The following is a 72,089-nucleotide window of genomic DNA, read 5'->3' on the forward strand; positions in this document are numbered from 1 at the left end:
CTCCCCACTCCCAAATGTAGCTGATATTTTTTCCTCAGTATGTTTTCCATGTTATTCTTTATCCTGATGGTTTTTAGAAAATGGCAATCTTACAGAAATCAGTGTTATTCTTATCCAAATGTTTACACCTAAAAACATTTGGACAATGTTCTTCTGCCAAACAGCCAGTTTTGAACAGATTGCTTTTATCCATTTAGCATTTACAAGAATGTCTATTTTTCTGAGTTAAACTGTTCTGCATTTCTGCATTGTTTTGTTTCCCACAAATGTACAGCTTACCAGTATTTATTGTGTTATGAGGAATTGTTTAGTTTGGGTTCTTCGCCACCGTTCATTAAAACTTACAGCAGATTTTCTTTCTGTTGGTATAAATGTTTGCTTTGCTCCCATATGCTGACAACCCAGCAAACCACAGAATGGCTCATAGCTCAGAGGCACCGAGTATGGTTCAGCTCACTTACATTTTACATCACATGAGAGATGCAGCCCCCCAGATTCTGTTGGACTCCAACTCCCATCAGCCCCAGCAAGCATGGCCAATGGCCAAAATGATGGGAACTGCAGTCCTGAAACATCTGCAGGGCTACAACTGTTGGGTTGAAATAACGACAGACAGGTAGCGAGTGTCATCTGGGAGGCATCTCCTGAGCAAGTCTCAAGGAGCCTCTTTTATTGAATATTATAGCATTGCCACATATGTGCTTATTGCTGATTGGTTAACACAAGTACAAAGCAAAAGTTGCATTAATCACCAATAGATTAAAGACTGGGAAAGGGAACACAGAACTAGACAGGCATGAAGACCTCCTAATTAAATTATAACCAATGATTAATATAGAAAGACTTAAAACAACTACTAATGATTGATATAGGAAACTTAAAAGAGCTTAATAATCACGTTCCGTAGATGTGATCAACTATGCATTAAGAACGGGTCAAAGTACAATGTTTTCCTGAACTCAATGTGAACTGAACATTCTAAGGTGGTGAGTGAGTGTCTTAGTATTAGGACGGTTTGTGCAGCATTATGTGCAGGAGCGAAGCTTAAGAGCAAGACTTCCCATCAGGCCACAGTCATGTATAGGATCATAGCATCCACCATCCCATCACCTCCCCCTTTCTTTCTTTATTTAATGGTGAGTGGGACAAAAATACATCGGGATACGTGGTTTGCCAGCGCATACCCGAAATAATTCCGCCCACCGATGTTGTTATGTGAGTTCAGGGTGAATGGGACAAAAAATACTTCGGGATACGTGGTTTGCCAGCGCATGCCCAAAATAATTCTGCCCACATCTCCCCTAATGTTTACTGTTGGTGCTGCCATTTCGCAAAGTAGGCAGCGATAATTTTATTGGGTGGCTGCATTACACAGAGGTAATTCTGGATCTCGCTCAAAGTTTGCTCATCAAAGAACTGCTGCCATTCACGTAGGGTATGTGTACTTGCTGCATTAACACTTTATGCTCAGTCATCTAAAAATGTAAATACTAAGCCTGCCCGTGTTAATAGACTGGATGGGAGCCAATTATTATTAAGTTGCATCACAGGGGGTTGGAGTAGATGATCCCTGGGGTTCCTTCCAACAATGTTTTCTTTTGGCTATTCTTGAATATACATAATACAGTGGTACCTCGGTTTTCGAACGTCTCTGTTGATGAACATTTCGCTTTTCAAACGCCGTAAACCCAGAAGTACATGCTTCCGTTTTCGAACGTGCCTCAGAAGTCGAACAGCTTTTGCTGAGTGTGTATGTTATTTTTCTCCATTTTCTCTATTAAATTTGCAGACCGCCCCTTGCGCCTTGGTTTTCAAACGTTTTGGAACTCAAATGGTTTCCCAGAACAAATTATGTTATGAGGTACAGTGGTACCTCAGGTTAAGTACTTAATTCATTCCGGAGGTCTGTTCTTAACCTGAAACTGTTCTTAACCTGGAGCACCACTTTAGCTAATGGTGCCTCCTGCTGCTGCGCCGCCAGAGCCCGATTTCTGTTCTTATCCTGAAGCAAAGTTCTTAACCTGAAGCACTATTTCTAGGTTAGCGGAGTGTGTAACCTGAAGTGCATGTAACCTGAAGCGTATGTAACCCGAGGTACCACTGTATTTATTTGGGTAACACAGATAGTGTTATGGAATAGGGAGGAAAATTATCACTTTCTCTCCATATGTGTAATGTTATAAAGCTCTTCCAACATGACCCCCTTCCTGCAAACTAGTGGAGCACTACAAGAACTGAACTGGGGCCTAGATGAATTTCTTTTCATTCCTGTGCACCGGGGTGCACTTATTCCTGGGAGGACAGATGGGATATAAATTTTGTTTTGTACAAATTCCTTGGACTGAGAACTGCATTGCAAAACCTGGAGAGTGCCAATTTCAAAGGATGTGTCAGTTCATGTATGAACTTCAAATTAGGTAGATTTGCAGATTCAGCTGATGAGGCTTTAAATGAGAACTGTATTGCATCTCTCTCCATCTCTGCTCAAGAGATGCAGCCAGTTCAAACCAATCCATTTTTATTATCCCCAAGATGCTTAGCATCATCGCTCTGCTTAAATAGTGCTAAAGAGACAGGGGTGATGCAATGCAGGCAGATCTTCCAAGAACAATGCGTTTTAAGGCAATGGATGATGAAGCAAACTGAACAATACACACCACCCACTGTCAAAAAGGAAGGCTCTTGCTATGGTGTGGCTCAGAGAGCTTAGATCACATGCAACCGTGAGCAGTATTGGGGCACACTGACTCAGCCTGTTGGAGTGCACTTGAGCTAGCTCTGAAAAAGAAACAGTTAAGTGCAGTGTCAGCTACTATGTGCACCAATCTCTGAATTGGATTCTCTTGCCCTTCCTTCTGTGCAGTACTACCGGCGTTTCCATGCACTCTGGCACTCGTCACGGTCCTCTGCGTGCCAGTAGAGGTTTAGTCATGCTGGCCACATGACCCAGAAAGCTGTCTGCGGATGAACGCCGGCTCCCTCGGCCTGAAAAGCGAGATGAGCGCTGCACCCCATAGTTGCCTTTGACAAGGCTGAACCGTCAGGGGTCCTTTCCCTTACTACTGATACCCAAAGGAAACTTTGGACTTCTGCAACAGCTCACAAGCAGCAGCTCCTTGCCTATTCATGGGTGCTGTTATGTTGATAAAAGGTCAGAATTTCAAGAACTCACAGCATAATCTAATACATCACCATAAACTTGCATTGAGGTGGCATAAGGATGATAATGCTTATCCAAGCTTTTATGACTGCTGATGAGAGCACTAGTTATCTTTATTGGGTTATGAAGACATATAAAAGAAATCACCAGGTGCAAAAGCTGAGAATATTACCTACAGAAATATTGCAAAATTAATGAATGTTAGAATGATGTTGGATAGAAATTAAGTGGTTTCCAGCTGTAATGCTTTAAGAATATGGAAAAATGAATGGATAATGGATGAAAATACCGAGTTATAAAATGTTAAATTATATATATATATATAAGATAAATGAAAGAGGGTAAGGATTTGCTGATTTGATTAGTTAAATGGGAATACAAGAAGGGGAGGTGTGAGGAAGTCAATGAAACAAGCAAATGAGTTTTAAGTTATGAAAAATAATTGTTTTTAATTTTCCTTGTTTCTTCTGTATGTTTTACTTATTTTTTTTTGTTTTAATTTTAATTTTTATTATTATGTGTTTTTGTATACTTGTTTTTGTAAAATCTTAATAAATATTTCTTTTTTTTAAAAAAGCTGAGAGTTCAAAGGGTCTGGGTATTTTGAAATCTAAAGATGAAATCAAAGTTTTGGCTTAGCCTTGTATAAATGAAATAATTTCCCCCCAAAAAAATTTTTTTTAAGGACCCCTGGACGGTTAAGTCCAGTCAAAGGCAACTATGGGGTTGTGGTGCTCATCTCGCTTTCAAGCCAAAGGAGCCGGCGTTTATCCACAGACAGTTTTTCGGGTCATGTGCCCAGAATGACTAAACCGCTACTTGCTTATGGAGGACCGTGACGAGTGCCAGAGCGGACAGAAACGCCGTTTACCTTCCCGCCACAGCGGTACTTATTTATCTACTTGCGCTGGTGTGCTTTCAAACTGCTAGGTTGGCAGGAGCTGGGACAGAGCAATGGGAGCTCACCCCGTCGCGGGGATTCGAACTGCCGACCTTCTGATCAGCAAGCCCAAGAGGTTCAGTGGTTTAGACCACAGCGCCACCCGCATCCCTATTTTCAAATAACTGTGCCTGGAAGCCTGGAACATGTTTAGAAGAGACAGCTGTCTATGGCTAACCTGATCCAAAAACACCCACCCACCCCACTCACACACAAAAACAAAGTTCACCACAGCCAATCACAAACAAGCAACCACACCCTAGGCCAACCCCAACTTCTCTCACCGCCAAAGGCACACAAGTGAATAGTAAAGAGAACACGCACAAGCGACACTGACACCAAACCCCACACAAACATTAAAACAGAAACATTGCCTCCCGACCCCACCCACCATGGCCCCCTTCACCTCTTCCCCCCTTTTCTTCCTAATGTAACCCTAATGCCCCAACAAATGAAAATGACCTATGGAAAATGCAACTTAAAAAGAGAGACATTGTGCATACCTTTGTTAACCAAGAAAACTTTAATTAAAAAAAAAAAAGGAGAGACAGCTGTTCAAACATTTGCAGCCTTTAGAAGTGACTGATATAATGATGCACTTTAAACAGGGGGTGCCCTTAAAAATTGCTATGGGCTAGAATGGAGCAGCTTGTTTTCTGACAGGTGTGGGAAGCTGTGATGGCATTGCCTGCCAAGCAGGATCCTGGTTCAGCTCAGGATCCTGCTGCTTTTTGCTAGGCAGGAAGAACGGAGCCCAAACCCGTCACACACTTTTAACGGTGGATGTTTTCTCTACATTATAAGCTGCTGTGAACATAGGAGGAACAAACATACTTTCATATTTTGTCTTTCTCAGGTGATCTAGAGGCCTGTTCGCACAATCACCCATCTCTGAGGCCAACTCCTCTCGGCTTTATTGCAGCTGCTTTGTTTACAATTTCCTCCCGGTTAGCTGGCAATCTTAAATTGCAGCCTGGATTTTCTCTGCCGTGGACATTTGAGACTTCTCTAGCGCCGTTTCATCACAAGACAAACGGCAGCTGAACATGCCAGCGTTGAGTCCAGAGTGAGGCAGACACATTAACCATGCTGCAACGGGTGTCCCAACAGGTTTGCTGCTAAGCAGCCATCAAGCGCGCAGTTCCTGGTGGACAGGAACAAACCTTAGCAAATCCCAGCAGTAACTATTTCCATTTTAGTTTCTAGGATAACTTTCCTCCTTGTTCACACACTACAAAACTTTTCTCAGCGTGATGGAAGACAAAGACGATGCGATACACAAACACAGAGAGCGCTGCTGCTGCTGCTGCTGTTGTGGGAAGAAAGTTAATTGTGTGGAAAAGACCTAAGGAATGAAACAGCTTCCATCTCCTGGCCATATTGGAACCAGAACAGCTGGCAGGCGACAAAGAGGGAGATCCCCGGCCTCGTCCTGCCTTAAATAGGACAGGCTACACCCCCAGTGCCAGCCGATTGGCTGGCCAGGGGGTGATGCGGCCGGGAATCCCCCCAATTGTGCGGGGCCTGGGCTCCAGCCGCCACACGCATGGTGGGGCCGTGAAGCCCACAACCCTACCTCCTCTGTAGGGCAGAAGTGGCTTTGTGTGGAAGAGCCCTAAGGGATGAAACAGCCTTCCATCTCCTGGCCATGTTGGACTTCTGGTAAAAATGCACTGCTACAGATAAAGGCACTGCCTAATAAAGGATGGGGACAACTGAAATAGTCACATCAGGATTGTACCCCTTTGCATACAACTTGTTTTGCTCTACAGGGACAGAGAATATACAGCCAACAAGAAGCCAACCCAAGACAGGATAAATCTTGCATCCTAGGTGTGTGTCCTCCCAGGTAATTGTGGAAGATGCTTCATGAGTAAGCGGTGGAGACTGGTCTCTTATGGCAAATATGGTATTGCTCCACATGTCTTGCAAGCAATACCCACAGCTGTTAAAACCCAACTTCCCCTTGAGAATTCAGCTGCTAAACACCAGGCGTGGAAGTGCAAGCAGCCTTTCAAAATACCGTTCCAGTGTGTCTGCCACAAGATAAATGCAGGAAGGACCCTGATGTTTCTTGGAACAGACATTTTGTCTATCCTGCAGACACACACAATAAAACACAATTACAATGTCTGGGGAATTGAACATGTTTTATCACCCCTAGCTCTTCTTAGCATCTTGGGACGCGGGTGGCGCTGTGGTTTAAACCACTGAGCCTAGGGCTTGCCAATCGGAAGGTCGTGGTTCGAATCCCCGCAACAGGGTGAGCTCCCGCTGCTTGGTCCCAGCTCCTGCCAACCTAGCAGTTCGAAAGCACACCAGTACAAGTAGATAAACAGGTACTGCTCCAGTGGGAAGGTAAACGTCGTTTCCGTGCACTGCTCTGGTTTCGCCAGAAGCAGCTTAGTCATGCTGGCCACATGACCTGGAAAAAACTGTCTGCGGACAAATGTTGGCTCCCTCGGCCAGTAAACCGAGATGAGCGCCGCAACCCCAGAGTCGTTCGCGACTGGACTTAACTGTCAGGGGTCCTTTACCTTTACTTTTTAGCTCTTCCAAGCTCGATTTGGTAGATGCAGTTCTAGACAAAGTTTCACTTCCAAAACAGGCACTATTCATTGCATTAAAAAGGTGAATCCTGGCATGATAGGGCAATGCCCAGTGCTTAGTTCCCTTGTCTTCAGTGAGAAGCAAGACCTTGCCATTAAATTACTGTTGTAGCATAGGAATTCAATAATCCCAGGAAAAGTATGGCTTTGAAAAGAGTGCCCACTGCTCTTTCATAGACAGGCTCAAAATGTGAAATGATGCTTCTAATTAATCAACATTTTGACCCAATTGTAATAATTTATTATTATGTATTATTTTAAAGAAAGCAGCACAAATGTTTTAGAAATGAATAGCAGGGATAAAGATTTTAAGAGGGAAAAGTACATTTCAACTGTACAAAAGTTACAATTTCATCTCCTGAGCTGAAGAGAATCAGGCCGTTTCTACCATAAGCAAAAATAAGAAACCACCCACACCACCATCTGTGAATTCTGCAGGTGCACAAGTGTCATTCATGTACAGTGATTCTATTTGAGACAAGTGACTTGTGGCATCTAAATTATTATTCATCTTACAGCTGTGGCCACTGATCTTTTAGTGTACCAAAACATTCAAATGGCAGGCTGTTTCATTGAAACCTCACTTTCCAGAACTGAATCCCAATTCTCCATTATTTGATTCAAGATTTGACTGCAACATGGTAACTAGGATTAGAGGAAAATGGCCGAACTCCCAAAGCATTATGAGCCACTAAGCAGCTAGCCGAATTTCCTGCCATGCTGCCAGATTACCTTGCTGGCCGAATGCTCAGTCACATTTAAGTTTACGCTGGGGCCCCGTCTAGATGTCACTTTTATTCTGCATTCGCGATGGTTTGTGCTCCTTATGGCAGCAAGGTGGTTATACACAATCCCACTTTCAATTCTGTTTTACCTGCAGATGTTTTGGCAAGGGCATACTGCTTCATTTCCACTTGGTGTTTGTCCTGTAGCTTCTTATTGAAAGTCTAACTTTTCATACCACAAATCATATATATAATTATGGGTTGTCCTACGTTTCTTGCAGTGTAGCAGAAGAGTGCCCTTCCAGACAGCAACAATGTGGTAATTCCAATTTAAGTTCATCACTAATGCAACATTATTGCATCAGCGACATGTTGCAGAATGCATCCACACACAAGAAATTGGGGGGGGGGGCTCATTCATATTTGAAAATGTTCCCTTGGCATTGATTTCACCATTTCGATTCTATCAGTCACTTACCTTACATGTCCAAGATAATTGATATAGTAACAGTTTGACAACAATGAATTCTCAACACACACACACATTTTTATAAGATTTAGTTCATATTTTCTTGTTAAAAACATTGGTCATAGTACAATAGTTTGACATACATATATCAACAAAAATGCACCCAATTTACATGCACAAACCAAAACAAAAAAACAAAAAACAGTACTAAATGAACTTCTTATTTTTTAAAAAAAATGCAAACTATTGCAGCAGCAGACATTTGGCTAGGTTTTTGTTCTGGTGCTCTCTTCAGGAAATTTAGTTGTTCCAGTCAGCCTGTCAGTTGTTGACTATTGCTTTGATCTTTTGTCACCAAATATCATAATACCCAGTACAGTAAGACAAGTTGGGGGAAAGTCATAAACAAATTTATATTTGTCAGCAAGTTACACAGAGAAAGATGCAGCCAAAACTATTAAACTGTACATTCAGCATTTATCACCTAATATGTGATCCTTTTGAAACCAAGAAGAATCAATGTTAGGGTGACAGCTGAATGAACTCCTATAATAAAACTCTCAAAGCTGTTATTTCCATCGGGGGGGGGGGGGGGAATATCTGGGAATCCATGATTCGGAAAGACAACTGAAGGGGAGGAAGAGTATGTACACCTACAGCTTGCAGGTAGTTTAAAGATTACAGCTTCTCCTTCCAGGTCTCTCTCTCTCCGTCATCACTTTTTATATTTGGGATTCTTACATGCTGGTCTGCTACCAACAATCTAGTTTGATCCTTAAAGTGATGTTATATTCAGAATATCAGTATATCAGCAGATACATTAAGCTATAAGGTTCTGTAAATTAGTAGAGCAGTTACTTAAGGGATGCTTTATTCAAATCATGGTTGTGAGAGAATATTTGTTTTAAATTGCTAGGGGTCAGCAGAAGATATGGGTCACTTATTTTGTGACTGATTTAAGTTCTTTCCTCTCTCAGAATGTGCAATAAATTTGGAATAGGAAGAGTATAGACCTCCTCATAGTTTTTGTAACAAAAAAAATTAAAATTAATTCAAAAATGCATTTATAAATACTGCTGTGTATCAGTTTGTAGATATGGCTTATTCTAGGGTTGCCAAACCCTTTTTTCTTTTTTAACCCAATTAATCCCATGGTTAAGCACAAATGCTCTCAGGGCAGTGAACAAATCTAAAAAAAGATGAAAGCATAAAATCAGCTTACAACAGTAGGATACCAAACAGCAGCGAGCTAAAACTATAAATACGTAATTAAAAGCCTAATACAAGAGAAGAGTTTTTGACTGGAGTTAAAAAGACAAGAGAGGCAGGCTTCCTGGTGAGGACATTTCAAAAAAGTGAGGAGGCATAACCAAAGAGGCCCTTTGCCCAGTCTCACCCCACCTAAGGTAGAGGGTCTTGGAAGACGGTATCTAAATGTACAGGAGGATTCATGCAGAAGTTGGCAGTCCTTCAGATACCTGGGTTTCAGATACCTGAAGAACGAGAGTAGATGACAATGCATTGCCATGCTCTGAGAAGCTTCATCTACTGGATTTGTACAAGTCAAGCTGCTGCTAAAGGCACAAGAGCAAACCAGACCACTGGGTAGCAGAGTTTCAGTTGATAGCCCTAGGTGCCAATAGCGTCAAGAGGGAATGCGGTCAAATTCCGAACCCAACTACTACTGAATCGTCTTACCGAATTCAAACCTTACTATGTTTACTCAGAAGAAAGTCCCATTGATTTCAATGCAATGTGCTTCCAGGTACGGTGGCAGCTCGCATGTGACAACTCCCAAGGATTCAGTAATAGGGCTGCAAGTCATGGCATTTTATAGCTAGAAACAAGCTTTGACTTTATAGGATAATGCCTCCATAAAAACTATTTTAAAAAAGCAACAACTAAGACTTCAAAACAAAGTGTCATTAAAAGCTTCCTACAGCCACGTATTCATTCCTACTTATGCTGGTTGTATATTTAGAAGTTGGATGTTCAGTGCAAGTTATCATCCATTATTCAGAACATGGCAAAGATTAATATTCTCTACTCCAACAAGTAAAAGGTACATGGGAAATTGCACGCTAAGTATGACAAGAGAACCAGTGAGGCAAAACGGAAAGAAACCTTTATGCCCTTCTAATTAATGAAAAGTGATCAAGTTTATTTATTTAAGTTACATTTTGCACACATGATCCACACATCCAGACCAAGTCTAGACATTTAAAAGGCATTCCAAGACACAGCTGAAGTAACATTCTGCCCCAGTTAGTATTCAAAGAAACAAGGACAGTGAAAATTACTTTCAAATTCCTGAAGCAGGAGACTTCCAGAAGTGGCACACTGAAGTCTGTTTCTCACTGAAGGCAACACAGTTTAAAGAGCTACATCCTTTCAAGGCTTCATCTTACTTTGCACTAATTCTAAACACATCTGAACTCCACTTTCTCCCTATCAAAGTGCACTATGCACTGCTTTTTCTCAGCCTGCACACACCAAGTGCACAAAGTGCTCTACAAATACACATGATTCAGCAAACAATAGACCCTTATCTTGTTGGGGGTTCCCCAGACGCCTAGAATTGATGAATGAAATTCAGATAAAGGTTTTCTTTCATTCTTTTGGAGAGGCATGGAAGGAGGGCAGCATACACACACCAACTGAAATGAAGCCCAATTTTCAAAAATATTGTTGCTACACCCACACAAACAACTGGCCTTCTGGTGCTGATGAGCACTATCATTAATTGTTGTTTTGCACATTTTTCCAGCTCCAACTACTGAGCAAACCCCCATTTCCTAACTGTAGCCCATGTTACATGTAAGTTACTAAGATTCCAACTTTTAGGACTCTCTTGATCTCAGATGCCAATTTGACAAGATCAAGGATGAATTCCAAGCAGTGTTTATGGAGTTTGAGAGAGGGACAGCACCTGAAACTGCGATTGACCTTTAAAGTGTTTCACTCTAATTGCCTCATTATTCAGCAAGTATCTACACCCTATTTCAAATTTTGCATTATTCAAACAAGTCTTGCTATTCAGTCATACAGTGTGCAACTGGTGACCCAAGATGAATAAAAGACATGATTCCTCCTAAAGCCATCTGTCACCTAGCTTCACTGAAAGGCCAGAATGGAGAGAATGACGGGCATCAAAGGGAACTTGTGCCATGCGTTTGCAAATGCTAAGTAAATATGCAAACTCCAACCCCATACAGTACATTGATGGCAAGCACTTAAAGTAATAATCCTTATAAAAGATAGAGGCAAAAGAGGGGGGGGGATGGTAAACGCCAACTGCCGGTGTAAGTGAAACACACACACACACACACACATCAACAATTTACATTTTAAAAAGGAAAAACCCTTATAAAAAGATGTACTAGAACAAAGCCACAATAAGTTAGTGTTTCCATAAAATGGCATGCTGTTTTGTTCCCCATTCTATACATTGTTACTGTCTGCTAAATGCTAAGTATTTTGACAGCATAGTTGTATAATTGAGGTACATTAGTTTATATAGATCTTAAGCATTGTAAAAAGGTTAATTTTTTTCTTCCAGTTTTTTTTCTTCTTCATCTCCCAAGAAGAACAATGGAAACATTCCTAAAAGGCAGCCAATGGTCACTCCAATAGCCTTACCCTATAAAACACAAAGAAAAATGGGTCACTCACAATTTAGTTATGAAGGTTACCAGATTTCAGGTCCAACAACAGGAACAGGAAGTAACGAGCAATGAACCTCATTTCTATTATCCTTCTCATTCCCAAATATTTGCTGCAGAATTTACATTCTGAGAACCTCTATGTGCATTTTTAAAAGAGCTTATTCCCACAATAATAGGGAGTGGAGTAACATGCACATTGTATCTCCACAAGTTGAAGGGTTCAGGAATAATCTGAATACTGAAGTTGCTGCTTTTCATAGTCTCATGACCATCTAGCCATATTTCCCTTACAGCTGCCTTGTACTTGCCAAAACAACTTGTTGCCAGAGTGGCAAAAAAGTATAAAAGGATTTAACAGAAACACATAAATTGAGAAATGGGAAGCTACCACCTGTATCTATAGTGTGCCTACTATGGTCATTATATCTGCAGAACAAGCCACATGTTAAATGCCCCTAATATCTCAAAATTCTGAGAGCACTTAGCTTTTTCCAGCTGACTTGAATTCTGATCCAAGGTGCTACTGCACTACACTGTGTCTACTGTTTGTTTAACCTCTCACTAACCAAAACTGTACACAACAAAGCAGACACAACATAGACTCACCACGTGCGCACTGAGGCGTGTTTGCCACATGTCAGCTTGTTTGGGCGTTAGATCAGGAATGGAGAGGCCCAGCCTAGAGGCCATAGCTTCAATATAACCTGCAAGTCTTGGAGAAAAAAAACCCAAAAATATTTTGAGCACAATAAAATGAAATATAGTAGTTACAGGATGCTCGATTTCTGTTGCTTGTGGATATGCAGCGAGCAATTCTGTCTCCTGAACATATGCCAAACCAGCCCCTTGGGAAGCCATTCAAGCTTAAGAGGGACTATTTCAATACTAATACAGTCATACCTCATGTTACGTTTGCTTCAGGTTGCACATTTTCAGGTTGCGTCCCGCGGTGACCCGGAAGTACCAGAAAGGGTTACTTCCGGGTTTCGCCGCTCGTGCAGACGCGCAAAATGACATGCGCATGCACAGAAGCTGCGAATCGCGACCCGCGCAGATGCAGGCTGCGTTCTGCTCATGTTGCGAATGGGCCTCTGGAACGGATCCCGTTTGCAACCAGAGGTACCACTATACATAAAACAGTTGTGGCTCTGTGTCAAGGGGGAGTTGATTCTATGGCTTATAGGTTGGGAAATAGTTTAAAGGGCTGATTTGAAACTTGGCAGTATAGGTGAGGTAAGCCTATGGGTGATCCATGCCAGATTTGGGGTAGAAAGGATAAACTTTTAAGGCACTCTGGCATGTAACAGGTGCTGTGCCCTTTTGTTGGGATGGTTTCTCCAGAAAGCTTTCTTGTTTCTACTGCAATTGGGGGGGGGAGAGAATGGTTGGTTGTGAACTGACAAATCTGAGACTTAGTTCCACTACTCTGCCACTGCCAGCCATCCAGCTCCAAGATAGTGGTAAAGCGGGAATTAACCACAGAGCAGCCCCCAGAGCTATTGTTGGGAAAGTAAATATTGGCATTTGGTTAACCACTGTAAGAACAAGATACTGGATCAGAGCCTACAAAACATAATTAAGACTTACCCCAATCCAGCTAAGTCCGAGACAAGATTTCCCAAGGCAGCAGCTAGATATTAAAGAATCACAAGCATTGTAATGCATCTATTAATAAAAGAACAATACACTACACAAATGCCAACAGTTTTATTTCATTTAATGGTTCAGAATCCAGAATTATACCTAATATTATTTGCTTGCTTGAAACCCTTTATAATGCACCTTTCTATAAAATATTCAAGGATCTTACAATCAAATATGTATTAGTACAGAATACAAACAATAATCTTGAAGAACCTGTAGGAGAAGAACAACTTGAGAATGGTAACCTACACAATTAAAACAGGAAATTTCCAGCAATGAGGGTACCGGAAGCAGGGCCTCAGAAAAGGAATGAAATTGTCAGGTAACACAGAGAGGAAGGTAAATCTGGAATTTTGGTTTCAGGCCATTTAAAGCTTTAAAGGTCAAAAACAGCACCTTGAATTGAACTTGGAAAGAAAATGGTAACCAAGAAAGCTGGTACAAGAGCAGGGTAATACAGGAGTGGGGAATTTCTAAGCTATGAACCTAACTGGATAAGCCAGGCCTCCCCATTACCAGGCCATTTTGGCCAAGCCATGTCACGGTGTACTGCCCTGCACCTGTGGGGTGATAAAGTCAGGGATGAGCCAAAAGGTGGTTGTCCTTTACAATACATTCTGAAGCATATCATTTGGCTGATTATGGAGGCTTCAAAGCAGTGCAGGCTGGCTCTCTACAAGCACAGAGAATCAACTGATCAGTGTGGCTTTGAACAGAATGAAAAAAATGTCTCTCCGATGCTCTTATAAGCTTCTCCATGCATCACACTCTAAAAAGAGTAAGAATCTAGGATGCAATTGTATGTTTGACCACTTCGAGATTTTTGGGGTGAGTGGTGAGTTCTATATCATGTGTACATCAGCAATGGCAATCTACAGGGGAAGGTATAGACTGAAAGATGTAGCGAGCAGCACATTTACAGTACTCAGGGGGATGTGAAAACATACTTTCTCACATACACACAACAGCAATAGCTCAGTGACAGAGCATCTGCCTTGTACACAGAAGGTCACAGTTTCAATCCCCAGCATCTCCAGAGAAAGACTCCCCTTTCTGAAACTCTAGAGCACTGCTGCTGTCAGTCAGTGAAGATAATGCTGAGCTGGATCTGATTCAATATAAAGCAGCTTCCTATGTTCCTAGTTTCAACGCTTCTGCAAAACCAACTTCTATTTCTATAAGCATGTTAATCTTGCTAAGAAAGCTGCTTGCATTATTGAATTTAAAATCTATCATGAATATTTGCCTCCAGGTTCAGAATTAGCCAGTCGATCCTTTTGGATGAAAAAGTTCTAAAATTTAAAAGGAGACTATTCAATAATACTTCACACTTGTGACTTTAATATGGCTGCCACTCTTTCATCTTAAACAGAGACACTTTGTTTCAAGTGTCATGGAGAAACCTTTTTTTTTTTTTTGTTGCTCTCTTGGAACAGTTTGGAAGCGCAAATAAAAGAATCTTTTGCAAAGTGAGAACTTATTTATAGAACTTATATACCAATAAACACTCAAAGTGGCTTTAAACTAATAATAATAGTAATGATGATGGTCGTGGTGTCAGTTAAAACTATTTAAGAAGAGAAAACTAGGAATGCAAGAGGCAAATGTGAGATCTGTTTCCTGCGTGGATTCAACCTCTTGAGCTGTTTAAGCATGTAGGAAATGCTTAACTCAGGGGTCAGCAAAGTTTTTCAGCGGTGGGCCGGTCCACTGTCCCTCAGACCTTGTGGGGGGCCAGACTATATTTGGGGGGGGGGGTGAACGAATTCCTATGTAAAAACACCAGGCAGGCCCCACAAATAACCCAGAGATGCATTTTAAATAAAAGGACACATTCTACTCATGTAAAAACACGTTGATTCCTGGACCGTCCTCGGGCCGGATTTAGAAGGCGATTGGGCTGTATCCAGCCCCCGAGCCTTAGTTTGCCTACCCATGGCTTAACTCCTTTGTCCCTAAATCTTTTCCAGCCCCAATCACTTTCCCAAACAGCTTTTGCATCCAGAAGGACCCCTAACCATCCCAGGTGAAACTGGACCTCAGGGAATGTGATTTAGAAGTACAAACAGGAGGAGAGGAGTTAAGCAGCCTCTCCCCAGCTGCCTCTCCTTGTGGTTATACACAGCCTGCTTAGGATTTCAAAATCATGGCAGAAAGATTCATGGAACTTTAATGTGCAGTTTTTGCATAAGAACTGGGTTTCTGTAAGATTATCCGGTAACCAAATTTCCATATGGCACTACAAAGTTCAATCATCAATCAGCAGCTTTTAAAAAAATGACCTAGTGTACACAGACACATTCGTAGATTAGTGGACAGCTATAGCAAAATTGCCATGGACAGTCAGTCAAGCATAGGTTACTTACCTGCCATAGTAGAAATTCCAAGGACAATTCCTATGGACAGTTCTATTTGTGTGCCCTAAAAATAAAGAGAATATAAACTTTCATTAAAATCTATACATTCATTAACAAAGGCAAGGTTACAGAAGTTGTTTATTTACCAAATTAAGACATTAGGAATAGCAGGGTCTCTGCCACCCATTTCTCATGGAAACTTTAAAAGACAACATGCATAAGATTACATCTATTATAGCAATACAGTATGCTAAAACATTGCTGAAAATAATGTCTTTCTGAAGCTAGTGTTACATATGTTATCATATCAAGGTAACTGGATATCAAATATAACCCAGCACAAAACAAGCTTGAGACCAAGGAGCAACATGACTTACCGCAGCAATCATAATTGCATTATCAAAAAATCCAAACCCTACAAAAGGTATTGCATTGTGGAAGAACACTAGAAGAAAGAGACACATGTGTGAGGAGTGCTTTCAAATGCTTGCAAATTCATACATGCAGACTACTGTTCAATTCTCCATTTTCTACAATTTGAAAAAACTCCCATATGAACTGTGATGTTTGAGATCACAGAAAAGGGATATGGAAGCCTCTTTCCATGTATAACTCACCACACAGCAACTACCAGCACATTGTACACAGTGCACTACAAAAATCGATGCAGCTGCTATAGGCCCAGTTAATCTGGAGTTGTCATCCCTCCCCCCCCCACCAAAATTGTCATATATGGGAAGGGTTGTGTTGGGTAGGGAAATCTGATAATAAACATTAATCAACAATTTGCAAAGATCTGGGTGAAACATCTTCATCCTCTCTGTCATATTTCGTTTCTGTCCCTTCTAACCACGCTCTCCTCTCATCACAGCTAAAGGTAAAACTTACTAGTAAAAATTATTTTTGTAAAGATAGTCAGATTTATGATGTTACTCATAATTTGGGGAAGCAAGATTTAGAATTCTATAATGTTCTGCCTCAAGCAGCCCAATGTACTCTCATGTATTCAACTGTATGCCTTGCATTGGCCTCGAGAGAAATGTTCCAAGTATTAGAGAGGCTTTCTCCACAGTTAAGCTTCTAAAAAAATAGACATAATTTACCATGTTTCAGCTGTCCAGTGGATGGTGGCGCAACTTCCAACTTCTCTAGATAAGTAGAAAAATGTGATTAAAGAAAAGCATTATAACCACACATATTTGAACATCTGTTCTCTTTGAACAGCATAGTGTGAAATCCTCATTTCATAGAAAATTTAGCTTTCTTCATATATGGTGCGTTCGCAAGCTACTGCGCAGAAAACTGCAGCTCGGTAGCTCACTGCAGTATTCTGTGAGTTTCAGATCCATGCTCTCCTTTGATTAAACAAAAGCATGCTAACAGAACTATACACTTATGCACGCTAATGAAGCACCATTTCACAAAATAATTGACTGTATATTCATTTGCTTGATCATCTGAAACACTGAATAATATTGGCTAAAATACTCAAATTACATTGTCACTAGTGCAGGGGTGCCCAACTGCTGACTAATTGAATTCTCCCTGCTTGAATGTACCATAATTGATCTTGAAAAATCCAACCTTTAGTCTCAGCATATGATAGGGTACATGATTATGCTGTTGCCCCTTTATTACAATCCCACAATTTAGGAATATGGAAGGATATTAGGCAACATACAGAGACCTTTTAGACTTTTCAAAAGAAGAAATAAAACTTTAAAAACATGACACATTGGAGAGGCTGTGACAGACTGGTTGCAGTATCATCAAATAAATGATTTGTTTAGACAGGATAAATGGAGGGGTTTTATGACCCAAAGCTCACAATTTGAAAGAGATCACTGAGAGTAGGGAAAAATGATTTCCAAAATGTACAAGTCACTATTAGAATGGGAAACAAAAGATGAATTGGTAAAATCAGCTATAATTCACTGGGCAAGAGATATAGGTCATAATTTAAAGATGAGTGCATGGGAGAAACTATGGAAAAAAGATTTAAATTTTAACATATTGAGGGAGAATTTTATGGAAATGATTTACAGGTGGTACCTGACACTGAGTAAACTAGCTAAGATGCATAAATCTGAATCAGATATGTGTTGGAAATGTAAAGAAAAAGAAGGTACTTTTTATCATATGTGGTAGACATGCAAAACGGTTAAGACTTACTGGGAGATGAAATATAATAAACTGAAAAAAAATGTTGAAAAAGACATTTGTTAAAATCCCAGAAGCTTTTCTTTTAGGTATAATAGTTGTAAGTATATTTAAATATTGGGGGGAATAGAATATGTAGCAGAAAATAATAATAATAAAATGAACCATGAAAGGGAGAAGGTAAAATGAAAATAATTGTGTGTTTTACATCTGGATTGTTGTTATTGTTTCAATTGTAAAAATGGAAATGATAAATACTTTTTAAATAAATATCACAATTTAAGTTACTCCATGGCCTTTAACTCTCCTAAGCACCCTACCATAAACAAGAAGTGCCTAAAATGTATATTTTCATAGAGACTACTTACTACCCTTAAGTGCTCTTGATAAAATCAGTTATCTGAAGATTTGAACACTACCCAATACCACAAAAAGATGTTATATTGCTTACAAGAAGAAATCTCCAAGGCTGGTTAGTGGTACAAACCCAATTTCCTGCCACAAGAAGAACGTTACACTAACATTTACTGATTTTTAAGCAACACTCTGCAACTCAAAATACATTGGATTAAAGTGATATCAGATTGAGGGGGTCATTTAAATGATATCCTACTGCTGGGGTGTTAGTAAAGAAAAAAAATTAAGCCTTCAGTAAGGAAGAAAATTGCAGCCTAAACAAAACACAAAGCATCTACCGGTAATCCAAAAGCAGGAATTGGGTTAACAGTTCTTACAGCAACAACAGTTAGTGTTTTGCAAAAAATTATGAAAACAACCACATGATTAATGGTACAAGTAGGTTGAATCACATTGTGAGCATAGCTGTACAGAGTACATTCGGTGTAGTGTAGTTCATAAAGTGTGTTGATGTTTAGTGGGGGAAAATTTACCAGATGCCATGGGACCAGTCACTGCGTCTCAGCCTAAAGTAGCTGGGTTGCTGTGAGGACCCCTTGAGCCTCTGAGCTCCATGGAGGAAGGGCAGGATACAACAGTTTTATAGTCCAAAAGAATAAACTATGAAGGGGTGTATGCCTTATTTTATAAACAAAGACACTGGAAAGACAACTGGCTCTAAGCAAGTGTATCCTACATATACAGACTGAAGGATCATCTTACCTGAAGTTAGTTTCTGTGCCTCAGATCCATCAGTTCAGAACACAGAATATACAGTACGTAGTTTTTCTCCACCTGCCTGTCAAGGCAAAGCCAGCAAATCACTTGCCAAGATACTATCAGGACAGTGAGAGATTTAATTACCCCATACTGAACAAAATATATCCCTGTGTCTGTCAAAAAGGAGCTTTATTCAAGAGCCCATAAAAGCAAATGGCACTATGTGGTAGAAGACATCTGGACTGGTGGATAAGATGCACAGAAACCAGATCAAGTTAATTTTAACTTTATTTAAGCAACTGAAATATTACAAATACAGCATGAGAACTACTTAAAGGTTTGCCCAATGGGAAAGTCTCATTTCTAGGTTTCACTATAGCAGTTAACATAAACAGTCCATATCGAGTAAACATCTATTGATTCTCAAACACATGCTTTTCCCCACTGATATTTTTAGAAACAAGAAACATCTTCCTCTTTTCTTAGTATTGCGCTTCATACAAATGTATCGATTTAACTCCTTACCAGGTACCATTTTTTCCTGCCAAAAGTAACCCCCAAACTGCAGGCACACCATAATAAAACTTTTTCTAGCATGCCTACAAAGATATGTAAGTTAGTCATATATACCGTATTTTTCGTCCCATAGGACGCACCTAGCTTTTGGGGGGGGGGAAATAAAGGGGGGGAATTCCCTTTATTTCACCCCCAAAACCAGGTCAGGGAACAGCGGTATGGCGGCGCTGCGCCTCCCAGCTGTCCCCCGAGCTTGTGGGGCTGGCCGATGTCTGCCCAGCACGTGGGGCGCTCTGCTTCAGGGCGCCCTGCGTGCCAGGCGGCAGGCTGCTATCCACAGCGTGGGGAGCCCTGCGGGAACTCCCGCAGGGCTCCCCACGCTGCGGATGTCTGCCCAGCGCGAGGGGCGCTCTGCTTAAGGGCGCTCCTCGCGCCGGGCGGCAGGCTGCTATCCGCAGCGTGGGGAGCCCTGCGGGAACTCCCGCAGGGCTCCCCACGCTGCGGATGTCTGCCCGGCGCGAGGGGCTGCTATCCGCAGCCTAGGGAACCCTGCGGGAACTCCCGCGGGCTCCCCAGGCTTGCTGATAGCTTCCTGAAGCCTGGAGAGCAAGAGGGGTCGGTGCGCACCGACCCCTCTCGCTCTCCAAGCTTCAGCGAAAGCCTGTATTCGCCCCATAGGACGCACACAGATTTCCCCTTCATTTTTGGAGGGGGAAAAGTGCGTCCTATAGGGCGAAAAATATGGTGCTTGCTTTGTTTTCAAGATGCTGCTGACTATCCATGTACTATTATTTCATATTACTTTATGGACACTGCTTAGATTTTTTTTTAATTAGGCAGTTCATAGTTGTTTTCTCAATAAAAATAAAATAAATAATGGCCGCATGAGGGAAAATATATTTTCATGAAATTAATTCCTCAAGAATGGTAAATATATAGTCTAGCAATGTCATCCTTTTGGTATCCTCTAAGATGTACACAGCATCACATAGTACAATGGTTTTCAAATTGTTTTAAGGGGATGGTTACCTACACACTTACCAGAGGATCTTCAATAAGAAGATTGGTAACAACAGACAAGCTGCCCTAATAACAACTTGCCCAATACCAATGACTTTTCCTAGAATTCCTTTTTGCTACAGGGCAGTTGGCTATGTTGGGAGCATGCTCAATTTATTCAGGGCATAGACTTGCACCCTAGAACATGGTAAGTAGAAGGCATAGTGGGGTTTACCAAACGTTCACTGAATGATTTGCAGTAAAATCAGAAAGTTTCTAATTGCTAACCCTACAACAACAACAGGGTTCTTCCTTTTTAATTTAAAATTAGGCTGTTAGGAACTCTGATGGTCTGTAGAAACTCAAAAGCAGTTCATCCCAGTATATAACTCATAGGGCAGAGTAGGCAATTACCTCTGTCTCTGGTGCTCCATTTTGTACTATGAATCCTGCCCAATAGAAACTGCTCATTGGCCTCACCTCCCCAGGGGCCAGACAGGAGCGGATTGGCTCTGAAGAGCCAGGCTGCTCCCACTTCTCTCCGTGCCAACACAACCACACTCTATCATATCAGCAGTGCAAAGATGCTGTAACCCTAATTTTCTTCACCCCTGCTTCCCCAGCAAAAGGTCCCAATAATTCACTCACACTGATCTTGCAGTGATAAATCTAGATAGATTTCATTTTTCTCAAAGCTCAATAATTTTGTCAACCCACAGTGACAGCAGGAGCATACAGAATAATTTGGTAATCGCAGGATTAAATTTTTGCACTTGCAATTCTGAAAACTTCTGCAAGTGTTCACCATAAAAGCTTAGAGATGCCTTTGTTTCAGATAGGCACATGACGGTACTAAGAGGTATAACATTTCAAGTTGAAAATGGGGGGGGGTGGCTTAATCAAGAAGAAAAAACTATCAGACCATTTATGGCACAGAATACCAGTCAAGACCGTTGAACAGCTGCTTTTCAGCCTGTCAAATCAAATCATATTTAATGTCAATTCAAATCATATTTTGTTCCAATTTGGAACAAACTGCTCTATTTTCCTAAAGGAAGAAAAAGCTTCAAATTTGTGAGCAAAGGATAGCTCCTAGTCTACATACACACATTTGGGAGGCCTAAATTTGGATCCTTTGATGTCTACCTCTATCAACTGTTAGCATTGTATCTTCTAAGTATTCTATCACCATACCAATATGAAAGGCCACATATCCCATTCATTGGAGAACTGCACATCAGATTTTGAAAGACTGCTCCCCTTTCATCATTTAAACTGGAGAAAAAGATAGCAAGCTGTCCCCATCATCTTAACTAAGGATGTTGAATGTTCAGGTGGGAAATAAACTGATCTGAACAGTTCAAAAAGGAGCTCTCGAAATTTCTGCTGGGCTTTTACCAGGTTATAAACAGACTACAATAGGTTGCTCTGGTACTGCAAAAACCAGTTGTTTCTTTTCCAATGAAATTTTGTGAGCAACACATAAGTTACCATAATGAGGGCTTCAGCAATATGCTGGAAATTTAGCATCACAAGTAGTGCATTATGAACTTACCAAGTTCATACCAGTTTTATCTAACTTAAAATTGAGACCACAAATTCAGGTTAACCAAGCTAGCTTGCCAGCTTAAAAATTATTTCTAAGTATTTTTATACCCCCCTTTTAATCATATTCCCAGGATAATTTACAAAAATAATAAATAAGATGTAAATACAAAAAGCAAGCTAAAAGACGCAAAATCATAAAAGTGGCATAAAACAGTCAGCAGGATCAGGAAAGTTTTGGAAAGGGTCATTAAATGGACAATAAGCATTCTGCAACTGGGGTGCCATAATCAAGGCAGCTCCCTCTTTGACTGCCATTCACTTTACCTCAGATGGTACATGCATTCCACTCAAGATTTTTATGTACAGTCCTTCAAGAACTCTGGTCCTTAAACTGCTCTTTGTTCTCCTCAATCACAGTCAATGTTTCCACTGCATGATTAAACTGGTACAGACTGGACTGTTTTTGACACTACATTACTAACAATAAAGTGGTGAACAGGATCACAGAATTGTAGCTACAAATACAGTTCTTCTTTACTAATGAGAAGCCAATAATCAGTGTTTTGGTTCTTCCATTTCAGAGTTCAAAACTATCCTTTCAAGAATCATATTTAGTCTGAACTTAAAAAACCAGACTTAATTACAAATATTCTAAGAGTGCTATTCACAATATGAAACAGGAAATACTTCTCCGAACTCAAAACGGGGGGGGGGGGCAGTGTCAGATTAAGCACATTAATTAACACATTAATTTACACATTATTAACACATTAACTTACAAAGAACTAAAAAACTGATGAAAGTATAAATGAACCTGATTAAAAGAAAAGCTATGTCTGCCAACATAATTGATAGACTTAGATGCCAAGAGTATACAGCTTGCATAGCAGGATCCTACAGAGATTACAACGTATTTGTCAAGCATCTCAGCAGTATTTAGACAGCTAAAAGCCCACACACAAGAGATAGCTCTGTATTAAAACTAAGGTCTGACAAAACAAATCAGATACAACAGATATTTGCTCTGAATGTCTGTTAAATTATTCAAATATCACAGCAAATAATTTCTCTGAATCTAGTGTTGCTCTCCATCCTCCCTGGCACACTGGAGAATGCAATGTATACAGATAGGACCACAGAGTTACTAGCAGCAGCCCAGTAAGAACTAGCACAGCATTGACACTTTCACTCCCATTTTACCTTAAAAAGTTGGTGGAATAGAGTCTAAAACTTAGTGGGCTTGAGCAAGTTATGGAATGCAACAGAGATGTAAGAGGAATTAAATCCAAATGTTATCTTGATTCCCATTAACCCAACGAAGGGTTCTTCCGTCCCTCCAGTCTCACACCATCTGCTATGGTCCTATGCTTTACTAAAGCATTTGTGGCTGCTTGTTTGATTTCCAAATCCTACATATAAAGGGGTATGTGCCTATATCACATGTATTTCTCTTGTTGCACAGATCCACTTCAAATCATGGTTTCACAATTTTACTCTGCTCTTGTAATGATGTTTAATTTTGTAGTGTTATGCTACTATGCTATAGAATGTATTGTTCCTTATTGTTTTCCTTTATGGAAAACAATAGGTTTTTTTTTAAGTCAAATATCAAGAAGAGAATTAAATACAAAGTTTAACTTGACAAACAAAATAATTAGAACACAATCCTTAGGACACACCTCTGCTAAAATTGTGTATTTTCTCAGAGATTCACCAAACAATATTGCCTATCTTTTTCTCTTGTCTCTTTCAATTCTTTTTCTATTCCTTCTTTTCTCTCATTTTTTTCTATTCCTTTTTCTCTATCCCTCCCTCCCTTCCTCTTTTTCCTCTCTTTTTTTGCCTCTAGATTATTGTTTTAGTCTAGACAAAAAAAATTTTTGGGACAATAGTCTTTGTATTTGTCTTTATAAACCCTAATAAAAATTTATGTATGAAACAATACTGCCTACATTAATGATTTTGAAACTAAGACCATCTTTCCAATTCTAGATGTCACTTTTTCGGTCTGCACACAGGTAGTAGAAGTAGTACTGTAGAAGTATTTATCAGACATGAAAATTTGACCATTTTACCCCCTAAAAATAGGGAAATGAATCACATGCTCCTCATGATTCATATACCATGACAAGGAGAAATGCTTTTTTAAAAAAATGACATTTAGCCACTGTTCAGAAATAAAATACTGAACTATGGTTAAGTCTTGGCCTTGCACATTCCTCCTCCTGTGTATGTGGCAAACCAGTTTGCTATTATATCCAATTATGGCTTCGATTTTTGCATAGCCATAGCTTGCTGGTTTGAATCCAATAGCAAATGATGAAGTACCTAACTAAGCAGAACAAGTATGAGAATGAGGAAGTCGGAGATTTATTCAAAGCACCATAATTAAACTACACTGCGCTAATTCTTTATAGCACAACCACACTTGGAACATGGTTTAAAATTCTGATTGGTGTATATCCAAGATACTCCCTCATCCTCATAGGAGAAAGGCTTTTCTCCTTCAAGCATAATATTAGAATTTGAGTTATCCAAAGAAATTAGTTGGTAGAAGATTTGGGACAGTTAAATGTACTTTTCATACAATTCATCACTAAACTATGGAACGCACTGCCACAAGATGTGGTGGTAGGTATAAGGTAAAAGACTTCAGAACCTCTCACCATAAATTTGTCTTTCATGGCTATGAGTCATGATGGCTAAATGGAATTTCTGAATTCAGAGACAGAATGAGTGAGTTCCAGGAACAAGCCACAGAATAGCTGCTCTCTGATTGAGATAACTAATTGGCCACTATGAGAAATAGAACACGGGATCTATATTTGGTTTGATTCAGCAGGACTCTTCTCAAATTCACCCAACTATGGTGTGTTATGCCACAACAATCACTTTGTGACTGACACCCACAATGCTCTCTCAAAAATAGAAATATGTCTAATGGTCCCCCCAAAAATGGCAACCCCTGAAACTCATTATAGTCATATGCTAATGCAAATGGAAACAACCATGGCCATTTCTGTTAAACATTCCAGGTTACACAAAACAAACAGAATAGCATCTTTATGTAAGTAGATTTAATGAAACAGCAGCATCTATTTTGCATCATATCAAAACCATGGTTCACCTAGCACCTATTTAGACCATGCACGTTTATGTAGCAAGTAGAGAAGTTTACTGTACCCCAAGTACTAGTTGGTTCGGGTGGTACTATTTGCTTCAATGGCATCTCAAGTGGTACCAGTGGTTTAGGAAATCTGGAAGCTAAAGTTTTTCAAATGTAAGAAATAAAGTTACATTTCAATGTTAAAAGCCTTTAATATTCATGAATCCGTGTTTTCAGAACTTACTCCAACTACAAACTGTGCAGCATAATCCTATGTATGCTTGCTCAGAAGCAAGTCTAATATTTTTCTGCTATGCCACTGGTATATTTAATGGTCGAGATCTAATTTTAGTCATACTTGCCCACTGAAAACAATGGACTTAAAGCCCACTGATTTCAGTGCATCTACTCCAAGTGTGACCCAATGTGCAAGGTGAAACATTCAGTTTAATTGGGCACCAACAACATTCTGTCCAGTTTATTCTGGTTTTCTTTTTTTGTTGCTCTGCAGCAGATTCAACACACACCTATATTGTGGTATAATCTGATCCAGCATTATGTGGTGTGCTTTATACTACTTATAATAGTATTTGCACACACACACGGAACACCACCGGGGTGGAAGAACAGCTTGTGGTGTATAACATTTGGAGCAAGGAAACAATTAGGCACACCAACCTGTTGCTTTGAATTTCAAACCATCAAGGTCTATCACATACACTTGTGTGAAATGGATAGGTTTACCTTATTCCTGAAGAAATTGAAGTAATATGGCATATTTTCCTCTTTCCCAATCTTGCACATAAAAAATAAACTCTGCTAGGTTTACATAGACTTGTCAAATCCTTATGAGATTATTTATAAATTTGGGCAAGTGCAACCAGAAAAAAATAATTTGAGTCAGGATAAATCAAGAAAATATGATAGACGTATCGATAGCTGAACTACTGCTTCTCATACTGGTACAGATGCTTGCAGAACTACTCTTGCAAGACCACAGCTATGTGCTTGCCTTCTTACTGCTCCTTTGAGGGAAGAATTGTCTATTTTCCTCCATGCACATCAATTAACTGCTCCTGCCCAAATCTACAAGTTACTTGGCCAGCATCTTTAAATTTTATTCATTAGATACTTGGGTTTCAGACAACCTAGAGGTCATTTTTACCACAGGTGAGCAAAACAGCTGCTATTTATAAACCTATTCTTAGCATTTCTTTGCCCCTTTCCTCCTTTCTACTCACAATCATTTGCACAGCAAGTTGTGCATGACTGATATAACAGGAAAATAAACAAACTACCAGAGATGGAAAGGGTCTAAGGCCATCACAGATAATGACTGGCTACCAAGGGAGGTAAATTCTTGGTAGCTCTATACTTTGAAGATCTATGCATGGGATACTCAGGGATACTGGTTTTCCAGAATATTTTAAATGGGAATATTTACTGGAAATTAGGGTGTTGTAGCAGACTATTTTCTGATACCCTAGGGAGTGATCTAATTTAGCATCCTTAGTATTTAGAAAAACAAAGCTAAAACTTTGAAACTGTCACACTAGCCTAATATTTCTTTGCATCTCACATCCATTCATTGTTTCTAATGAATTTATGAAATATAATATTTTCCATAGAAAAATAAAGCATTGGAAATGTTTCACCTTGCATCATTGTGGAGTCTGTGCAGTGTGTTGAATTTTATGAATCTGAATAAAGAGTGTGAACAATAGTCTCTCAAATTAAATATTAAAAGTCATAGTATCAGGTATATAGTGGCATTGTATTTAGCATTTAAGCACCTCCTGTTAATCCTGCATGACTGATCTCACAATAAAAAGGCAACTTCTGTAACTCTTTAATAACAAATAATTATACATAGTCTTGAAAGAGATACTATTGCCAAAACAGAAGACAATGCACTATTACAAAAAACAGGTTTGTTAGTTCTGTGATCCAATCTAGTTATGAGTCATTGTCATCATGTCATTCCCCCAAATAGCACAACTTTATGAAAGCTGTGTAACTGTTCCAATTTTTCATGCCAGAACAAGTGTTACTTAAGTCATCTGAGCTAATCTAAATTAGAAATCTTTAGTTCATGTGACCTTTTAACCAATGCTGTTTCGCTACCCTTTAGCCATTTTGAGATAAAATTAATGTTTGTATAGAAACAGTTGTATAGTTTTACAGATGCTGGCCAGCAGTAATTAAAAATTCTACTTTGATCTCACCATGCAAATATGGTCAGAGAGATATGAATGCAGCACTAAATAAGAGCAAAGAACATTTAGCTCATAAGAAGCATCTACCAGAGAGTCACAGTAACTACTTAAAGGGAAAGACAACTCCTAAGGCAAATGCATACCTCCCAGCCCCCGCTCCCTGAAATTAGATGGGCTACTAAGATGTCACAGAAGACTGCAGCAGTACAGTGGTACCTCATGTTACAGACAGGATCCGTTCCGGAGGCCCGTTCGTAACGTGAAATGCCCGGAACTTGAAGTGCTGCATCTGCACAGGCGCACAGTGCCATCTGGCGCTTCTGCACATGTGTGAGCGGCGAAACCAGGAAGTAACCCATTCCGGTACTTCCAGGTTGCCATGGGATGTAAAAGACGCAACATGAAGCGGACACAACACGAGGTATGACTGTATTAGAAACTCAAATATAAGCTAATCACCAAATGGCAGCTTAAACCTAGGTTACAGTCGCCACAATGGAATATCTAGGTGGCCCTTTTTGCAAAATAATAATAATATCAATATCACTTTATATTTTAAATAAGAAAAATCTGTGGTTTACAACACATTAAAACAGCAAATAAAACAATGCAATTCAAGCTTCCAGGAAAATATTTCAGATCCTTCTCTGACATTTTGGTTTCCCATTTAATTTACATACCTGCCCCATAGCAGAAGTACTCTAGGAAGTCAACGTGTGTAGTGGTTAGAGTGTCAGACAAGAACCTGGGAGATAAGGGTTCGAATCCCCACTGAGTCATGAAGCTCACTGGGTGTCCTTGGGCCAGTCACAACATCTCAACCTAACTTACTGGGGGGTGAACCATATACTCTTTGGAGAAAACCATATACTCTTTGGAGAAAAAGGTGAGATATAATTGCAATAAATAAGCTCTTCTGCTTACGAAAGCTGGAGGGGCCAACCAGATGGGGATTTCAGTTGCCAACCTGGCATCCAGAGATCTCCACCCGGGGGAAATTCTAAAACTTGTGCAGGTACTGCTGTCAGTACTTTGGCTTCACTTAATTCAACTGAATGAATTGCCACATCCTCAGGACTGTGTGCCCTCAGACCTCATGTGGGTAAGCTAATTGGCACAACAAAATTGCTATCTCAGAAGCCTCATTTCCACTGTAATTTAAGCTCCTAAGACTCTTGACATTTTGTACCTTCTCCATACATACCAACATAAATGAGATAGGTCACCATTTCTCTCTTATATGCACTGTCCATACCAGTGGATGCAGGACAGGGGATTAGTAGAGACCACAAATACTGGCTGACTTGCAAGTCAAGCCAACATTTCTGGATCCCAAACAAATTAAGACTGAGAATTCTAAGCATGTCCCCATGAAACACAACAGAGATTCTGAGGTGCAGAACTAATGCTGAATGTGACAAATAGGAGCTTCCTTTGGAAGAAAACGACACTGGGACTCTTAACCAGGATCCAGCAAGAAAAGCCTGAGGAAGGCCCCAGAGGAACAAAAAAAAAGGAAGTTAAAAGCTACTGTCAAGAGAAAAAGCACTGCACACAGACAATTAGCAGGTTAAAAGGTAAAGGGACCCCTGACCATTAGGTCCAGTCATGACCGACTCTGGGGTGGCGGCGCTCATCTCGCTTTACTGGCTGAGGGAGCTGGCGTACAGCTTCCGGGTATGTGGCCAGCATGACTAAGCCGCTTCTGGCGAACCAGAGCAGCACACGGAAACACCATTTACCTTCCCGCCAGAGCGGTACCTATTTATCTACTTGCACTTTGATGTGCTTTTGAACTGCTAGGTTGGCAGAAGCAGGGACTGAGCAACGGGAGCTCACCCCGTTGCAGGGATTCGAACCACGACCTTCTAATTGGCAAGTCCTAGGCTCTGTGGTTTAACCCACAGCACCACCCGCGTCCCTTAATTACAGCTCTGCAAAACGAAGGCTGGAGTGAGGTGGTGTAGGCATCACATAAGCCTGCATTGCAACACCCAAATCAGAATTATTTTTATTTTTTGGAAGATTTAAACAGGAAAGAATTTTGAAATTAGAATTTTGAAAAATATAGGAAAATTCTGATTGTTTCAGAACTGAAGTTACAAATATAGGAAGTAACTATCTGAGAGTTATAAGACTCAATATTAAAGCTTTGATTTATATTTTTATATATAAGCTTAAGAGTAAACACATATCTGAGGCTAAACAATACCAATGCAACAGATTGTGAGTACCTAGCTATGGGCCATCCAAGTGTCCTTTTCAAGGGCATATTTACCAAAGTCATGGCCCAGAGTCAAATGCAAGCTAGTTTCTAAATGTGTATTGTAACCTCAAACCTTACCCAAGAAAGCTTGCTGCTAGTAACCTATAACACTTGAAGAACTTTAAATTTAGCATTTGCTCATTTTTCTACTTTAAAGGTTGCAGTTCTCCAGTCACTTCAGCCTTTCATCTAGGAGACTATCAGCTGGGAACCTGCTATATAACTGAAAAATAGGTGAAAAATCAATGTGAAAGATAACCTTACATGATCTTTAAAGCCATTTCAACATGATGCTGTCACATGCATGCACTTTGGAACTCATAACAGCTGCTCTTATTCACTATGGAAAAAGCTGAATGGACATTATTCACACTATGATACAAGCCTTTTATATTAAGCAATGTTCCAAAACAAGCTATTTGATGTGCCAGCTCAATGTGACAGAATACATGCTGGAATATTCATGATTTCAAAGAAAACATGCCATCCAATATGCTGGAGGTCTAAAATGCTACCATAACACAATACTACAGAAAACGTAAAAGAACACACCACAGTTACATTTGAACCATGATTTATTTTTTATGTAAACCTGCCCAGTAAATTGCAGGATATCTTTAACTTCTACTATTCTGTGGCTCTTCAGTTTGGCTAAACAAATCCTGTTCAACCCTCGTTCCACTTCTATCACCTTCTATTTCATTTCAGTGTTGAATTATAGATTGTAAGCCCCCTAGATAAGAACCTGTCATCTGCGGAGATGCGAAGTCCTGTGAAAAAACCTGGGAAATTTAAATGAAAAAATAAACAAGGAAAAATCTAGCTTTCCCCACGGCTTCACATCTCAACCTCTGTACTGCATACATTGATGATGCTATATAGACAAATAAAACACCATATTTTTCCGGGTATAAGACTAGGTTTTTTCCCTAAAAAATAATGTCAAAAATTAGGGGGCATCTTATACTCTGGGCCATCTCCCCCCATTTTCTTAAATCTGAGTCCCCCAAAATATACATGGGGCATCTTATAGACAGAAAAATATAGTATTATGCTAGATAAGCAAATAAAATACTCTTAACATATACTGTGGTGTAGGCTGAAGTTGACAAGTACAATATCTTCTCCTTTTAGCAAAATCTCTAGTTTTTCCAAAATCTTAACTAAAAGATGGATCCTCAGTCAAGTATATTCTGTTATTCCTATTCCACTGCTTCTGTTTCTTTTATTAACATACAAAATCAACGGGTTGTTCAATATCCATACTTTAGTCTCCATACATCAGCAGTCAAAGCAGTTAGAAAAGTTTTACATTGACAAGATGTGCTGAATCAGTGCAGCTGTCACCTGAAACCCTCACAGAGACTGTCACTAGAAGCAATTAGCACAGAGAAACTAAGGCTAGCAAAAGAGGTATGGTCTCCAAATCTGCAATTTTAGCTCCAAACCATCCCAGTGCTAGTTAGTACCACTTAGGTCAGATATAGCTCCAATTTTAGTACTTCCATTTCAGTGTTGTGAAACAAGCTGCCATCTACATGCAGTCTCAGAACTATGAAACAGTTTAGTTGGTCATGTGCCCTCCAATCAAATCAATGTTTGTGCTTTTTTCTCTACTGCTGTAGACAGTAGAGTATGCTCTCATTGATTCCCTTTTCATATAAGAGGTTTTTTTTTTAATTGCCCCATTTATAAAATATTCACATCTTAAATTTATCATAATAGTACTCCCAGGTATCCAAGTTACCATGCTCTGTTTCCTGCTTCAGTCTGGACACACTGCAGGAAAATGGGATAGCAGAATTTGGATTACAGTACATGTATAACCCACAGGAACACCAATGTCAAGAATGCACCATGACTATCTTCTTGGCAACAATCCACAAATGGGACCCAAAGTATTGGATGCAACCGATTCAAAACAATGGAATGTAACAGATTAAAGAATCAAAAATTCACTTGCACAACCCTAAATGTGGCAAGAGAGATCATGCATGTGACCACCCAGTATGTAAGAAGTCACCCCTGTACAACTGCTATCACATGTGCAATTCAGCTTTCTGCACACCTTGCCAAATGCTGGAAAAGCAACATTTGTAATGACAAGCTAAAAGCCACACCTGCACACAACTAGCCATGGGCTAGGAAACCAACATAGGGTGAATACTTTTTTCCCTATATCAGGTTAATGCATGCCTTCAGTGTTTCCATGCCTAGGCCTGGAGGCTCAATCAACCCTCCCTAAACAACATGTTTGTTAAATTGGAAGCTCTGCCTCCCGAAGTCAGATGGGTGGGTCCATGAACTAAAGAGAAGCACTTTCCCCATGCAAGTCAGAATTCATTTCAAGCACACAGCCCTAGCCTCAATAGTTTATTTCTAAAGCACGCCCATCTGAATCCCTGTCCCGTTCCACACAAAAGCAGTACCAGACCAAGGCCTCAAACCTGCTTGACAGCCACACCCTCCCCCTTAACCCCACAGTTACAGTGGCTGGTTATGGTTACACAGCATCCCAGGAAAGCCACTCTGAATGTGCTCGGGGACATTATCCTTGTATCTTGTGTATTCCTTGGCGATATTATCGCACGACGAAGCCGGGTGGAGAACGGCGGCCGCTGCCCAAGTTCACGCCAAGCGCCGGCTGCAATCTTTAAGCGGCGGGCAAGGCTTTACTTGGGAGTTAAGCCTCGCTGAACTCCGGGTAAGCGCGTTATAGATACGGAAGGGGAGAAACGGGGGCAACGAGGTCCTCGGTCGATGCGCCAAGTAGGAAAGTTTGGCTTCTTCTTCTTCTTCTTCCTCCTGGCTCCTCTTCTCTCGCTCTCAATTCCGAATACTTGCCTCGGGCGGGGAAGCGGCGCAAAGAAGCAAAGCCCAGCCGAGCTCGCTCGGCGGAGCGCGAGACCCCCCCGGGATCTACCAGGGTCGTGGGTTCGAATCCCGCGCCGGGCAGAAGCAGCACCTTCTCCAGGAGCCCTTTCCCCGGCGGTCCCTTTTGCTTACCTTGCGCGATGGCGATGGACTCGAATCGGTGCAGCTCCCTCAGCAGGCAGCTCCTCTCGGTGGAGTGGAGGCTGTAGATGAAGTCCCGCGCCCCTTGCGCCGTGTTCAGAGCCTCGATGGGCTCCTTCTTCGGGTGCGTGCCCAGAGACCGCGGGGAGCCCGCCGAGGCCGGGGCAGCGGGAGCCACAGTCCTTCCTCGGAAGGTGCTGAGGCAGCGTCGCTGGCCCGGCACAGGCAGGAGGCAACGGCAGCAGCAGCAGCAGCGGAGGCCCCTCGGCTGCGGAGCCCGGAGGCTGAGGCGGGAAAGCAGCGCGGAGGGCGAGGAGCCGCCGGGCCACCCGGAGCCCAAGCGCAGCGCCAGGCGGCAGCTCAGCCACGTCGACGGCATGCCTCGCCGCCCGCTTCGGAGCAGGGCCCGCCCGCTCTCTCTCGCTGCCGGCGCTGGGGAGGCGAAGGGCGGCGCTGCCCTGGCGAGGGGGAGGCGCTGCTCATGGGAGACGCTTTCTCTCTTTCTCGCGGCCGCTCCCTTCGCTGGCTTGGGAAGGGGTTCGAGTCACAGCGGCGGCGGCGGCAGCTCCCTGCGCCGCCTCGAGGAGGCTCCGGGCATCTTTCCCTCCTCCTCCCAGAGCGGGGCGGGCTTCCACGGCTCGCCTCAGAGACTGGTCAGGCGGCGCTGAGGTAAAAGGGGTCGGTAGGGGGGGGCAAAGCAGCGCAGAGCGGCAGCGCGGCAAAGTAGACTGTGGGCGCGCGTCTGTGCGTGAGGAGAGAATGAGGCAGGGCGGTTCTGCGCAGGCGCCGGTCGGCTCTGTTGACTCCGTCCATCCTGTGGGAAGAGCGTGGAGGCGGCGCTCTCCATGTTTTTTCTCTCTCTCCGTCCCCGCCCACACCTCCGTCCAACCTATGGGAAGAGCGAGGAGGCGTTCCCCCCCTCGCTCCCTCCCGCCCGCCGATTAACGAACGTTGTGGAGTCTGAATGACAAGACTGGCGTGCCGCGCCATGCCCCTTGACAGACCCCGGCCGCTCCCTCTCCACCAATACGGCGGCTAAAACTGGTCTCGGTAACCAATCAAAGGGACAGGGTCTGGCAGGGGCTCCGCCTCTCCCAACCCTCAACAGATCACCCTCCTGCCCTTCGTTCAGATGTAGATGGACTACAGCTCCCATCAGCCCCGGGCTTTCGGCCACAGTGGCCGGGGCTGATGGGAGTTGGAGTCAAATTCCCCACTTCTGTTTCTCGTGCCTCTTTTTGGGTGAGTGTTTCACAGACTAGACTGCTGTTTTTTTTTAAAGCAAGGGCTCGATGTCAGAGTTTGTTAGGATGAATTATGGCTGCTGAGGGTCAGTCTTCTGCATCATCCTGGAGGAAAAAGAGGGGATTGCCTCTGAGCATTTTCCAGAGCATAGCTGTCAACTTTCCCCTTTTTTAAAGGGAAATTCCCTTATTCCGAATAGGATTCCTCGCAAGAAAAGGGAAAAATTGACAGCTATGGTCCAGAGTGGAATCCTGCCTAAAGAAATAACGATTTTCAAAAGTAGGTCACACCCCTCTAGGATTAAGGGACAAAGATTCCAGGAAAAGTAAGTGTTGCCTCAAATGATTTGGCCTTTATGAAGGTTAGGTAAAGGTAAAGGGACCCCTGACCATTAGGTCCAGTCGTGACCGACTCTGGAATTGCGGCGCTCATCTCGCTTTATTGGCCGAGGGAGCAGGTGTACAGCTTCTGGGTCATGTGGCCAGCATGATTAAGCCGCTTCTGGCGAACCAGCGCAGTGCACGGAAAGGCTATTTTCCTTCCCACCGAAGCGGTACCTATTTATCTACTTGCACGTTGACGTGCTTTCAAACTGCTAGGTTGGCAGGAGCAGGGACTGAGCAATGGGAGCTCACCCCATTGCGGGGATTCGAACCACCGACCTTCTGATCGGCAACAGCGCCACCCGTGTCCCTCTTATAAAGGTTAGGCAGTATCTAAGGGGTGCAGTTGCACCGGTGCAACAAGATACATTGGCTGTTCCTGGAATCAGCCTATCAATTCTAAAAAGCTCAACCCTGCTTAGTGCTGAAGCTCAAGCTTACTGGAAGCAGTACTTTCTGCATAGGGTACTGTGGCTGCTCAGCAGTGTGAGGAAAGACAGGCACTTTGAAAATGCTCAGAGGTATTCTTGCAAACGTCATCAACCGCTCATCGGCGCCATGACAATTGCAAAGAGGATCCCTGGCTGAGTTCCCAGATACTAGATGCAGCCCTCACACAAATTAAGCCTCGTATGCAAAACACCAGTCTCCCAGAACCCTCCAGTGCTCCTGCCTCACTCAACCCACCCCATTCTCTGACTGAAACCTCCCTTGCGGCAAGCCTCAGGGAACAGCAGCTCTCTTATCAGGCCCTTCACCCAGCGGAATTATCTTCGTCAGCTATTGTAGCTGTTACCTCTCACCAAGGTTATCGGAGAAAGCAGGAGCATGAAGGCCTATGTAACTTCAGCAGCCAATTCAACATCCTTCGGGGAGTTGTTTTGCCTACAGTTTGTTAGTCACTGTTTTGCTTCTTAATTGCTATGTATAAAGTCAATGCAAGTCTTAATAACCTTTTCAGGAGAAGCAGTAAATCACAAAATGATGCATTATGCAGTGCTGTGGGTCAGTGTCCCCATCAGCCAGCCCTTCCTCTTTGCATTCCCCCTCCCCTCTGTTTTTTCAGCTTCCCACCACTGATGCCAACAGATAAACACAGTGATTTCACATTGGCGAACTTATATTTATTTGTTTAATTACAATATTTACAGGCCACCTCATTAAGAGGTTCTCAGGGCATTGCTTCCCCCATAGCTGAAGCCTTGGATTCAAACAGAAATCAAACATTGCTCTTTATCTCTCTTCCTTGCTTGCTACTTTGCTTCTAGCTCACATCGCTCCAACTCTGCTCTCACTTCTGGCTTTGTCTTTCTAACTACCCTTGAGTTGAGGTTGGGGGATGGGATTTGCCATCTCACACAGAGCCTTTTCCTTTGTTCCCTTAACAGCCCATAACCTTACCAGGAAGCTTGCCTGGCTGTTCAAAGAATTACCGTATTTTTCGCCCTATAGGACGCACTTTTCCCCCTCCAAAAATGAAGGGGAAATGTGTGTGCGTCCTATGGGGCGAATGCAGGCGTTCGCTGAAACCTGGAGAGCGAGAGGGGTTGGTGCGCACCGACCCCTCTCACTCTCCAGGCTTCAGGAAGCTATCCGCAAGCCTTGGGAGCCTGTGGGAGTTCCCGCCGGGCTCCCACGGATTGCGCAGAGCTGCCTGCACCCCGAAGCCTGGGCGTGCTGAGCAGTCGCGCCCGGGCTTTGGGTAGCTCTCCACAAGCCGTGGAAGGCCTCCCATGGCTTGCGGAGAGCAGCCTGTTCTGGGGGCTGGGGTCGGGGGAAGCTCTAGCTTCCCCTGACCCAGCCCCATGCCTGGGGGGGGAAATATTTTTTTTCTTTATTTCCCCCCAAAAAAACTAGGTGCGCCCTATGGGCCAGTGCGCCCTATGGGGCGAAAAATACGATAGAAGGCAGGGGAAAGACATTCAGCCTAAAACCCCCCCCATAGCACTATGTATAGTGGAGTCCTCAAGCTGTGATCCGTTGGTCCACAAGCTTCATTCAGATCATCTGTGAATAAGTTCAGAACAGTCAGAACATCTGTAAAAGTGCCTCCTCTTGATTGATTTTACTGACACTTGAAATCAAAGCTGTTTTTGACCAGGGGTAGATTATCCAACAGGCTAATAGGGCCCTAGCATATGGCCAAGGATTTGCAGAAGATTATGTTTACAAGGCTACGGCCTTGTATCAGCAGGGGCTGATGGGAATTATAGTACAAAACATCTGGCTGACACCATGCTAGTGGAGGCCGTCCTCATTGCTGTAGATCAAACGGCTAATAAATGGACAACTACAGAAGGCCATTCGAAAGCTGGCAACTTGATACCATGCACATTGTCAGGATTTGTGGGCAGTCATGCAAATTACTTTCTATTATAATTTGAGGCAATTATGCAGATGTGTACGCAAAAGCAAATTTATGTGGTTACGTACACAAAAGGAAAGAAATAAGTCTCCTCTTCTAACAGAGCCCTGATATTCTGCCCTGTAGAAGACTAACCTGTTTTATAAAGATGAAAGATAAAAGAAAGGTGTGGTGAGGTTAGACTTAAATATGTACGCTTCCCAAACTGCAAATATGATTCATCAAGTACTTCTTCCCTTTGTTAAAAGGGCTATTAGGCAATTTTTAACAATTAATTGCCTGTTACCTATAATTATTGTTTCTGCTTTTGGATCCCGTTCTTGGAAGCTCTTAAATATATGAGCTTGGAAGGGTGTCCTACTCATTTCATTTCTTTATTTTGATTTCTTTCTTTATTTATTTCAACTTGTAGCCCGCTGTTCATTATGTAATCCACCCATGACAATCATCATTTAATGATCAACATAACTCACAGCTCAGATGTGCTTCGGCCCAGACTTTCAGAACAAACTAAAGACTCACTTCTTCACCCAGTCTTGGGTTGCGTTGTGGTTAAATAGGTACGTTAATTCTGTTAACCATATGGTTAAATAGGTGTGTCACTCCTTTCTCAGCAACGTCTACACTGGCTTGGTCACCTCCGCAGAATGAAAGATGGCAGGATCCCCAAGGATGTGCTCTATGGGGAGCTGGCTTTAGGCACCAGGCTTGTTGGCAGACCAGCTGTGTTACAAAGATGTTGTTGGGAATCTGAATACGTGCAGCTACTCACACAGAGTCAATTAAGGTTTGGCAGACAGCCAAAAGGCAATGTGAAGGAGTAAGTCCGCCTGGTGATACAGAGGCATGGAGACAGCTCCATGATTGGTCAAGCTCTCTCAAGGGAATAATGATTAATGGCCTACTAACTAATACGAGTGTTAGTGTAGGAGTTGGAGGTTGAGAGTTGTGAGTCGTGTATGAGAGAGCTAGCTAAAGATCCGTGTTCTGTTCTGTTCCTGTAAATAGTCCACTGTATATAATAAACACCTAACTACAAGTTCCTGGTTCCTGCTTCGTCCATCCTCTCTGCAGCCAAGTTGCCAATTGCTTTCGTGAACTCTGCGTTTACTCTGCTAGGTCTGGCTAAGGTCCTGCAACTAGTCAGAAAGTTGCGAAACACCAATAGGTTTTGCCAATAGATGTCTGCAGACATGACGTGAAGGCTGGCAACATCAACTGTGCCATATGGGAATCCCTTGCAGACGACCACAGTGCCTGGAGACAGTCAGGTCATGCATCCCTAGCAATGACCAGAAGAGGGATGTCCGCTGGGAGGAGTGCAGAGAGAAGAAACGCCTTGGTGCATCTGCACCAGCACATCTGGATGCCTTCATCTGCTCCAGCTGCAACAAACATGTGTCTCCAACATCGGTCTCTACGGCCACAGCAGGTACTGTAATCTTCCAACAGTTTGACTTCGCCCGCAAAGGTTCGCTCTTCCATTGTCTCCAGAGACAAACTGATGCCAAACGAAGTCTGTTTACAATGGTGTGTTTTGTTGCTATATTACTATGCATTTTACTCCTCTTTTAGTGACATCGTACCCTGCTTTGGAACTAATGGTAGTGAACAGCAGCTTGATTTTTTAAAATAAATAAATCAGATACCATTAATCAGGGGCAGTCCAAAACATCTGGAGGGCACCAGGTTGGGGAAGGCGAGGCTAGAGCAAGGATGGAGAACTTGTGGCCTTTCAGACGTTGTTGGACTACAGCTCCCAGCAGTCATGAACACTGGTCATGCTGAATGGGAGCTGGAGTTCAACAACCTCTGAAGGGCCATGTCCCTGCTCTAGAAGCTGTCTGCCTACACAGTAAAAAGGGTTTGTTTTGTTGTTGTTTAGTCGTTTAGTCGTGTCCGACTCTTCGTGACCCCATGGACCAGAGCACGCCAGGCACTCCTGTCTTACACTGCCTCCCACAGTTTGGTCAAACTCATGCTGGTAGCTTCGAGAACACTGTCCAACCATCTCGTCCTCTGTCGTCCCCTTCTCCTAGTGCCCTCCATCTTTCCCAACATCAGGGTCTTTTCCAGGGAGTCTTCTCTTCTCATGAGGCAGCCAAAGTACTGGAGCCTCAGCTTCACGATCTGTCCTTCCAGTGAGCACTCAGGGCTGATTTCCTTGAGTGGATAGGTTTGATCTTCTTGCAGTCCATGGGACTCTCAAGAGTCTCCTCCAACACCATAATTCAAAAGCATCAATTCTTCGGTGATCAGCCTTCTTTATGGTCCAGCTCTCACTTCCATACATCACTACTGGGAAAACCATAGCTTTTATTATACGGACCTTTGTTGGCAAGGTGATATCTCTACTTTTCAAGATGCTGTCTAGGTTTGTCATTGCTTTTCTCCCAAGAAGCAGGCGTCTTTTAATTTCGTGGCTGCTGTCACCATCTGCAGTGATCATGGAGCCCAAGAAAGTAAAATCTCTCACTGCCTCCATTTCTTCCCCTTCTATTTGCCAGGAGGTGATGGGAGGTGATGTAAAAAGGGTACAGCTGCCCTATCAGAGAAGTGGGATGTGTTAATTTCCCTCTGATTGTCAGACAGCTTGCATAGGGCATCCATAAATGTGCTGGAATCCAGTTGTGTGTGTCAGCTGTGTGCCATTCTCTAAGCATCTGGACAACCTATTTTTATACATCGCCAAATTTTATTTTATTTTATTCTGTAGCTCTTTTTCCTGGAAAGGAAGTGTCTTGGGAGAACTCAGACCATTCCTGCTGCTTTTCTGGTGACCATACGTGGTGTTACATCATTCATTTGGCTCAGCCATCGGATGAGAAGCACTGGCTTTCGATGCTGCAAAGGCACATATTTTTTCCTTTCAAGTACAACAGCTGCAGTGAATTAATGCTGAGTTCTCAGTTACAGATGTCACAAGCGCTCTTTATTTTAAAGTGAATGCTTTGTAATTTGTTCAGCCTTCAGGGGAGAAAGGAAAAGAATGAAAAAAAGGAAAAGTGGGCGTTGATCTGGCCCTCTGGTATTTTGAGTTCAAACAAGTTTAGGTCAGGTACTTGAATGGGGTTTTAAAACGACATTTTATCGTACGCCTCTTTAATCCATTCTTTCTACTCTGATTCTAAGTCCATGGCATTGAAGGTTTTGATGATATAGATGCCTTTCAGCTTTCCAGTGTGCTCTTTTTCTCAGAACTCTGGTTCCAGGGCGCTCTCCCTGCCGGTACTGCATGACGTTAGCAGTAATTCCATCCGATCCTGCAGTTTCTTGAGAAATACTGCCGTTTGATGTGTTTTTCCTCAAACCAAACTTCCATTCAATTTGAAAAAGAAAGCCACGGTCATTTCGCAGTTAAGCTGAGGTGTGCACATTTGAGGCAGCCTTTGCGCATGCGCAAATGATGACACATCTGCAGGTGACAGTTTCGCGATGGAAGGTTGGGGAGGTTGCAGGGGCAAGGCAACCAAGCCAGGTAATGTACATTGGGTGAAGACATTCCCCCCCCCTTCTCTGATGTGCAGAGCAATGTGCAAATGTGACTTGCAACATAGCAGGGGGAAGCAAACTTGCTGGATTTCAAGCTGCCAATGCGTACATAGCCTCAGACGACACCAGTCTGTTTTGCTATACAGTGGAACCTCAACTTACGTACAGTGGTACCTCTGGTTGCGAATGGGATCCGTTCCAGAGGCCTGTTCGCAACATGAAAAGAACGCAACCCGCAGCAGCACGTCTGCGCATGCGTGGGTTGTGATTCGCCGCTTCTGTGCATGCGCGTGACATCATTTTGCGCGTCTGCGCAGGCGCGAACAGCAAAACCCGGAAGTAACCCTTTCCAGTAGTTCCGGTTCGCCGCGGGATGTAACCTAAAAGAACATAACATGAAGCAGACGTAACATGAGGTATGACTGTACAGCTCTACTTACGTACGATTCCAGTTATGACCTTCAGTAGGCACTTTGACTTATGAACTTTCCTCTAGATACGAACAGAGGCCTTGCCAGCAGCCCGGAGCTCACCTGGCCGGCTGCAGGACAGCGCTGGGGCCTCCACCTCCGGGGAGTGGCCTCTGGTTTGCCAGACCTCACCCCGCCGGCTGCAGAGCAGCGCTGAGGCCTCTGCTGCCAGGGAGAGGACCCCCATCCCACCCCCAAAGCTGTGGAAGAGGTGCCACCTGCAAAAGGCACAGCAGGGTGCACTGCAGCCCCAAACCCTGCTAAGAAACGAGCCTGAGGAAGTCCAGAGAAGAACCTGGCCTGGCAAGAAAAAAAGTGACCCTGGCCAAAGTGAATCAGCTCTTTACTGACCCTTGCCCCACCACCAGCTTGTAGCCAGGTAAGCCCACCCACCCTCAGTGCACGTAAGAAAAAAAAATGTTATTTTTATTCATCTACAATACTGTCTTATTTATTTTATAGTACAGTACATTGATTATGTTCGAAGCTACGAACATGAGTTTGACCAAACTGCAGGAGGCAGTGGAAGACAGGAGTGCCTGGCGTGCTCTGGTCCATGGGGTCACGAAGAGTCAGATATGACTAAACGACTAAACAACAACACTTTGATTATTGCCTTCATTTTATGGCTCTATGGTCTTGTTAAACAGTGAAATCTGTGTTAAACTGCTGTTTTAGGGGGTGTTTTTCGTCGTCTGGAACGGATCAATTCACTTTTCCATTACTATCTATGGAAAAGTGTGCCTCTACTTATGTACGTTTCTAGTTATGACCAGACCTCCAGAACGGATTATGGTTGTAAGTAGAGGTTCCACTGTACAGTGCAAGCTGGAATATTGCAGCCCAAGGATTGGGAACCTCAAATCAAATCATATCAAATCAGAAACCCATATGGCTTCTGGTAGAATTGTAGAGTTGAAAGGGACATCTGGGTCATCTAGTCCAGGCCCCTGCAATGCAGGAATCTCAACTCAAGCATCCCTGACAGGTGGCCATCCAACTTCTGCTTAAACACCTCCATGGAAGAAAAGTCCACAGCCTCCCGAGGGAAAATGCAGCCCTCTGGCTGTGAAAGGGCCCCCACCAAGTGTAGCCTGAGCACATGCAGCAAAATAGAGGCCCCTCCTTGTTTCACAAGACAATACATATTTTATTTCCTACACGGAAGTGCTTTAACAACTGAATTGGCCCCATGGGAAGACAGTGCAGTTGTTGGCACCCTTCTATCTCTTATATAAATTTTATTAGTTTTTTAACATATCATTTTCAACAGTAATTAAACATACGTTTACATCTTATTCAATTTTTTTGACTTCCATCAGTCCTGTCTGAAAATTTTTGAATCTAATCTCTTAGTATGCATTTCTTATTTTCCCTATTACATTTCAAACGCATAACCAATATCTCTATCTTTTTCTACTTTGTAGCACTTTGTATATTTCTCTTTACAAAACTTCTTGTAGTCCTACTAGTGTAATTTGTTGATTACAGTTGCTCTTCAAATAATTCATATACTTCTTCCAATCTTCTGTAAATCTCTGGTCCCGCAGGTTTCGAATCCTTCCTGTCCTTTTGTCCAATTCTGCATAGTCCATTAATTTTGTCTGCCGTTCTTCTTTCGTCGGAATTTCTTCTTGCTTCCATTTCTGGGCTAACAGTACTCTTGCCACTATTGCTGGCACCCCTCTATCTCAAAAGACAATGGAGTGTGCCTCTGGGGGGTGAAGTCCAACTACTGGAGAATCACAGCGGCTGCTGTGGCTGGAGAGACCAGTAAGTCATAACTGCTGCCTCCTGCTTTGTTTTTGCTTCATTAGCAGCACTGACCTCTCTGGGACACAAGCCTTTACAGCGTGTATGGAGGTCCTGGACTGCCCAGATGACAAGACACCCCCCCCCCAGCCTCATTGATGTGGTCCAAAGGAAAGCAGAGCAATATATTTTCACCAGCTTGGCTGCAGGATTTGCCAGAAGGAGGTGCACAAGATGATTACATTGATATTAATGTGCAGAATTTAAAATTCCATCGCCCTGTTCCTGGCATGGAGACACAGTGATTGGGAAGGTTGCATCTGTTGAATTTCTGCCTGCCACACATAGCTTCTGTTAGGGTTTGTGTAGGTAAAGTAGCAAGCACTTTTCCAAGCTCACTTTAGATTGGCAGCCCACTGACATATGCATTTCGACAGGCAAAAATTCCACCAAGGCAATTTTCCCTATCATCACTAGCAAATTACATACTGTAGATGCAAATAAAAGATCTTGAAATGATGAAGCAATGGCGTGGAAGGAGGTAACCTGGCTGGTTTTCAAACATTTTATGAGGTTGCATAGAAGATAAGTAGGGGCTTGTTCCTTTAAAAAGTTAACTTAAAGAAGTTGATAGAAGGAAAGTTTCATTTTGCTTCCTCTCCCCGCTCCTCCACAGCAGCCATCTGTGACCCACAAAACCTCTCCAGGGACCTTTCTGAACAATGTGAGTCAGGACACAGGGAGATGCTGGAGAAGGGAGACCTAAAATCAGCCAGTCGTTCAGCTAGCATCTAGAATAAATGATTTGCTTGCATTGCAAAAATTTCTAAGAAATCTTTAAAAGCATCTCAACTGCCATAGGGTTGGGGAGTGCAAGGAAATACGGTCAACACAGAAAATGCCACAGGGTGATGGATATGCTAGTGCAGCGTTGGGAATGTGTGGCTTTCCAGATACAGTTGGCCTCCAGTTCCCATCAGCCCCATCCAGCATGGCCAGTGGTCAGGAATTATGGGAGTTGTAGTCTTAACAGCTTCTGGAGGGCAATAGGTTCCTCGTTCCTGTGCAAGTGGATGGCAAGAAGCAACACCGAGAGGGCCTTTTTGGTGGCTGCCCCCCGACACTGCAACTCCCTCCCTAGAGAAGTTAGGTTGGCTCCCTCCTTGTCCTTCTGCCAGCAGGTGAAGGAAGACAACTTTTTCCAGCGCACTTTTGGGAACTGACTGCTTTTAATGAAATGGCTTGTACCATGCTGTTTTTATTGTAATTATCAGTATGCTTTTAATGGATGTGTGGGTGTGGGTGGGTGTAGTTTTAACTTTGATTGTTTGTTTTCCCCTGTGTTTTTAATTGTTCTTATTTTTATCTGTAAGCTGCCTTGGGTCCCTGTTTAATTATCTTGCTTAAAATGTGGAACTATTGCGAGTAGCAGCATCATTCTTGTTTGATTCTGAATGCAGAATTTGCATTGTAATTTTCTTATCGTTTCCTTTTGGTTAGATTTTAGTTGAAATATTAAGCGGAATATATATTAATTAGACAAATGTTTTTATATGAGAGCTTTCTCTTTGGCTGGTATACTGGAGGAGCACGGGGAAAGATGAAATGAAGGGTAGCTTTTTCCCTCCTTAAAAACTGTGACCCAAAGTGTCCTAGAAAGTGCAGAATATGGTTTGGAGCTGGATGTGCTTTTAAAAGTTATGATATTCAGAGGCAATTAAAAAAAATAATTCTATTGCCCACCCCCACATTCCTGGCATGACTTAATTTGAGAAAGCTGGTGCTGTTTCCATTCTTCCATTCACCTAGAGGGCTTTATTTGCAAGCAAAGATGAAAAGAAAGAATTCCAACTGAGAACACTGCCTTTGGGTAAGTCATAAAGTATCTATGAACTTCTCTACTTATTTCATATGGAGGTCATTCTATACAGCAGCCAATAAACCAAAAAGTAATATCTGTCTTCCTCACAGAGTGTTTTCTTTTTAATGTGTTACATTTATGTCTTGCCTTCCTTCAGGCAGAAATGAACCACGGTGTGACAGTTTTATAAGGTCTGGTCCTCATGGCTTGTTTTTATACAGAAAACTCCATGCTATTTACCAGGGATGCATCTATTATGTTTTAACATAGGAATGTATATTTACTTTGTCTCAAGATGCACTTGGGGAAATCGATCCCCGTTTCTGCTTCCTGGTTCTTGGTTTAAATTGGCACAGCCATTCTCATGAACACAAAAATCCACTCATCTTCATATAAGTGTCTTTTCCAGCCACCGTAAGAACTGCCAAGGCTTAAGAGCCCCACATAAACTCTAGAGAAGTGGTTTCGCACTCTGCTTCTTCAACAGCTTCTGAAGTAGCAACAGTAGTCACACCGTTCTGTGCAGATTAATTTAATCCTGTGGTGATAATCATTTAGCGGCAGGGCATTTACCCAAACAAACTTTTGCATAGCCATATGGGAAGCGTAGGTCGGAAGCACCATATGGATGTAACCTGGTTGTTCTTTAACACCTCGTGGAAAATCAGCAGTGCTATAAAGCAACACTCTCCTCTTCCCCCAGTCTAAAAATATGCAATCTTAACAGAAGCACAAAAATATGGACACAAGATCTACAGGGGACTGATCTAGTCTGTTCCTAACTTCCAATACAGAAGGTGTTGGCAACCTTTTCCTGCTTTTCCTGGGGTAAGGTAAAGGTAAAGGACCCCTGGACGGTGAAGCCCAGTCAAAGGCGACTATGGGGTGTGGTGCTCATCTCACTTTTAGGCCAAGGGAGCCGGCGTTTGTCCACAGACAGCTTTCTGGGTCATGTGGCCGGCATGACTAAACTGCTTCCGGTGCAATGGAACACTGTGACAGAAACCAGAGAGCACGGAAACGCCATTTACCTTCCCACTGCAGCGGTACCTATTTATCTACTTGCACTGGCGTGCTTTTGAACTGCTAGGTTGGCAGAAGCTGGGACAGAGCAACGGGAGCTCACCCCGTCGCGGGGATTCGAACCGCCGACCTTCTGAGCGGCAAGCCCAAGAGGCTCAGTGGTTTAGATCACAGCGCCACCTGCTCCTTTTGCTGATTGAAGCTGAATGAAGCCTGAAGCTCATTTCTTCTCCTGATAGTAATTCTATGCTTCTCCATAGCAATTATGAGCTCAGACAGTGCATTTTGCCTCTTCTGATCAAATGGCTTCAAAAACACCATCTATTTGGAATGCAAATGCATTGCACCCAATCACCCATGGCATTTACTCTCAATGTAGAATCACTGTGATGTCTGAAGGAACACTGCTGATTAGCAGTTAATGTTATTTCCTAAATATTGTTGCACGGCACCCGATTCTCTGAGTGGTGAGAGATTCTAGGGGTTCCAGGTGCTTACCTAAGGTTTGTGTTTCTTTTGGGAAAGAGGTACAGCGGAGACTGTGGTTTCTCCATGATATATGATTCATTGAAGGGGTTCACAGCATTAATACCACAAAAGGGTCTTGTTTCTCTCCCATAGCCACAGCCTTGGATTCAAACAGAAATCAAACACTGCTTTCAGACGTTGCTGTAAATCTCTTTCTTGCTACCTTCTAGCTCACACTGCTCCAAACTCTGGCTTTGACCATTGAGAAGAGTGATTTTCTTTGGTTTGTGGGTTGATGGGGTTTTTGTTTTGTTTCATTTGTTGGGGTTTTTTTGCTTTGTTCCTGTTTATATTAATGTATTTTTCTCTCTTGCATTTTTATGTTTGCTTTTGAGAGACTGCCCATGTTAAATTGCACTTCAGTTTCTAGAACCATTTTTCTTAATGTGAAACAACTCTACCACCTTGTGGCAAAACAGAGGTATAAAATGCATGACTGCTGAGTGAATGGAATGCTATACACTTTTGCACAAAAGTTTCAATGCTGATATGTTGGTTGCTGGGTATGATGCTGGGACGTTTTTTGTGGTTGCTATTGAGTAGGGTTGCCGTATTTCAAAAAGTGAAAACCTGGACACAAAAGTTATTGATGCCCAAAGTTGCCATACGTCCAGATTTTCCCAGACATTCCTGCGATTTCCACCCAGACACTACTTCCGACTGCAGTGTTCCAGCTATTGCCAATCCTGGACCAACTGATGCGTCAGGTGAGATGCATCTCTCCAGTGTTCTTCTTTGCCATTTGTTCCACTTTTGTAAACAACCTATTTTTCAGTTTTAGTCCATTTCTCAACTTTTGATGAATGCTTTGCTTGCATGATTAATCACTCTCACATAAGATGCATGCAGCGATCATATCAAAATCCAACACACACATTTTTTTGCTGAACAAGCACTTATTACTGTTGTAAATAAAAATATGCCCTTTTCCTTTATGGGGTATCCAAGAGCCCATATAGAGTCCTTATATAGGTTCCCTATTGGTAGGAGAAAATAACAGAGGCCAACCAGAGAATATTTGAGAAGCAAAGCAGCTAGTAAGCTTGATCTTTATTGATCTGTTGCAACAGGGTACTCCCCTCACACGCAGGAGAGGAAGAGGACCCCCCAAAAATGCTGTGCAAGGGCTTATAAAGACTTTTGAAATTCCCCTCCTCTAGATCAAGACCACCCCCAGAAACATTATGCATTCATCACAGAAGGGGTGTAACCTAAGACCACCCCTCAGATAAGGCGGTTAGTATTGCCGGCTTTATCAGTAAAGTTAAAATGTTTGGACTACTTTGTTTCAGCCCTTGAGTGGATAACTTGTGACAGGCACCCTCCACCCCAATTCCACACTTGGAAACATTTGTGGCAGCCTTTCTCAACCTGTGGGTCCCCAGATGTTGTTGAACTACGACTCCCATCACCCCTAGCTAGCAAGGTCAGAGCTCAGAGATGATGGGAGTTATAGTCCAACAACATCTTGGGACCCATAGGTTGAGAACCGCTGTATGGGCTTCCACAGGATACTATTCTTTCCCCAGTGCTGTTTAATAACTGTACAAAGCCATTGGATGCAATCATTAGATGTTTTGGAGCTTGGTGTCACCAGAATGCTGATGACACGCAGCTCTACTTCTTCATAACATCTGAATCCAGAGAGGCTGTGAAAGTTTTGGATAGGTGTCTGAATGAAGTGGTGGACTGGATGAGGGCCCATAAACTGTGTTTGAATCATGGATATATGGAGGCTCTTTGCGTGGGTTGTTCCCGTGTTCAGGAAATTGGCAAGTTACCTGCTCTGGATGGGGTTGCACACCCTCTGAAGGAGCAAGTATGTAGTTTGGGGTTACTTGTGGATACCAATTTGCCCCTAGAGGCCCAAGTGTCCTCTGTGGCTATGAGTGCCTTTAACCAGCTTGATTTGGTTCACCAACTACCACCATTTTTGAACAGGAATAGTCTGCCCACTGCAGTCCATGCATTGGTAACCTTGGGTCTAGATCACTGCAATGCGCTGTATGTGGGGCTGTCCTTGGGTCTGGTTCGGAAACTCTAGCTGGTGCAGAATGCTGTGGCCTGATTGCCAATGGGACACTCTTGATAAAGCATCTGCACTGGGTGCTCATCTCCTACCGAACCAGCTTCAAGGTCCTTGTATTGATTTTCAAATCCCTTTACAACTTGGGTTCAGGATACCTCTACCTGAACAGGGGAGGATTTAGGGCTGTGCAAATCCTGGGTGCCGAGTCAAGAGGGCGCTGTCTCAAAGACCTGTATGTGTGGAGCTGGGCTTTGGGAAGGAGGTGTGAGACTCTGGCAAGGTCCTAGAGTCTTCAACTTCCTTCCCAAAGCCTAGTTAGCACTTTCCCAGCTTTGAGAAGGAGGTAGGAGGGCTCTAGGGCTTTGGCAAAGCCCTCAAGCCTTTCCTTTCCAAAGCTACAGTAGGTGCCTCCTTGCCCATCTTTGGGAAGGCAGTGGAGGGGCTGATCCCACGATTTTGGCCTCGCACAGGGCACCATTGTACCCAAGTCTGCCACTGACCTGAACCTTTATATTCCAGTTTGATTACTGAGATCATCTGCAAGAGCATCTCTGGTCGTTCCCTAAGTTGGTGAAGCTCATTTGGCAGCTATGAGAAACCAAGCATTGAGTGTCATCGGCCAAGTCCTGTGGAACACCTTGCCAATAGAGATTCAGTGGCTGCCTTCTGTGCCATCTTTTAAACGCTTGCTGAAAACTTTTCTATTCTGCCAGTCCTATGCAGCCATTTAAGAGTACATCATCCACAATAATCTCATAGACTCATAGAATTCTAGAGTAGGAAGGAACCCTGAGGATCATTTGCTTTTAACTTGCTTTTAGCTTTTTTATTATTTTATTGTCTGGTTTATATTGTTGCAAAACACTGTGATATATTTTTAAGATACAGCAGTACAGTATATAAATATTTTTTATAAATACGTAAATGAATAAATAACAGATCTGTCCTGAAAATTCATGGGGATTTGTCATTCAAAAATGATTCTTCCTAGTGTCAGCATGACTTAGCAGCTTTGCTTTTGCAACAGAAGCAACACAGAAACTTATAATTACAGTATATATACACAGTTGAGTCTTACTGATTCTCAGACAGAATTACAGAAGAGGTATTAGGGTTTCACACTGGGCTAGTGCCCAGAAATTTGCCACAAATATCCAAGATCCTCACCCCCAAACCAAAAAACTAAAATATGGATCTGTTTAGAACTCATTCAAAATTAGGGACTAAAAATGTGCCATGTTTCAAACAGTGAAAATTCAGACAGAAAAGTTGTTGATTATTTTTGGCAAAGTTGTTGGGCTTCTTCCTTTTTTTTTCTTTAGTCTTGGCCAAAGTTACTGAGCTTTTTGGGCAAAATCGGGCAAAAAAGCTGTTTTGGAGCAAATACTGCTGCCGACTGCAGTATTCCGGATATGGCCAGCCTCTCAAGGCAAAAAATGGTGGCGGGGAGAGAGAGTATGGTTCAAGTTCTTCCCGACCACACAGTAAGCTAAAATTTAGCATGTACGTAATCTGCAACACACTAACTTCTAAAATAAAGGCACATTTATCACATTCGCTCCTTAAAAACAGATAACAGGTGTGTTATTGTACTGAATTTCCTTGACATGGTAAATGGCATTTTACAATGCCCCACACTCCCATTTTGGGAAACCAGCAAAATTAAATTCCCTCCACTTAATCTCACCTGTCACAAACAAGGAGGCATCTGTCATTCTTTTTTCCTGACCATGTCTTTTCAGGAGGTTCCCCCCCCAAAAAATATATTTTGGTGGGTATTATTTGCCTGCCTGTCTCCATGGTAATTATTCATGTTTCCAGGGAGACCACAGTAATTACAAGTTGGGTGTGTGATGTCTTGCACGCTCTCCCCTGATGTATCTTTTACAACCCCTACCTCGATTACTCTCTGACTTTTAAGATATTGGTTTGTACTATCAACAGTGGATTGATACCCATTACCCAATCATGAGGGGGCAAGGTTTTAAAAAATGAAGTGCCCCCATAAATATCTCTTTTGGGGGGTCCTGCTTAGTAATTATTTTCTTAGTCATGCAGCAAATAAAGTATCTGCCTAAGAAAAATCTATATTTTGCAATTTGCATACTTTTTTCTTTTTGGCTCCACTTCTGTTTTATAATAAACCACTGTTTGCTGAATCTGTCTGACTAGGCAACAGTATTGCACACCCATATTATGAAATAGATTGCCTAAGATTGCATAGCTCTTTTATGAGACTTCATGCCCAGAAGCAAGGGGAACTGAGATTGACTTTGCTGAGATCAAAAGAAGGTCCACAGGTTTCAAAACAATCCTTCGTCACCCCTTGTTCATCCAAGTGAAATAATAATACAATTACAATATAGAAAAAGAATTTGTAAGGTTGTAACATTGATGTATATTGTTCCAATGCATTATTTTAAAAATTACCATTGCTGGAAAAACTTGCTTGGTTATTAGTTAAGGGTTTGTCTAAAATATGTAATTTAAATAATAACTTGTGTAGTTTTAACATCAGGTTGGCCAGGTGCCCCAACTATAGGCAGCTGCTAAACACACACAAAATCTCACACTTTCTATACAGGCAGTTGTGCATTACACAGGGTTGCTATATTTAAAAAATCACCCAATGTCGGGGCCGGGGCTAAAAGTATGGCCCCACTCTTGTCTGTACTTAGGTACGCCTTAAGCAGATGAGTTAAACATGCATAGGACTATTGAAAATGTGGTATTTTGCTTCTAGTAAATCCCAGAAGCAAAAAAGTTTTCTTATAAAACAGGCCAGGAGCATTCCAACAGAAAGTGAGCCAAAACCGCATACTAGACAGAATGTCAGGGTGTAGGAGTTTTGTTGCTTCTACTAGCTTAAGTTTGGGGCTATACGCACTTTCAGTATCAACCAGGAATGTGTATTTCTGCTTGTGGAATGCAAGCTTCATTTACTAGTGAGTTATATAATTGTGCAAGTTATATAATACTGTACACAGCCGTTCACCGAGTTGTTTGGGGGAGGATATTGAATGAGAGGGCTTGGTACTAGGACTTCATGGTTCTACGTGTACATACATGATAACTCAGCTCTAAAGATTTGCCTGGCCCCAATGCAAAAGTTATGTCTGCTTATCATCCTCTGCCAGTAGTATTCAAAGATTTTTTTCTTTTGAAATTCTTTATATTCTTCCTTTTAAGGTACAAGCTCTCATAGGGTGCCTTACAAAACAATTAAGAATACAATATAGCAAATTTTAAAACAAACCAGATTTAAAACCGTCAAAAGAGCAACAGTTAAAACATGAAGCTTACACTGAGCTATAAAAAAAACTAAGTGGAATAAAAACTTTTTCTGACATTCACTTAAAACCAATGGGACAGCCATACATACTTCCTGTAGGATAAAGTTTCAAAGCTGTGGATCCTCCACTGAAAAATTTTGCCCTAGTACCTGCCAGTCTGATGGTTCTTGACAGCAGACCAGAGGATTAAGCTCCAGAGGCCAATCACAAAGCCCAGGCAGATTCATATGAGAGCATGTCTTTATTGTGTCAAATGATTCGGGGCTAAGGGGGCTTATCTAACCATCCCAGCTCAGCAGCAACCCAGCAACCTGGACAGAGCCCATAGTATCTTAAGCGAGTTAAGGTTAAGTTATAGTTAAAGCTATGGCTTTCCCAGTAGTGATGTATGGAAGTGAGAGCTGGACCATAAAGAAGGCTGATCGTCAAAGAATTGATGCTTTTGAATTATGGTGCTGGAGGAGACTCTTGAGAGTCCCATGGACTGCAAGATCAAACCTATCCATTCTGAAGGAAATCAGCCCCGAGTGCTCACTGGAAGGACAGATCCTGAAGCTGAGGCTCCAATACTTTGACCACCCCATGAGAAGAGAAGACTCCCTGGAAAAGACCCTGATGTTGGGAAAGATGGAGGGCACAAGGAGAAGGGGACGACAGAGGACGAGATGGTTGGACAGTGTTCTCGAAGCTACCAGCATGAGTTTGACCAAACTGTGGGAGGCAGTGAAAGACAGGAGTGCCTGGCGTGCTCTGGTCCATGGGGTCACGCAGAATCAGACACGACTAAACGACTAAACAACAACAGTCAGAGGAAGCTTAAAGTTGAGGTGAACTTTAACCGTCTTTAGTATGTTAAACTTTAGTATGTCTCAAAGTAGGGCTGTGAATTTCCCTTCGATTTTATTGCCTCATCTTTTTGCAAATTCCTTTGAGGTCTGTGTGATGGTTTTGTTTTTTACAGATAAATAATTCGAAACGCTGCTGAGGAAGAATCCGTTCGGAGGCAGGATTCCCTCACACGCTCCCTCTCCTCAGCGAGGAGGCACTAAGCTCAGACCCACGACGACTGCGACCAATGACTCGCCTGAGGGGGGGAAAAAACAACCAACCTCCGAGCGCGTGCGCGGCGACGGCGCTGGCGGCTCCGGATTGGCCGGTGCGAGGTGCGCTCGCGCCGCTCATTCGACAGTTACCCTTGGAAGTGGTGGTGATGGGTGAGGGTTTTTTTTAGTCCTAACTCCACCCACCAAGCCCGCCGCCGCCGCCGCCAGCACCGGCTGCCTATTGGCGGGGCGGGGCATTGTGACGAGGACGCCGTGGCCCCGCCCACTCCCTCCTCACCCCCGCCCGTCGCGTAGTTTCTGAGAGGGCCGCGGCGGCTACGTCGCTGCTGCTGCTGCTGCTGCAGGAGGAGGCGGCGGCGCGCGCCGGCTGGCTGGCGGGCGGCGGATGAGGAGGAGGGAGGAAGAGGCAGGCAGGCATCGCGGACATGATGGCGGCGGCCTCCTCGCGAGCGCTGGTGTCGGCGGCGTCGGCAGCGTCCCTGCATCCGGGGTCCCGGGCGGCGAGAGCCCGGCGGTAACTGGCGGCCGCCGTCATCGCCGTGCCCTTTCTCTGCCTTCCCCCCGCCGCCCGCCCAGAGACGGACAGGAGGCGGCGGGGTCTCGGGGATGGCGGCCCCGGGCCCCCTTCAACCGCCGCCTCAGCGGCTGGGCCCGTGGCTGCGGGCCGGCGCCGAGGTGGCGCTGCGGGTGCCCAGCCTTTTCCTCATCGACGCCATCTTCAACTCGTCCCCGGTGTTCCCCGGAGACTCCCTGTGGGCCGGCCTCCTGGGGGGGCTGCTGCGGCTGATGGGTGAGAGACCCTTCCCCCACCCCTCACGAGCACCCCATTTAAATGCCTATCGCTGGGGGGGTGGGGGGAGAGAAAGGGGTGGGTGGGCCTTCCACACCCCACCCCAGTTTTACCTCAGTAGGTATAGATCACGAGACCTCAGGGTCGCGGGTTCGAGCCCCACGTGGTGCAAACGGTTCCTGCATTGCAGGGGGTTGGACTAGATGACCCCCGGGTAGCCCTTCTGTGATACAATTCTGTCATCCTCCTTCCCTTCCTATAGGCTGCTCAGGAGGTGGAGAGAAAGGATTTTTTTTGGGGGGGGAATACATCTCCAACCCTTTTCGCCACCACCCCGGAAGAAGCTGCTTCTGTGGTGAACGGTCGCCGTGCCTTCTCCGCGCTTCCTTGTGCGGCAACTTTCCTGCACTCTTACTTTTCATTGGCGTTGGGGAGAGAAGAGGGCGATCGCCTACCTGTTTTTCTCGGGCGTGAATCCTCCCTAAACCACCACCTCCTTTCCCCTTGAGAGCATCAAAACTGCACCGGGTTGGTGGTTGTGGTTGTTGTCCTTGTAAAAAGGATGTTTGCTAATCCTCGGTTGACCCATAAGTAAGTGTTGAAACAGCAGCACATCTTCAGCCATTTAGAGTTAGGGGTGTGAAAGGCACTTTTGAAGGATGCTAAAGGGTGAAAATGTACGTTTATTGATCTGGCTGGAATAGGCTAAACGTTTACTGTAGTCTTTTGCACAGTGAATGCATCTCTTTTTCCTAGCTCTGCTTTCCCCGCACCCAGATTTCCAGTGAGATGTGTCCACTTTCTTTTTGTCATGGCTTCCCAAACCTTTTGCTCCCGCAGACCACTTGGTCTTAGTGCACCACTTAATGATTTTTCTACCTGTTGTCACAGTTGTGACACGCTGTGCTAGATGCTGTCTATTTTTAATTGTTTTTTAATTGCTTCTTTTCTAACTTTTATTATATCACAGCTTGCATTGCATGGTATGATTCAGATTGTATTCACACATAAACACAAAAAAATACACTTAAGGATCAATATGAAATTTGTGGATCACTGTTGGCACACAGACTACAGTTTGGGAAACCCCTAGTTTATTTAATGCTGACACCTGGGTTAGACTTCCTACTTCCCTTGGATTGTTAGCTAAGCTACAATCCTTTAAATTTCAGTCAAAATAACTACAGTATAGGTTTCCCCCCCTAAAATTAAGAGTAGTGAAAGCTAGTCCCAAGCACTGGAAGTTTTATAAGAGCCTAGTTTGCTAAACATTTGCCAGGGACAGCTTGTTGACTGTAAAATGACCTTTTATGATCTTGTGTTGGGCTAAGGTTGCCCAACTGTTAACTATAACCTCTAGTGTTTCAATGCCTTCTGCTTTTTTGCAATAGGCCTGCTGGTAATTTGGTCATCATATCTTGGTTCAAGCAGAACCAGTTTCCAGTTTGTGCTGGGGTAGCTCAGTGAGTAGAACATGAGACTCTTAATTGCAGGGTCATGGGTTGAAGCCCCACGTTGGGCAAAAGATTCCTTCATTGCAGGAGGACTAAATGACCCTTGTCGTCCCTTCCAACTCTACAAATCTATTATTCTTACCTAGATAGCAATTGTCTGTTTAGAACAATATTACTCCGATAACTACAGTGGTACCTCGGGTTACATACGCTTCAGGTTACACACTCTGCTAACCCAGAAATAGTGCTTCCGGTTAAGAACTTTGCTTCAGGATAAGAACAGAAATTGGGCTCTGGCAGCGCAGCGGCAGCAGGAGGCCCCATTAGCTATAGTGGTGCTTCAGGTTAAGAACAGTTTCAGGTTAAGAACGGACCTCCAGAATGAATTAAGTACTTAACCCGAGGTACCACTGTAGTCACATACAGGCAACAAAATAGACATGCATGGTTTTTGTATATGATAAAACAGTTTGCTTGCTTTTTCCTGCACAGAAGTGCTATTTGTGCAAGAAATGTCACATGAAATGGTGTGGAAACCAGACTTGAAAACAGTCATTTATCTGCTTGCATGTGATAAAAATCTCCCCCAAATGATCAGATAAGTGTGCATTTGTAAATACTGTAGAACAAAGTTTACTTCTCTTTCCCCCACGTTCAAGTGGTTTTTATATGCCACAAGTAACATGTGCTTTGGGTAACTTTGTGAAGAAAAGCAGTTGATAATAACAAGAATGGCACATGTATTTGTGAACTACTATCTGGTAGAGGATATTGCCTGTTAATAACTCATTTATAATAGCTTTTTAGCAAAACTACTTACCGTAGACAGCTCCTAAATGCTAAACAGCTCTTCCTACCTTCCTCATTCTTTCATCTTTATGTTGCATTCCAAATTACATTCTAATGAATTTACCTGTCAGCTCCAATTTAATTTCGCGCAGAGCTCTATAAAAGCTTTTACATAATTGAGTTTTACCATAACTATTAGCCTGACAAGATCCGCTGATTTGCTTAGAGCACATTTATACTGTCGTGGTGGTGGGGACGGATGGAATTTTCTTTTATGAAACTTGACATCACATTTCCTAAGTGAGGCTAAGTTGTATGGCATTGCCTTAGCAGACTTCTGTTTGTGCAGTGGGATTTCACCTTTCGCTGTTAAAAATCTGCCCCAGAGGATCCACCAACTCTGCAGAGAAGATTTAAAGGGCACATGGAGAACTACTAGGGGGAAAGTGAAGTTCCATCACATGACCAGAAGTATGCTTTACTGACACTGGGAGAGCGTACCGTACAGGGTGTATAGAAACCTTTATTGCATATTACAGCCCTTGGTGCTTCAAATCATTCTTGGATTTCTCCATACCTTCTGAGATGTTATTCCCATTAATGAGAATTTTATAATATTACAAAGCAGAAAGAGTTTTAGAAGATAAATAAATAATATAATAATTATATAAATTGTTTATCTGTATAAACAAGTTCTGAGCAGTCTGTGATGTCTGATCTCTGAACTAGACATCAATGCAGTATGCAAGTGTGGAATTGGTTTTTGCCCCTGCCTTCCTCCCCATTGCCATATACAGTACTTTGGTTTGGAGATTAAACTATGACAGTTGTGATAGTGTTACTGGGTAAACCCTAGTTCTGTTCTGCAAGCTTGATATTTGTGTCTGGAACGTAGCCTGATAGGCATTAAGCCAGAATAATAGGTACATTGTAGTACATTGGAATAACAGCTGAAAGGGTGTTGCAGAGCATAATGCTCAGGGGGTGTAACCTCAACTGGTGACTCATCACTTACTATAGAAACACTAATAATAAAAGAGGTGGAATTCCCTCCCCCCATAGCAGGGTGAGGCTTTTAAGTGCTGTGTGCTTCAGTTTCCATGGTCGTAGTTTGTGTGATAATGACGATGAGGGGGTGGTGAGGTTGTAAACACGTAATTAAACATGTCTATTATCATTCCATTGTGAAGATGCATCAAAATTGAGTGCTTTGAAGCTAATCTTATATAAATGAGATCTATCAGGTCAGTTACTGGATGATCTCTGCTAAGGGTAAAATGATAAGATTAAGTGATTAGGGCCATTTGATAACTATCCTTTCTTGAAAGGATTAGGGGATGAGGAGAGTCTAGAACGGAAGCCCTTGTATTTAGAATTGTATTCCTTCTTTATCTCAAATTTTACATAAGCCACATTCATCTTGTTCATCTGGCTCGCCCTGGGATTTTCAGATAAAGGGTGGTATACAAATTGCATAAATAAAAAATAAAAATCTGGATCAATGTAGTCTAGAAAATGGATGCAGCTTGTATAGGGGCTCTTTTTTCTTCAATTTAAAAGCCTTGATTTAAAAAAGAGTAGCCATATTATAAAAGCCCTTGATGTTTTAGAGATTTGTATTGTTCCCCGTTCTTCCTCCTATAAATATTGTGGGACCTTGTATTACAGAAAGAATTAAACTAACACTTTTCTTAAGATTTTTAAGGAAGTTGAGACAATCTTATGCATGTCTACGCAGATATATTCTTTTCCATGGGACTTAATAGCAGGTGCGCATAACATTGCAGCATAATTTATTGGAAAGTGTTGAACTATGAATTAATTTGGGGCACCAATTGAGACTGTTAGTTGTGCTTAATTCTGCCGAAACTAGTACCATTTACCTGCATTAAGCACATCCCGTTAATTTCAGGGGGATTTTTGGAATGTGACTTCTCTGGATTGGGACCATGGTCTGCTAAGCTAATTGTGGGAAGCTTTGCTTGTGGTAAGAGATAGAAGCCGATTGTCCCTAGTACATTACAATTTGACTTCTGGGTATTTCATAGTCAGGGAGAAGGTTGTGTATCATTGAGCTTTCATAATAAGTCTTAAACTTGAACTTTAACATTTGGATGTATGTTTGCTTCTTCTAGGAATCAATAGGGTGTTCAGATACTGTGATTCATGGGTCATGCCCAGATAAGCCCTGGGTTGTCTAATATGTTTTCCTCATATCTAGTTGCAATTTTGGTTCAGGGCCATAACTCTAGTCAAAGGATAGTGGAAATATATGTGAGTGATTTACTGGACAGAAATTTTAAGGAATTGATGTATTGTGATAGGTCATAGCATTTATTCATTTGCAGAGAATTCTTAGAATTCATTTCTATTGCATATGCCTCATATCCAATACAGCGGTACCTCTGGTTGCGACGGGATCTGTTCCGGAGGCCCGTTTGCAACATGTAAAGAGCGCAACCTGAAGCACCGTATCTGCGCAGGTGCGCATCGCAATTTGGCACTTGTGTGCATGCACGGTCTAGCATTTCTGCGCATGCGCAAGCGGTGAAACCCAGAAGTAACCCTTTCCGGTACTTCCGGGTTGCCGCAGGACATAACCTGAAAGAACGTAACATGAAGCAAATATAACATGAGGTATGACTGAATCCAGTTCTAGCTAAAATGTTTTGGCTAGACTTTGGAAGGATGATAAAATCCCAGAAGTGAAAACATGATTACTTAGAGCACCGTATTTTTCGCCCTATAGTCTGTGTGCGTCCTATGGGGCGAATGCAGGCTTCAGGAAGCTATCCCCCCAGCCCGGCAAGCTCTCCGACGCGTTCTGGGGGTCGGGGGAAGCTCGGGCTTCCCCCGACCCCAGCCCCGCAAGCTCCGAGAGCGATGGCGAGGTTGTGCAACCTCGCCTTTGCTCCCGGACCCCCAGCCCCAAGGCTAAAAACAGCCAGGAAAGCTGTTTTTTCGTTTACCCCCCCCCCCCAAAAAATAAGTGCGTCCTATGGGCCGGTGCGTCCTATAGGGCGAAAAATACGGTATGTGTTATTGCAATTACAGAGAAGATTATCAAGAGACCAGAATTACTTCAGATACTCTTCAAACAAAATGACACCGATTTATATAATTTTGGAGAGAGAATGGTAGAGAGTTTGATTTTCAGAATGCTATGGTAGATTATCTTCAAGGAGTTAGATTTTTGTTGGGTTTGTTGAGATACTGAGAATATTTTTTGTAATTATATAGAGCAGTTGTATGTTGGAGATACAAATGGTTTTACATAATCTGCACTCACGTATGAATTTATGAATATCCTAAAATGTACAGTTCTCTCCATATCCAGTCAGCTTCACGCTCCCCAGCTGAGGAGCCCTGTTCCCACTTCTACTCCTGTGCAAGCAGGAGCAGAATCGGGGCTCTCTCAGCTGGGAAGGGGGAGCACTTTAGTGGAGCACCCATCCCATCGTTGGCTTGTACAGGTCAGGGGCTCCTTAAAACTGCTTGGCTGAGGCAAGGGCAGCAGCACGCTCCCTGCTGATTCAGCTTGATTCTCCCTCTGCCGGGGCAGAGTGCGATGGTGGTTTCGCCTGTAGTATATTGCTGGTGAAACTGCCACCGTGAGTCCCTCTGCCTCCAGCTCCCAGCTAGTTTGTTTCTTCCTTAGCGCCCTGGGCGCTGGAGGCAGAGGGACTCAAGCGGCAGCAGTTTCACCAGCGATATACCCCTGAGTGAAGCTGTCATTGTGGTCTGCATCCACATATCGATATATTGCCCAGTCCTACTCTGGATATATCTTGAATGGTTTAAATTTATACTGGCATATTCCCTTACTCAAATATATGGCTATAGCTAAGAGAGCTCCTTATTTGCTGGCCCATGTGGGCACTGTAGCTAGTAATTTCCTGAGAGATATAATATTTAGCAGTTAATCTCTCAGCCAGAGATCATTTGGCAGTCCTATAACCTTTCCCCTTAGAAAACACATTGAACAGTCATGCAATTGATACACATCTAAAAGGTTATTTCTCCTTGCTTTAATTAGGATAGTGGTTCTTGTGTTTTTCATTGAGACACTTTTAATTTAGAAGCCAACATCAGCTTTCCCCCCTTTTATTGGGAAGTCAGAATTGCATGTCCAATTACACATTATTCAGAACGCTTTGCAGTAATTTCATGTCCAAATACAAATATACAGTGTGTAAAGCCATGTTAGAAACGGAGATATGAAAGCTAGGAGCTAAATGGCACCTTAAACCTAGGTTATGGGCGCAACAACGGAATGTCTAGGCACACTTTTTTAATAACAAGAATACAAAGCTGAAAATGAATGAACTGCAGCTAAAATATTCCGTTCATTTTCCACATGGTCTAGTCCTTCCCCTGCCCACCCACTAATATTCTTAAGAGGGTCTCTTCTCCAGTCTTCAGAGAGTGGCTGGAAGTGGGGAGGCAGAAGAAGGTCTTCCTTTATTTCCACTCTGCAGTTTTAATCTGAAATCTTAGGCGCAGAACTGTGCCCAGAGCTCAGAAACTGCTCGCGCTAATGAAATTCCTTGTCACAAAATGCACCTAGAACAATGGTAGTTTCAAACACTGGTATAAAGAATGTTAACATTTACAACACATTTGCATACTCTGGTTACTCTCACCTCAGTAAAACAGTTAAAAAAAGGCAAGCTTCACTTGATGTTTCCTTTGTTTTCTAGGGACTATATTTTGATCCAAAATCCTTGTTTCCGCCAAGCCTTAAAGGAACGTTGAATAAATGTTGTCCTAGTCAATCCGTCCAAATAAGTTTATTCCCTCAATCCAATTTGGAAAGAATAGAAGTAGCGTCTCACTACTTTCCTCTGGGAGGAATATAGGTTTGCCGTCTAGTATGAGTGAAAGGTCACTGTTATAAACAAGTTATTTTAAGCCAGAAGAGGAGACACTAACTACTATAACACTCGAGCCCTTTTTACCCATTTGCCTTGAATGCACCAAAGAATCTTAGTAGGTCCACTGCTTCCTCCCACGTCACATGACAGGGAAATCTTTCTGGCCCATTGGGCAATAGTTGAAACCCAATGAATACTCTATCTGAAGTTATCTTGTTGTTTTGAAACCAGGTTCTTTGCTCTTATGGCTAATTAGTGGCTCTAAATCCTTTTTTTAAAAAACCCATAATGGAAAAAGTATATACTTTGGTTCTTTTAACTAGTAGCGCTATTCCCCCTGCCAGTGCCACCACCAATGTTTTCTGGAGTACAATCATATTGCCTCTCAGCTAAAGAGGATTCAAGAAATAATAATCACTATTAGATTATAAACAGATTTGTTAATTTTCCTTATGAGTTAGCTTCAGTTCAGTGCACTAATAACTCATGTACTTCTCCAATAATAATTACTGTAAGGCATGACCAAGCTCTTAATCTGCGTTCAGCAGCCTCTGATCATTCTGGTCGCTGCTTCTTGTTTTCCAGATTGATTGTAATGGTCCTTTAAGTGAGGCCTGAATAACTTGTGACCCATCCAGCCAAATATAGCCCCACAGGGCTCAAGGCAATCCTGTTAGTAAGCCCCCCAAAGCTACCAGCCTGGAAGCATTTTTACTTGTGTGCTGTTTACTCATAAAGGGGGTTGCAGTTCTGACCTTCCTCCAGCTTGACTTTCTGAAAACCTACAGTTCACTCAGGTTCCATTTCTTAGAGATGCAGAATAGCAGGAGAAAGAACCCAACCGCCGGTCTCCCAGCATCAGGTCCTTTGATCTGGGCAGAAGCTCACCAGGCCGCTCCCACCTATGGCTTTTATAGCCTGCCTTGATGTAATCAAGTGCACCAGGCATTACTCATGATTAATACAGAGCGGCTTAGAGTCTCCCACTACCTGCAGCCAGCATCCAGCCAGCACTTGCCACACAGAAGAACCCAATAAACTCCTGACAGGTGTGTGAAACACAAGAATCCAGCAGACCTCAACCTGGGGATGTTAAAGGGAAAGGGACATGCCCCCTAACTCATCGAAATACAGTTGTCTTCCACATTTCCACTACATTCCTATACCCGCAGGTCTTAGGGCGGTTCACAGAATAAAATCAAAATAAAACCACAAAATACATAATCAAAATAAAACCAACAACCCAATACCCCCCCAAAAAAACCCCCACCACATTTTAAAAGGGCATATGATGTCAATCAAACCGACCAAAGGCCTGGTTTTTGCCTAGCGCCTAAAAATGTATAATGAAGGTGCCAGGCGAACTTCCCTGGGGAGAGCATTCCACAGACAGCGAGCCACTGTAGAGAAGGCCCGTTCTCATGTTGCCGCCCTCCAGACCTCTTGAGGAGGAGGTACACAAAGAAGGGCCTCAGAGGATGATCTCGGGGTCTGGGTAGGTTCATGTGGAAAGAGGCGGTCCTTGAATGTATTGCGGTCCTGAGCCATTTAAGGCTTTATAGGTTAAAATCAGCACTTTGAATTGGGCCTGGAAACGAATTGGTAACCAGTGCAGTCAGACCAGGATCTGTGTAATATGCTCAAACAGTCTCTAATCCAGTAGTGTCCAAACTTTTTTCATAGAGGGCCAGATTTGATGAAGTGAAGGGCTGTAAGGGCCAGCCAAAGTTGTTGACCATTTTTTTAGGGTTGAAGTTGTTGAGGGTTTTTTTTAAAGGATTTTACCCCAGGACATAAACTGCCACAGGGGTCGGATTAGGCCCCTGAAATGGACTTTGGACATGCCTGCTCTAATCATTTAATTACCGTATTTTTTGCACCATAACACTCACTTTTTTCCTCCTAGAAAGTAAGGGGAAATGTCTGTGCGTGTTATGGAGCGAATGCCTGCGGGTGGTGGTGGGGATCTGCTGCAGTCGTGAGCAGAGGATCCATGGTTCCCCTTCCTTCCCTCCTCCGTGATTACAAAGCATGGATCCACATGGATCCTCAGGATTTTTGCATTGGGCTACTCCAAACTCACTGTCAGATCACATGTCTGTGGCCACAGCATGAACCACAAAAATCATATATCCACTATTTTGTTTAGAATATATTTTTTATTGTTTTCCTCCTCTAAAAACTAGGTGCGTGTTATGGTCTGGTGCGTGTTATAGAGCGAAAAATACGGTAATCACTGATCTCTTCCAGTCACGAGCCTTCTTGTCGTCAGATTAGGCAAGCAGTATTCATCAGAAAACCTCAAATTCTTAATTGGTAGGGCACAAAAATCTATTAGGAGCCCCAACCTGCAAATATTTATGGGTTTTATTTTATTTATTAAATTTATATACCACCTTTTCCTTCAAGGAGCTCCAGGTGGTGTACATGGTTCTTTCTCTCCCCATTTTGGCAAAAACTGGCAGGAAGTCTTGTGGAGAACCTTAAGCCCAAGGTGTTTTTGGCTACATAAACCAACTTAGCAAAAAGCAGCACCCAGATGGTAGAGTGAAACTGCATGATAATGGGGCTTGGCTTTTGGCTATATTGCTTGTTAATCGTGTCATTGACACACCTCCAGGTTTTGTATTAAAACACCACAGGAAATGCCTGGTTTGCACTCGTATTGTATAAGAACATGCTGCCGTGGGGTTGGAAAAACAAGTGTTTTCAGTGTTTGTGTAATCAAAGCCATAAGAACTAAACGCCCATCTAGCAACCAAGGCATTCTTAAAAAGGAAGGTCTCTTATTGCAAAAGATCCTCAGGGAAGGGGTGAAGAACCTCTCAGAGCACCAAATCCCAGAGTCTGGGTGTTCTCACTAAAAAGCCCCCCTCTTCCCCGGTCAAGAATGACTTTGGTATATATTGCTCTGTGTTGATGATCTCCTACTTGCCTCTAGGAGGTCTGAGCTGCTACAGAGGAACAGCAATGTATGTAGAGATGGTGGCCTAATTGATGCTATCAAACATGTGATTAGTTTGCCCTCATTTCCATTGTGCTTATTTGTCCTCAGTAGTTTGGAGCAAGTGAATATACAGGCATACCTCAGAGATTATTGCGAGTTTGATTCCAGACCACCGCAATAAGCGAATATTGCAGTAAAGCAAGTTACACAGGTTTTTTTGTTTCCCAGTACATATAAAAGTGACGTTTACACTATACTGTAGTCTATTAAGCCAGACCCCCCTGGCTGCAGGAGCGAAAGGGGGAAACCTAGCTCCAGACCAGAAGAGAGTTGGGGGGGGGGGAGGGCTTCCTTCCCCAGGAAACAGCCTCGTAAGGAGCAATATCTGTGAAGTGCAATAAAATGAGGTATGCCTGTTCAAGAGTTGATATTCTGGGCTGTGTGGAAAATAGTATTTACTAGGATTGGATTAATTGGAGCACAGCTTCTATAAAATAGATTGAATTCACAGAGAGGGCTGAAAACTTAACAAACAGTCACACATGTTCAAAGTGCATGTGCTTTAGAGTCATTGAGCAATTGTCATTTTAGAGTGTGCAGACAACTAACTCTCCTTTCCTCTTCCTTTTAGGTGTCTTTGTATCCAGTGTTGTTCTGATTCTGTCACAAAGATCACTTTTCAAGTTTTATACGATCAGCTCCGCTCTCCTGCTAGCCGCAACATCAGTGATGGTGAACTATTACGCTTTTTTGCACATAAACTTCCACAGTGCCTCTTATACAACACCTTTTGGAGTTCAGCTCCTTCCTCATAAAGGACCTTCCTTAGGGATGGCACTCTCTGTCCTTCAGCTTGCCTTTGGAATTGGCTACGTTGCACTGTTAAATATCCAGTCCATATATTCTCAGCTAATCATACTGGATTTATTGATTCCTCTTGTAGGCTTGATCATTGAATTGCCGTTACACATCAGGCAGATTTTAGTCTTTACCTCAGGCTTCATTTTGACAGTATACACCCTGGTCGTTTTAGTTTATAAAATTAAACGGTTCTACTACTCTTCACGGTATGTCTATCTTCTTATAAGGCACATGTATCGCATTTACGGATTACAACTGTTGCTGGAAGATACATGGAAAAGGATTCGTTTTCCATCAGTTTTGCGGGTCTTTTGGCTAACGAGGCTGGCAGCTCAAGCTGTTGTATTAACATTTTTCATCAAAATGGCAGAAACTGATCCAGGCATTAAATTTTACATGATTTCTTGGGACAGTTTTTGGGAGTTATTTTGCAGCCTTATTGTCAGCGGGTGTGATTCTACTTTAACTGTATTAGGCATGAGTGCTGTAATTTCATCTATAGCTCACTACCTGGGGCTTGGTATCCTGGCTTTTATTGGATCTACTGATGAAGATGACAAAAGGCTTGGTTTTGTGGCACCAGTTTTATTTTTTATTTTGGCCCTGCAGACTGGTTTAAGTGGGCTTAAGCCAGAAGAGAGACTAGTTCGCTTGAGTCGAAACATGTGCCTTTTGCTGACCGCAGTCCTGCATTTTATCCACGGAATGACAGACCCTGTCCTAATGTCTCTGAGTGCCTCCCATGTGTCCTCATTTCGCAGACACTTTCCTGTGCTCTTCGTCTCAGCTTGCCTCTTTGTTCTTCCAATTTTGCTCAGTTACATGCTTTGGCACCACTATGCACTAAATACATGGCTGTTTGCTGTTACGGCATTCTGCGTGGAACTCTGCCTGAAGGTTATTGTTTCTATCACTGTGTATGTACTCTTTATGATTGATGGCTACTATAATGTCCTATGGGAAAAGCTTGATGATTATGTCTACTATGTTCGATCGACGGGCAATATAATTGAGTTTATATTTGGAGTAATAATGTTTGGGAATGGTGCTTACACCATGGTGTTTGAATCAGGAAGCAAAATCCGGGCTTGTATGATGTGTCTGCATGCCTACTTCAACATCTACCTGCAGGCAAAGAATGGGTGGAAAACCTTTATCAATCGCAGGACAGCTGTTGAGAAAATCAACTCACTTCCTGAAGTCAAAGGAGAGCGATTACGTGAAATCGATGACGTGTGTGCAATCTGCTACCACGAGTTTACTACATCTGCTCGTATTACTCCATGTAACCATTACTTCCATGCACTTTGCCTTCGGAAATGGCTCTACATTCAAGACACTTGTCCAATGTGCCATCAAAAAGTTTATACTGAGGAGAAGGAGAATCTCAATATCTCAAATAACAATGGCTTTGTTGCACTCGATGAAAATGAACCTGATGAAAATCCTTTGCAAGGAGAAGATGCAGCTGCTGATATGGAAAATGAACTAAATGAAGATAATGACAGTTCTGAGAGTGAGGAGGAGGCAGAGACTGAGAATTCAAGTCAGTCTGTCACACTGCCCGAAGAACACTCAGAGCAGGGAACCTGACTTGGTTTAAAATGTCATGTACTGAACACTGTGGGTGGGTGTTAATAGTGGAGTTCAACTATGGAATAAAAGCTTCACTTCATCAGTGTGTAACTAAGCACAAGAACAGTATCTCAAAATGTTGAATCTGTGAATGGGGTTGTCAATTTACTGTGATGTGCGATTGTAAATATACCTCTTAATTACTGCTGGTCTCTTTTGCGACCACCTTAAACTTTATGTACATTATTGTACATGGAATAAAGTGTTTTCGCATATTTTTTAAAACAGTTGAACAAAACACTTCTTAATTGATCAAAAAATTATAGTGTGCAAGTTGTGTCAAAAAGTTCCCGCACTTTGCTAAACGTAAGCCCATGGTTTTTGGATATGTTGAAAATAAGCCAGTGTCTCAAGGAGTCACCCTTTAAACCAATTAAAATATTGGATAAGGGTTAACACATGTCAGTTATTTAAAAATCCTATCAAAGCATCGTTTCCAACTTGACAGCAAAAATTAAAATTTTAGGTTTGCATAACTGTTACCATTCTTGCTACTGTGTTTATGTTTATGGGAAAGAGAGAAATGTTGGGGATGAAGAAACTGTTGTTTTTGCTAAGGGTTGCATTTCTCTTGGAAGATAGGTAGTCAGAGGGCCTTGAGCCATTTTTGGTTCTATATGAATAGTAAGACATTATATTCCATATAACAGAGTCAACTGGATAGTAAAATGAATTGAAATAAATGCTTGGCAAAAAAACAACAACCAGGAAAATATTTCACGGGGTGGGGGTGAAAGCTTTCTACTTAGGTGTTTAATCAAACCTTTACAGCATGCCTGTTTCTAAATCATGGTTTCAGATCTGATGCAGAGAAGAGTCAAATCTTTATTACATGGACAGGATTACCAGTTTTTATCATAATACATAAAATGCTTTACATATCTGGAAAGAAGATTTTAATGCTGTTGTTATATGTAGTGTTGGCCAGTTCTAGCGGATCTTCTTCACGTACTGCTGCTAGTATTTCCAGTATTTGGCTAAAACAAAGCAAAAGGGAAGCACCTTAGGCAGAATCACATCGCTGTGGTTATGTTCACTGTGAACATTACTTGTTCAGGGGTGGTTAAAGTTTACATAAATAGCATTTAGGATTCCATTTTTTTTATGTCAGACAAAAACACCCAAATAACATCATATACAAGTTTCAGATGAAGGGAATTGTGATGCTCTTACTCATCTATCTTGAAATTTATAGGGGAAGGCAGATTCCCATCTCCACAGCAATGGTGAAGCATGTTACACAAGCAGCAACATCTGCTTCCTATGTCTACACCAGTCGTGTGTTGGAATACCAGGCACATTGGTTCATGACTAAGTCATGACTATGCCTTTCAATAGGTCTATGGATAACACTGCATAGAAGGAAATTTTATTGAATTCAGTAAGACTTGCTCCGTAGCAAATGCGCACAAGTCTGCAGTGCTGAGTTTATTTTTTTCTAAAAGTAATGAAGGAAATGCTGCAATCTAAATGCTGAACTGTATGCAATATTGCGGACAGGTAACTCGCATCTCAGAACATAAAAAGCTGTCTTTAATCTGGTCAGACTTCGTCCACCTAGATCAGTGTTGTCTCTGTTGACTGGCAGTAGCTCTTCAATGTTTAGGGGCACTGGCCTTTCGTTCACCTGCTATGTGATCCTTTTTAACTGGAGGTGCCAGGGATTGAGCTTTCGACATTTACTTGTGCCAAGTGTATGTTCTACCAGAAAACTATAGTCCCTACCATGCTTTATCAGTAAATTGGTGGTTTTAGATTTCATGACAAACACAAGTTCTGAAATCTGCGTATTTTGGCATTTGAGGCCATTTTCTTCTTTTCCAATGGGGCTTATTTCTAATTTGAGTAGTGTTCAGTACTGTAGCTAAAAACCACCAGTGGCATCTAATAAGTTGTAGGCAAACACATTGCTATAGTAATTCATGAGGGCAAAAGGGCATTGATTTAGACAACTGAAATATAATATGTATTTCCCATCCCCCACTGTATTCTCTCCCCTTTGAGCCTTGCAGAGCAAGTGAGGAGTGAGAACCCCCGTTCTCAAAGTGGTACAGAGGATGAGGTTGCATTCTACATCCCTGTGGTATTATCTCACAAGTATTCCTTATAGCAATGCACAGAGCTGCTTTTCCTTCAATAGGCACATAGGATGTACTTTGGTATGTATATCCTCTCTCTGGACTGCAGAACCTCAAGCGTACCAGCTGATGACAATCAACAGGGGAGAGGGCTGTTGCCCTCATGCCTTGCTAGTAACCTTCCCAAAGGCACATGACTAGCTATTGCAGAAAACAGAATGCAGACAAGACTGGCTCTCAGTTGCAACCCAGCAAAGCAAATCTTACCTTGCTAATTACTGGAAAACCAGGAGTTTTGACCTGTGTGGGAAGCTCAGAGAGTACATCTAGACAGAATGGTTTGGGGCAACCCAGCCAGATGGGCAGAGTTGTTTATTATTACTATTATATTTTATTATACCTAATTATTGCTGCCCCAGCTACAGGCTCAAACTCCTCCAGCTGCTGGACAAGTTTAGAATCCAGTGGCTCTGTAGTTAGTCTTGTCTCATCCTCACTCCAGGGCCTTAAATCAATTACTGCTAACAGTAGCCTTTTAACAGCCGGTGCTGTTGACGGATGAAATGGCAGAGGGAAATCTCTGCTACATCCCTCCGAACCAGCTGATTGGTGGTGGTTACAATTGCTCTGCCTGTTAGGTGCCACTCTTTATATGGCATTAAACCCCTTGGGCTCCAGCCCAGCTGAAGGTCAGTCATGATCAAGCCCCTCTGAAAGCCATGGGACATAAGTTTCTCATGACTAATTCCACTGGTTTCAGCCAGACTTAGTCATAACTAAATTAAGCTGAATTGGAGCCTTGAAATATATTAAATTATATACTTACATTATATGACAAGGTTCATTTCTGTCCTTCAGGCAGTGTCCTTCTTCCCACTTTTTTTTGGTAGGGAATGTGGTTTTTACATATTTTGAACCAGCGTGGGTATTTTTCACTCCACACCAGGGAGCATCTAGTGTGATTTATGGAACAGTTTAGAATTAACATCATACAGGTGGTTACATAGTCTATCAGCTTTCTGTAACTCATAACCACCGCAGCCATTTCTTTTTGTCCATCTCCCCCAATAGTTTGGGGGGAGGGTGGTGGCGATGTTTTATTCTTAACACAGGCTATAAACCAAAGCAAAGTTGCTGTCAGATCTGTTCGTAACGTACAAAAAACGTAAGTAGTAAAATTATTCCCAGATAGGGTCCCACACCAATATCCCACATAATTCCACAACAGAAAGTTGCAATTGACTTTAGTAAGCAATACTTAGGACCACAGCCTTACTCCTGTGTTAACATAATTCCAAGGGTCTTGCAAGTTTACACTGCTTAAAATGCCAAAGTCAGAATTCCTAATTTGAATGTAAGAGTTTTGTAAGGGTCCATCTACGAAGACAAATCTGCTCCTCTCAAGCCAGGATCATTTTAGCTCCCTAGGCTTAGCAGTTAGGAAGCTCGCCCCTAACCCCAAGCAATTGCTGCCAAGCACCAATGAAGTTAGTCAGGAAGGGTAACTGCTATTGGGCAGGGTTTTCGGGGATATACTGACCTACTGTCAAACTCTCCATAATGCAGTTGTGTTACCAAAGTTTGATATTAATGTGCAAAGCAGATACTTTGATAATGAGGTGATTTAAGGAAGCCATACAATGAAGTCACCAAAGTTCTAGCACAAAGGTGGTCAACTTGATGGGTGGTGGTATTCATAGCCCTCCCAACTGCTGGAAGCTGCGATTTGGCAATACCACAAGAGAGTGGAGCCTATGTTCTGCCAATTAATGGAGGTAAGTGGGCAACCATGCTCTTGGCCAATGGTGTGAATGAGAGGTAGGTTTTCCATCAGATTACGATGCAAAAATTAGCCATTTGTTCCATTTGCTATGGAGGAAAATAATCTGGACTATAAGGGTAGGATGTGTGCTCTTCCCCTTTGCAACCTGGATTTCCTCAGGCAAAGACTGCGCCAGGGCCAGCCCACTCATGAGGCAAGGTGAGGCAACTGCCTCGGGTGGAAAGATCCACAGGGGCAGCAGATCCTGATGTAGATCTTTATTCCCCCCCTCCCCATTCCTGATTTAGATTTTCACTCATCCCTTATTCCTTGGTTCACATCAGGTACCAAAATGTCTTTGGCCTGTCCTTGACAGAGCCCTTCTAAGGAATGAGGCAAGGCCTTTTCTGCTTAGTCTGATTCTTGCCAAGAACAATATCCTTTCTTACAACTCACTTTGGTGACAATATATGGCATTTCTAGCATGCTCACTCCCCCTTGTGGACTGGAGGGTACACAACACTGATAGTGTGACCAAGAGAGCTGTTAAATATAGAATTTACAGGGGATTTTCCTTTCTTACTGCACTGCTAATGAATTAGGTACCGTGCTATAAAAAGACATTACTCTTTAGGTTAGGAACCTTTTTCTTTTTTTCTAAGCCATGCTGAGTAAGCATGTACCCAGTCAACACTGTTTCCGATCTGGGATATATTTGGGTAGTAATCTTAAAATGGCACACTGAGACAGAAGATTACAAACAAAATATATCCCAGATCTGAAACAGTTTTGAAAAGGGTATATTGGTGGAAGTAAAATGTTAAATAGTATTAAATAAAACAACAACGTACCTGTTTCTAGCATTAATCTTTCACTGGGAATTGACCTCACTGCTTCTAAGTTAGCTTCTGTTTTCAGGGAACTGGAAATAATATGAATATGAAAATCACTATGATTTGTTGAAATTCTTTAGTCCAAATAGAAGGAAGTTCTCACAAGATTCAAGGAGAAACTTGTCTGCCCAGATTCAAGTTGCTGGGCACAATCACCCCAAAGTTGTGTTTTCAATTTTGTTTGCATCAAGCAGTTAACTTGTTACTTAAATCCTGATGGCTGCAGTGAGACGCACAATCCAATTTTAAGTATGTTTAGTCACTCCTGCAAAATTTAGTTAGGCTTACTCTCATGAAAGTGCACACATAATTGCTATCTTAGGCTAAGGCTGAAACTAGATTTACAAGCAGTTGTGTGAAACTTTTACTGATTATTTTTTTCTTAAACCAGAAGCAGCCTTGGGAGGACTCTTCCCCCATTCTTTCCAGAGGTTCCCCTTAATTCTTACCTATTTGTCTTTTTGTTTAAAATGTCCCCTATGCTCCCAGCTCACCTCTGTTGGGTGGCAACTGTTGCTCTAGCTATGCACACAATTCCAAGCCAAGGCTAATGGGGACTGAGATTCTGGGCATGTCACACAAGAGTGGTTGGTACTTGCATTTATAGTCCAATTCAAAGTTCAGTAGGCAGCCCATTGCAACACTTAATATGTGAAGGGCTGTAAATTATATATAGCCCACCATCCATGTCTGGCAGATGCTTCATAGGTGGGCTGTTCTTACGGCCTACCTGGGATTGAAGTGTCTGAATTACCTGTGAGGGCACAGTACATGGTGGCTGAGGTGCAGTCACCTTGATGAGCCACAAGCTGCACAGGTGTGCTTTAAAGTATCCATCCCAAAATAAAAAGGAACCCTTTCACCTCAGACATTAGATGTCTAAAATAACTTACCAACCATTTATTCCTATGTAGAGATCTAACTCTATTATAGCTGCTGCCTCCTCTTTGGTGCCATCAAAAGAGTGTACCTGTAAACAAGTAATGATACACCTTTATCATCTGAAGATGCATTGAGATTTTTCAAACTTAAGTATACAAGCTTTCCATTTTCTTGCATTCTTCCAAAGCCAGTTGCTATTTCTGAATAGTATTTGCTAGCCGTGTGCACACAAGCTCTGATAATTTTTGCCACCCAAAGTGAGCAAGTATATTTATGGAGCCCTTAACCGATAAGAGCCAATCAATGAAGTCCATGCTGCGGGGCAGAACCTTCTGTGGACTGGTCAGGAATTCAGTTAAATCAAAGACCTTTGATTTAATCTAATGAGTAGAAGGCAACAAGACCAGCAGCCCAATTCAATGAGGCTGAAAGACAGCCCTCCTACCTTGCCTCTGATGCAAAAGGCACTGTAGCTTAGCTGCCAGGACAGGCACATTGCTTGAGTATGTACTAGTTCTTGTTTAGTCGTGTCCAACTCTTCGTGACCCCATGGAGCAGAGCACGCCAGGCACTCCTGTCTTCCACTGCCTCCCGCAGTTTGGTCAAACTCATGCTGGTAGCTTCGAGAACACCGTCCAACCATCTCGTCCTCTATCGTCCCCTTCTCCTTGTGCCCTCCATCTTTACCAACATCAGGGTCTTTTCCAGGGAGTCCTCTCTTCTCATGAGGTGGCCAAAGTACTGGAGCCTCAGCTTCATGATCTGTCCTTCCAGTGAGCACTCAGGGCTGATTTCCTTAAAAATGGATAGGTTTGATCTTCTTGCAGTCCATGGGACTCTCAAGAGTCTCCTCCAGCACCATAATTCAAAAGCATCAATTCTTTGGTGGCGGGAAAATGTGGTACAGGTCATGCCATTCATCCCCCATTGCAGCTGTTTTTGGACTACAACTCCCATCATCCCTAGCTAGCAGGACCAGGGGTCAGGTATGATGGGGGTTGTAGTCCAAAAACAGCTGCAGACCCTGGTTTGGGAAACCATGCTCTGTTTCACAGCTATGTCACACAACAGCCATTATTCCATCCTGAGATAATGTGAACACACTGTT

The 72,089-nt window shown here is 42.7% G+C and overlaps 3 protein-coding genes across 5 annotated transcripts in view; 1 reads left to right on the forward strand and 2 right to left on the reverse strand.

The window, feature by feature from the left end:
• Window positions 1-7,977: 7,977 nt before the first annotated feature.
• TMEM65 (transmembrane protein 65) lies at window positions 7,978-33,308 on the reverse strand. The gene is given in 10 exon segments (XM_083622302.1): window positions 7,978-11,543; window positions 12,175-12,280; window positions 13,156-13,198; window positions 15,579-15,633; window positions 15,947-16,014; window positions 16,673-16,717; window positions 25,092-25,172; window positions 32,503-32,685; window positions 32,688-32,736; window positions 32,738-33,308. Coding segments are annotated over 10 exon segments (882 nt in total). The 5' UTR covers window positions 32,891-33,308; the 3' UTR covers window positions 7,978-11,444.
• Window positions 33,309-52,359: 19,051 nt separating this feature from the next.
• RNF139 (ring finger protein 139) lies at window positions 52,360-65,591 on the forward strand. The gene is made up of 2 exons (XM_083622037.1): window positions 52,360-52,806; window positions 63,502-65,591. Exons 1-2 carry the CDS (start codon window positions 52,623-52,625, stop codon window positions 65,322-65,324), a joined length of 2,007 nt encoding a protein of 668 aa, XP_083478163.1. The 5' UTR covers window positions 52,360-52,622; the 3' UTR covers window positions 65,325-65,591.
• A 580-nt stretch (window positions 65,592-66,171) lies between these two features.
• TATDN1 (TatD DNase domain containing 1) overlaps window positions 66,172-72,089 on the reverse strand; it is a 14,035-nt gene continuing 8,117 nt past the window's right edge. For all 3 annotated transcript variants that reach the window (XM_083622293.1, XM_083622294.1, XM_083622295.1), the window contains 4 exons: window positions 70,993-71,069; window positions 70,058-70,128; window positions 68,271-68,397; window positions 66,172-66,343 (listed from right to left, as the gene is read on the reverse strand). In XM_083622293.1, the coding sequence (XP_083478419.1) occupies window positions 66,241-66,343; window positions 68,271-68,397; window positions 70,058-70,128; window positions 70,993-71,069 (378 nt within the window). In that variant the 3' untranslated portion in view covers window positions 66,172-66,240. The remainder of the gene's footprint in view (window positions 66,344-68,270; window positions 68,398-70,057; window positions 70,129-70,992; window positions 71,070-72,089) is intronic.

The sequence above is a fragment of the Podarcis filfolensis genome, assembly GCF_964270895.1.
Source record: "Podarcis filfolensis genome assembly, chromosome: 7".
NCBI classification, from domain to species: domain Eukaryota; kingdom Metazoa; phylum Chordata; class Lepidosauria; order Squamata; family Lacertidae; genus Podarcis; species Podarcis filfolensis.

Excerpts from the sequence above, each read along its gene's own strand:
- RNF139 (XM_083622037.1), top strand. The coding sequence starts at position 52,623 with ATGGCGGCCCCGGGCCCCCTTCAACCGCCGCCTCAGCGGCTGGGCCCG. Across the intron at positions 52,807-63,501 it reads GGGGCTGCTGCGGCTGATGG|GTGTCTTTGTATCCAGTGTT; the intron begins GTGAGAGACCCT and ends TCTTCCTTTTAG.